Source organism: Chrysemys picta, chromosome 7, assembly GCF_011386835.1.
Source record: "Chrysemys picta bellii isolate R12L10 chromosome 7, ASM1138683v2, whole genome shotgun sequence".
In the NCBI taxonomy this organism is placed as follows: domain Eukaryota; kingdom Metazoa; phylum Chordata; order Testudines; family Emydidae; genus Chrysemys; species Chrysemys picta.
The window spans coordinates 88,628,513-88,700,407 of record NC_088797.1 but is presented as its reverse complement, the minus strand read 5'-3'; the positions used below and the strand labels follow the sequence as shown (position 1 = coordinate 88,700,407).

The 71,895-nt window shown below is 44.2% G+C and overlaps 1 protein-coding gene across 11 annotated transcripts; it reads left to right on the top strand.

Annotated features, from left to right (window-relative positions):
- The first annotated feature begins 14,885 nt into the window (after positions 1–14,885).
- On the top strand, positions 14,886–41,586 carry DNAJB12 (DnaJ heat shock protein family (Hsp40) member B12). Of its 11 annotated transcripts, XR_010589252.1 has the most exons (11): positions 14,901–15,099; positions 20,192–20,326; positions 23,518–23,692; positions 25,199–25,344; positions 30,785–30,970; positions 32,697–32,776; positions 34,557–34,666; positions 36,631–36,803; positions 37,975–38,126; positions 39,579–39,624; positions 39,744–41,586. XR_010589252.1 is itself a non-coding variant. In XM_024108643.3 (10 exons), exons 2-9 carry the CDS (start codon positions 20,317–20,319, stop codon positions 38,094–38,096), a joined length of 1,002 nt encoding a protein of 333 aa, XP_023964411.1. In that variant the 5' UTR covers positions 14,901–15,099; positions 20,192–20,316; the 3' UTR covers positions 38,097–38,126; positions 39,579–41,586. The 11 variants fall into 11 exon arrangements, 5 of the variants coding, with proteins under 5 accessions (XP_005281895.1, XP_005281896.1, XP_023964411.1 ...); XR_254814.5 differs by lacking the exon at positions 20,192–20,326 and having other exon boundaries at positions 14,886–15,099; XR_006176034.2 differs by lacking the exon at positions 20,192–20,326 and having other exon boundaries at positions 14,886–15,099; positions 37,975–38,136.
- Positions 41,587–71,895: the final 30,309 nt, after the last annotated feature.

Genomic DNA, 71,895 nt, shown 5'->3' with positions numbered 1-71,895 from the left:
TCATAGACAATCTGTACCTCTGATAGTGGGGGGGGGGGCACAACCCCAGTATAGTTTGTCATGCCCCCTCCCCCAATAATCTCCCCTCTCCCTCTGGAAAGCAGCGCTGCCCTCCCGGAAAGCAGCGGCCCCTCCCTGCAGCTTCCATCTGTTCCTCCCGTCTCTTCCTCTCCCTGCCTGGCAACCTTGCAACTCGCTGGCTCAGTTGCCCGGCAGGGAGGGGGCCCGGCCACACCATGTGACCGAGCAATCTGGGGAGGCGGGCATGTGACCCTGCATGCCCACCTCTGACACCCACTTTTCCCTTCTTAGGTTTCTTAAAAAGAGACCTGTTCGGATAGTTCAGTTCAGCTCTCCCTCTCATCTCCTGTTCCACCTTGCATCCCAGCTCAACCCCTGAACAGCCAGCACCACAACTCATCTCAATTCAGCTAAAGGACTTTCTTCCTGAGAGGAAGGCCAGCTGGCCTTAACCTTGCTCTAGGAACTTTGTTTTCACCCGTGAGCACTGAAAGTTATCACAGTATCATGGCAACCAATCCTCAGCCTGTCAGTGGGGATAGGTAATTGTCAGCACTGCAGAGGCACCTTCATTGTCCCTTCACTTGTGTTATTTTCTGCCCCCTCCCTTTTCTTTCCTTCTATCCATTCACTCCCTTGGCTATTCCCTGAATCCTGAAGTCAACTATTCTGTATTCAGCCACGCCTGCCTTGTCTAAGAAGAACGATGTCCCTGACCAGATCGTAAACCGGGATCAAAGCACAAGGTGTCATCGCTGACTTGCCAGCCAAAAACATCCACTCGTAACTAACCAGTGGTTCCAAAATCCTCAACCAAAGCCATGTTTCACCCATCTTTTCTCTCCTGGCTCTCTTCCACCTTGTGTGTGTCTAAGGCAAGGATAAGCAACAGCTCTCTACATATCAGGACTGGGAGTAAAATTAATCCTTTCCCTTTCATCAAAGAAAAGTTCTGAAAATTAGACTGCTGTTTTGCTTCCAAAAGGAGAAAGGCTTTAAAAGTTTTGACTGGTTGTTTTGCATAACCACTCAACCAATTTCATTATAAATGCCTGATGTAATTTCTTGTTCTTTCTTATGTTTAATCAATAAACTTTTAATTTAACTAAATGCTGTTGAGTGTTTCCAAATAACCAAGTAAAACAAAGGCCTCTGCTTAAAATAACTCCAAACCACTATTTAATGTTGGACAGTAAAAGAATCTATAAACATTTTTAACCCTTTGGGCCTTTGAGATCAATTCCATACAACAGGTCCAACAAATGACAGCCTTTTCAGTACACAGCCCTGATTCATCAACAGAGCAGGCCCAGCCTGTACCCTGAATAAGGCAGGGGTCCTGTGGAAATAAAAGTATGTGATCATAATACATATGCATAAGGGGGCTGAATTCAGGTAGCACAAGCAACCTTAATTCTGGCATTTCCTAACTTTTGAATGTTTAACTTGCAACCTTAATAATCTTATTTTTATATAGATTTTCTATATAATTTCCTACATTTTTAAAAAACCAAACTGAAAAAACAGAAATTCCATCATATTAACACTCACATGGGTCATCAGCAGGGGGGTAGAACCTTAAGATCACTGTACAGACCTCTGCCACTTGAGCTAACAGAGTAACGGACAGCAATAATAGGTTGTCACCTTCTACGTGGACCAGCACTAGAGGAGGATGAGACTGTGCCGGACATAGGACTGCTATTTAAGTATAATGAGATGTCATAATTTTATCAACACTGTATGTGATTTGGTCAGTGAGGGGGGTTGTTAGAATTTCCTGTATGACTATTGATCTAATTTGCAGTGGGGGTAGTCAATCTCCTTGCCCAGCCAGTCCCTCTTCTCCCATTCCTCATCCCCGTTCTCTTTGCCTAGCCTATCCCTGTTCCCCATTCCTGGATCCTAATCCAATTTCTCTCTTCTCCTTGCCCCACTGGCTCCCAGTCTGTCTCCCTCCCTAGGCTCCTCATCCAGTCTGTCTCTCCCCACCAGCTCCTTGTCCCAGTCTCCCCACTCCCTGGGTCCTTCTCCCAGTCTCTTTGCCCAGCCAGTCCCTATTTTCACCCTGAATCCAGCTCATCAGATCTGTCTCCCCTGCTCCAATTCCTTCCCACACTGGTTCCTAGTCCCCTTCTCTCCCCGCAACTCCTTATCTTATTTCAGTCCCCCCGGTTCAACCAACAGGCTCTATTCTTCCCCCCACTCCCATTTCTCTCACCAGCTCCAAGTCTCAGCCTCCTTCTCCCCGTTTCCCAGTTGCAGCCTTCCCTCTCACACTCGATCTCCCAGTCTGTTTCTCTCTCCCCAACCCCCGCAACTCCAGTCCCAGTTTCCGACTCCTTCTCCTAATCTACTCCTTTTCCTTTCCCTTGTTTGGCTTTTGTCCCTTCGGCATTCAGATCACACAGCTTCCTCCTCCACACTGCCTGGGCCTTGTGAGGTAGGAGGAGAGGTGGTCACTGAGGGTATGTCTACACTGCAATTAAAAACCCAAGGCTGGGACCTTCCCACCTTGCAGGGTCCTAGAGCCTGGACTCCAATCCAAGATCAAACATTTACAACACAGTTAAACAGCCCCTTAGCCCAAGCCCCGGTCAGCGGGCACAGGCCAGCTATGGTTTTTAATTGCAGTATAGACAACCTAGGAAAGACAGACTTCCTGCTCTGTTACAGTGGCTGGCCCTACCCTGGCCTGCAGCAGCTGGGAACAGCAACTACAAGGAAAGTCCAGCTTTGCCCCATAGCCCTGGGCTGGAGAATGCACAGCCCAGTTACAGGTAGGAACTGTCAGAACAGGGAGCATGCTCAGATGCACTGTGGGGAGCATGCACAATTTGGTCAGCTCTAGAAACTGTGAGGGCATGGAGCATGCTCAGTGGGGACAAAGTCTTTGGGGAATTTAGTTGTTAAAAAGCAAAGTAGTCCATACTGAGCATATGCAAACTGCAATTTTTCAAAGGCTTATAATTTGGCCAAATTTAGGTGGATTTTCACATGGATGGAGAAAGGCACATACATGATACAAAGGCCACCATGTCCCACAGCCAAATTTCAAGTCTCTGCTTCAAAATATAGGGGTTCTAGGGCTTTTCAGAAGAAGGATCGCTAGAATTTAACCATTTCCCCCCCCCCCCCATCCTTGTTTTTTGAAATGGCTGAAATTTTCCAGAAAAAAATTAGCCTGCAGCAGACATCCAGTATGGAAAACTTCAGCCCAGACAGTCCATGTTTGGCAAAGTGTTGTAAGCAACTGAAAACAGGGTCTTATGGGAAGTGCTGAGCGGCCTTAACAGGCAGTGCTGCCTATAATAAGAGAAAGAGAGTGTGTGCGTGTGTCTGTCTATGTACACAGAACGCAGGTTTTGAGTTTAGAAGGAAGAGGGAGGACCCCCTCTCTTTCTGTGCTTTGGATTCCTTTCATCTACTCCCATTATTTTTAACTGCTGTATATACTAGCACTGTAGTAAAACCAGAACTGAATTGTAAAAGCTCTTTTCCTTTGACTCTCTCTTCTGTCAGTTGCCTCTTTTCCAGAGTCACCAGACTGAGGGCAAGGATGACTTATATTTCAGAATAACTGCTCATTACAACAAAGGGTCACCCTATGAATTGCACAGGTCAGAGTAGGAAAGGGAAACATTTGTGTGGAGTACAAATATAGTGGCCTGCAAGGAAGAAAATTGTTAAAATAATGAGGGGGTCAAGTAATCTCGCTAATAAAAGAATAATTGATCTGAGAGGAAAATAAAACTTCTGTGGCACTGCACATTCCAACACTACAGACCCCAGGAGAAGATGGCCTGATTTATGCTGCTACCATCTCATGATTTTCTATTTGTTGTAAAGAGGCTCCAAGAACATTTAACCAGTTCTTTGATGCCTCACGTATCAGGGAGAATGCACCTTCAGTCCTACTTGTGTCCGAAATTCTTCACTGCCGGATTGCCGACATTCCGAAAAACCAGTGGTACTGTGAAGAAACACCGCTGGTGTGTGGATTGGCTAGGAAGGGATTAATATTTTGCACTTTACTACCATTATATAATGTGCTAGCTCTGCATCTTCCAGAGTCACCTGCTCTGGAGGTCAATGCTTTAAAGAGGGCAGATGAGTCGGACCCTTGCCACATGTGGAACGCTAGTAGGCAATAAAAATTGGCTTTGTGCTAAAGATGCCCTTCTAACAAAGCCCTTGGTAAAGGGCATTAGGAGCTGGGTTTGCACTGCCAAGGTGCCAGGAGAAGTCGTTATTTTCTAATTACAGATGATAGACATTATGGATCCATCAGTGCTTAAAATCTGCTGCTAAGTGCTCTTGCCTCTGTCAACAATTTCCTCTTACTTTGCTGTGCTCTTGAAAGTGACCTGCTGTGGCTCACTATGAATTGGTACTGGAAGGCTGCAGGCGGCTGCCTGCACAGTATAACTGGAGGAGCACTATCCATCTCTGCAACACTGTCTCTCAGGGGATAGAGGTAGGAGGCTGAGTTGTTCCCCACCTGGTCTTCAGTGATGTTGCTGCATCCACTTTCTGTTTCACAAAACTATTCTTCTCTGGCAACCCTACCCATGCCCTTGAAATCTCCCAACATAGTAGGTGTCCATAATCTCAACAATCTTCAGTGTCTAGGTAATTTAATCTGACCTTAGAATTACCCAATCATTACTCACTTACTTGTTACTCACACAAATTCCAGACCTCTTAAGCATTTTAAACAATTATCAATAGAATCTGAACTCAGGATGTGCACCTACTGTATGCAGTGAACTAAAGCAGTAGCCTGTAATGTTCATCCAGGAGAGAGAACTACTATATCAGCATTACATACTTTTCATGAAAATTTGACAGCTTCCAGGAATCAAATCTGCACACTTGCCTTTTACCATGATTATGAAGTTAATGAAAATAACATTTTACTGACTCACTGAGTTACTTGCCCAGAATGAATAGATCAATAGAAGTTTGCAAGGTTCTTATAGTAGCTCTTATCTCATACAAGAGCATTAGAACAAATATACACACAAGTTCATCCCACTCTCCTACTAGTTAACCATGCATGTCTTGCAGATCAGAATCTTTTACAGATTTAAATGCAAAGCACCAAAGAAGGCACCTGACTGAATTAGTAGGTCTCATTCATACAGGGTGAAATGCCCCAGTGTGCAGAAGGCCAGCCCAAGGCCTATGCATCACCGAACTCCCACTTAAGCCCTTGGCACAAAGACGAATTTCATTCACAGTGAGCATCACCTGCACTGGCTTATTTGAAGTGAGTGAGATAGTAATAACTTGTGTATTTAAAAAAATATTGACAAATGCAACAATAATTGAGGGAGGGAAATAACATTTTAAAACACACACAGAGCATCATTGAAAGTGAATTGCAAAACTTTGTTATAACAAAAAAAATTAAAATAGATTCAAAGTTATTAACCAAATATATGTACAGCGTTAAACATTACAAATCCAACCATATTTCACAACAAAATATCTCAAAATCAGTTCCTTCTTCACTCACCTGCCAAAATGTGAATTAGGGATTCTGTGTTTGTCTTGCAACAGTCGCTAATTATCTGAGTCTATTCCTAGACAACATTCCAGTTCCTGATATTTCTGAATGGATCAAAACTTACTCTCAAGCAAACACTGAAATACTGACTACTGAGAACTGATCCAGTGATAGAGATGAGTTCTGGTAGGTGATGAAGGCCTAAATCTTCTCACTTATATCAAGGTAAGTCAGGAATAACTCTTGTGTGGAAACCTGTATTTTGGGAATTTGAGATCTGCTAGATTTTAAGGAGTTTTGCTGAGCCAAAGTGGCTAAAAGGCAGCGAAGGGCCCTCTCAACCCGCAAACATGCCATGTAAAATTGTTGCCAAAAATAAGCACAAAATGGATTAAAAAGAAATGACTGAACTTCTGTTTAGCCTAAAAAGTGATTGTGAAATGACCTCCAGGAACTCTTATCAGGTCACAAGTTGTCATAGAGATAGGCCAGAAATTCCAGGATAGAAAGGGAACTGTTGGGGAGCATCAGATGTGGTCTTGATAGAACATGTTGGTAAGACAGTGAAGGGTGACCATGCTGGACATTTTTCTGAGAGAAATATTTGGCACAATGGAGGAGGCCTCAAGATCCTCAGATTCAGGATCTCAGTGAAGAGACAACTCCTTTGCCTGTGGGACAATTCTGGGAGAAATTCTCTGATATGTCCAGGCCACAAACGATCAGATTTGTTGGATCCTAAGCAACTTCTAGGATAATATACCCCTGGGGGAATTCTGCTCCAAAAAATTAAAAATTTGGCACCATAAACTTAAAAATTCTGCACACAATATTTTAAAATTCTGCATATTTTATTTGTCAAAACAACACAGTATAATCACAGCAACTTCAATTATTTGGGTAATTTATTTCAAAATACCAAGTATGTCTGTAACAACACAGACAATAAAAAAGATTCAATAGATGTTTTTTGACAAATAGATGCCTTAGTAGGTATATTAATACAGAACTCTGAGTAATAATTCATTTAAACTACAATACAGAACCGTATTTCCCATACCCTCAGAAGCAGTGCAAAGGCTTAGGGGAGTCAGGGGTAAAGGAGGAGCTGAGGGAGAGGGAAGTAAATGCTGGGAAGGAATTTGTGAACTTTGAGGGTTGTTGGGTATGAGTGGTTTTGGGGGGGGGGAGGGATTGTTAGGGTGCTTCCCCAGGCTGACCCCTAACCTCTCCCATTCAGTCAGAGACATCTGCCCCCCATCCCTATGTGTTCCTGCACCATGTGTCCTTGCACCCTCAGTCCACGTGTCCCTCCGCCCCCACTCAGATACCCACTCCGCCCATCCTCATGTGGCCCTGCATCCCTCCCCCATCCGGCTCTGTACCCCCTTCCCCATGTCTCTGGGCCCCCACCCAGCCACTCCAATCCCTATGTATCCCTGTCCCCATGTGTCTCTGTGCCCCCCCAGCCACTCCCATCCCTATGTGTCCCTGTACCCCTCCTCCTATCCCCATGTGTGTCTATGCCCCCACCCAGTCACTCCCTGTCCCTGTGTCCCTGCACCTCCCTCCCCCCGTGGCCCTGCGCCGCCACTCCCATTCAGCCCCTGCCCCAGTCTGTCTTCTCCCACTAGCCCTTCTGAGCCCCTGTCTGACTCCCCCCGGCACCCCATGCTGTCTGCTTTCTCAGAGCCGGTGTCCTGACCTGGCCCGCTTCGAAGAAGGCTCTGCGGGCTCTTTCTCTTCCCTCACTGGCCGAGAGCTGCTGTTATGTTCTATCACCACAGCACCTTCTGGTAGGCAAAAGGTGGAACTGCGACAACATTTCATCAGAAGCTTATTTCTGTGCAAAAATTTAAAAATATGTGCGGCTCACTAATCATGCGCATGATATAACGCAGAATTCCCCCAGGAGTAGATAATAAGATTTAAGATTCCTGCTACATCCCCTTCCTTGCTTGTCACTTCACCATACCTTTTTTTCCCCTTTTCTTCTTTTGTCTAATACATTCCAAGTTTGATCAGCTTTGAAATTAATGTAATTCTATGATATAATTGCCATAACTAGCATGACAGGCTGACAGCCTAAGCACCCTTGACCATGAGTCAAGGAGAACTGATGGGAGGGGACCAAAGCATGCCAAGCAGATGTCATCCTACTACAGAGACATGAGCTGGAATCTAGATTCTAAACTGCAGCTGTTCATGACTCACCTGTCTGTTCAATTCAATATCCTGTCTGCAGCATGGGAATGAAGCAAGCAGCTGGGTGACAGAAGTTTCTCTTTCTTTTCTATCTTCTCATCCCCTCCTGTCTGAAGAGCAGCAACAATAACTGTTGAACCAAAATCCAGCAGATTGGACAAGGTCCAATACAGTGGGCTCTCACTTCCCTCCCTCCCTCTACCCCCAAAGAGAGACTTTCAGTATCTGCAGGAGACTTTTAAAGCAGTAATTCCTTTGAAGGACTTCACTGAATGTAGAAGAGAAAAATGGGGAACTTCTCCAAGATGAATAATGATTTAACTTCTGAATTACAAGTATCCATGTACTATAATTACCCATTAATTCTCTAACAGTAAAAAGAGGGGTCTAGAAACTCCTTTGAGCCATCCAAACAACTCACCTGAAATCAGTGGAGTTACACTAGCCTGACAGCTGGAAACGAGAAGAGATCCATGTTGCCAGGGTGGCGGCACTCCCTTGGGGCCCTTCTGGGAACAATTCACCCAGCTGCAGGTCTCCACTGGTATGACTCTGTCCCTAAGATGGCTGGTGTAGTGGTGGTTTGCGCCCTCTGGCCAAAGCACCATTCAGTCCTACCCCTTTCAGGGCAGTAAGGTTACCAGGGAATCAGGAACAAAACAAATAACTCAAAAACAGGGTTGTTCCATAAACTTTCAGTTGGGCGCTGGCGTTCTATTCAGGCCTGTTCTCCCAAACAATTTGTGCTTCTGTCGATTCCCTTCTCAAGGTCTAGTCATCCTTAGTTGATCTGCAAGCTCCACCTCAGGGCTGCATTCAGGCTTCTCTCCCACCAAGAGAGGCAGAATTCTGTCCTCCTCCCTGATCAGCGCTGAACTGGGCTAGGCCTTCTTTTATCTCCCCCCTCTCCATACCTGACACTGGCTGCAGCTATAGCAGGACAGAATCAGTTGGTACCACAGGATCTGTTGTGACAATTGGTCTATAACTTTTACCCACTTTGGAATTTACCATGGAAGGTAGGTCAAGTTAATTTCAATAAAGAAATGTTATCAACAGGTACAAGAGCAGGGTTGCCAACTTTCTAATCGCACAAAACTGAACACCCTGGCCCCTCCCCTTCCCCGAGGCCCGGCACCCCGCTCACTACATTCCCCTTCCCTCAGTGGCTTGCTCTCCCCCACTCTCACTCACTTTCACTGGGCTGGGGTGCATGAGGTGGGAGGGCTCTAACTGGGGCTGCAGGCTCTGGGGTGGGCCAGAAATGAGGGGTTCAGGGTGCAGGAGGGGGCTCTGGGCTGGGGGTTGGGGCTCTAGGGTGGGGGCAGAGATGAGGGGTTTGGTGTGCAGGAGGGGGCTCCAGGCTGGGTGGTGGGGCAGAGGGGTTCAGGGTGTGGGGGGGGGCTCTGGACTGGGGCAGAGGGTTGGGGTGCAGGGGGGGTGAGGGCTCCTTCTGGGGGTGCAGGCTCTGGGATGGAGATGAGGGGCTTGGGTTGGGGGGGGGCCTCAGGCCTGGGGCTCGGGGTTGGGGCCTGGCCTTACCTCCAGTGGCTCCTGGTCAACGGCACAGCAGGGGGACTAAGGCAGGCTTCCTGCCTGTCCTGACTCGGCGCTGTGCCCCGGAAGCAGCCAGCAGGTCTGGCTCCTAGGCAGAGGCGTGGCAGGCGGCCCCACAGCTCCCATTGACCACAGTTCCCAGCCAATGGGTGTGTGGAGCCAATGCTTGGGGTGGGGGCAGCACACGGAGCCCCTTGGCTCCCCAGCCTGGGAGCTGGACCTGCTGGCCAGTTGCGCAGCGCGGAGCCAGGACAAGTAGGGACTAGCCTGCCTTAGCTCCACAGCACCGCCGATTGGACCACCACCCACTGCTGACCGGAGCTACCAAGGTCCCTTTTCGACAGGGTATTCCAGTCGAAAACCGGACACCTGGTCACCCTATACAAGAGAACCAGACACAGAGACTAAATTAGTCTGAACAAAAAAGCCACATTGATAGTCCTTGAATTATATGTTGAAATCATTCTTGGTAAAAACAGAAGACACGGAATCAGATATTAATGACCTAAAATTGGTGTGTCAGATATTAGGCCTAATTGGTGGACAAAATAATGAGGTGACTGGCTATTCCACCCCACCATTCCCTTTTATGGGTCCTTAAAGAAAGAGATGGAGAGGAATAACAGAGGCTACTGAAGCAAGCTTCAATATCATATCTGCCACCCACACCAACTCCTGGGACCTTGGGCCCTCATCCAAAGGATCCAAATGACATTGCCATCTGCACTAGCTCCAGCTAAATCCCAAACACCACCTGGAATGAAAAGGGATCAGACTTTAACAGCAGCAGCAACAGTTCCAACTCATACCAACTAACTTCTATTTTATCCAAAAGGACAGTTATCATCTTTGATGCCATCTAAGAGACTGTCAAACAAGGGAGATTTTCCTTCTAAAACTCTCTCCAGCTAAAGAGAACAGGAATATGCAATGTTGTTAAAATAAAAGCCTTACTTAATACTTTACATTTCAAATTCTTTAATTGTTTTTCTTTCCTGTATCTTTAATAAAAGGTTAAAGGGATTTCTTATGGTGTGTTTGCCATAGTACTCAGCAGGCTAAGGTCTCCGTATGCCAAACCTTGTTTAACTCTGTTAAATGCTGAATTGTAACTGAGTTAGACTAGATAGGCCAAAGGTGCTAGCATATCTCCTTAAGCCTCTTGTCACCAGTGTGGAGCCTCTCTGCATCATCCATCAACTCCATTGCTGCTAGTGTGGGGCCCCATCCCACGCCTCCTACTCTGGTTTTCCCCTAGAAATAACCAGAGTTGGCTGTGTAGCCAGGGATTAGTCTAGAGTGCAAAGTGCACCTGTCACACAGAACAGAGTCTTTATTTAGGCAGCTACTTAGAGTTAATTAAGAAGATCAGAGTGGTGAAGCACACACAGAAACTTTGAGCCTTAGTTAATACAGACCAATATAATTGAAATAATAGGAAAAAATATACATAAGAATAAGATAAGAACAGTAAAGGGGTTTCCTGCATTGTTCATACTTAAAATTTTACATTGTGCATACTTACAACCTTATGGAGACCATCTGACGCAAGCAGGGAAAAACAGTCAGTGGAGCATGCCACAAGAGGAAGGTGCTGGACTGACTGCCCTATGTTATCATCCCAGTGTCCCAACTAGGGATGGGTTTGATAACCTTGCCGCCCCCCTCAGAACCTCCAACCCTCCCCCCGCTCCTTGTCCCCTGACTACCTCTCCTGGGACCCCTGCTCTTAACTGCCCTCCAGAACCCCACCCCCTACCTAAGCCTCCCTGTTCCTTGTCCCCTAACTGCCCCCTCCTGAGACCCTACCCTCTACCTGTACCCTGACTGCCCAAAACCTTATCCACACCCCCACCCCCAGAAAGCCCCCCCCAACTCCTGACCCCCCCCCCGCTCCCTGTCTCTTGACTGCCCCCTCCAGAACCTCCCTGCCCCTTCTCCGACCCCCTGGCCCCCTTACCCTGCCGCTCAGACCAGCGTGCCGGGGAGGAGGAGCAGGGGGTGGAGCTCCAGACTGCCGGTGCGAACAGCCAGCTGGTGATCTGCGAATGCGGGGAGGGAGTGCTCTCAGCTGCAGGGGAGAGGAGGGGGAAGCGGAGGAGGGGCTCTCTCTGGCTGTCGGAGCCCCATGTAAGTGGCACCATCCGGCCGGCTGCCCTGTCAGCCGCGCGCGCTCTGCATGGGGGGGAAGTCCGGACATTTACAAATTCCCCCTGGATGCTATTTTTAACTCTAAAAGCCGGACATGTCCGGGGGAATCCGGACGAATGGTAACCCTACTGTAACTGCACTTAATTTTGACTACCATAGTCACTCCATCATACTGTCCTGGATAAGTCAGACATATCTTTCTGCCACACCGCTCCATCACAAACTTCATCAAATCAGTTCTCTTGGTACACAAACCAGTTCTCTTGGTACACAATCTTGGGCCTTCTCAAAGTCCACATAAGCCACATTCATTTGTCATATCTTTTCTTTGAATTCCTCCATGAGGATTTGTAGTGCAAATATGGCATCACAAAACCTGCTCTTTCCTGGCATGAATCCATATTGACCCTTCCAAATTTCAACTATTCCACACAGATGTTTTTCAATGAACTTTTCCCATACTTTCATCACGTGTGATGTCAACTATCACATAGTGTAATAGCTTGTTTATGTTTAAAAATAGGCACCACAAAGCTTTTATACCTTTCATCTAGCATTTTCCCTTTCTTAAGAATATAAGTGAAAAAACTTGTTAGATACTTGATGCCTTCCCTTCGCAAAGATGTCAACGCATCCACTAGTCCTTCATCTGGCTAGGTGCTTTCTTTTCATTTTCCTAAGTACATCAGCTGCAATCTCTTCCTCCTGCATGTAATCTATCACACCCGGGTTTGGCATACATGTTCTTAATTCCCCCCTTGCATTCTACTCATTCATCACGCTTTCAAAATAATCACTACAAACTTTGATTGATTCACCTTTTCTTTGCAATAAACCATATTCATTTCTAATGTAAGCAAACTCATTCACATTCTTCATAATTTTCCCTCTTGTCCAGGTGAATCTATAGATGTTCTTCTCTCCCTTATATCCTCCTACTCAGTTTTACAGCTTGACACAGGCCATGCTTTTAGCTGTCAACACATCTTTTGGCCTCTTTTTTTTGTCTCCATGTCGCCATCTTATCACTGCTGAAGCCATCTAACTGCCTCCCTTTTTTTTAAGGTTACCTTTTCTTTTCCTCAACAAATTCATTAACTTCAGGATTCCAGCCCGAAGCCTCCCTTCTTATCCTGTTCAGCAATGGTTTCGTCACTTCTACAACTTCATATGCCTTTTCCAGCAAAGTTGACTTTATTTTGAACTAGCCATTCTCTACACATCCCTGTGTAGTCAGAAAGTCTATGCATTACTGCTTGTTTAAAGGTTTTTCACCACTTAGGCCTCTCCAGTTTCCAGAGGTTCAGATGCTTCTGAGGTTTCTGCATTCTGAAGTTCATAAGGAGAAGTCTGTGCTGACTTACAATGCACTTGCCAGGTATTACCTTACAGTTGATTATTCATGATCTCTCTCTCTTCCTTTTATTAAAAAAGAAATCAATTTGGGACTTATAACTTATGCCAGTGGTAGACACGAGAAAGCTTCCCTCTTCTGAACGTGAGTTTGCAATCACAAAGTCCAGTGCCAGACAAGTCTGTAAGACCATTTCACCCTTGGAGTTTCTGGTTTCAATGCCATACCCTCCATGGACTGTTTCAGATCCAGTTTTCACAGTTAAACATGTGCATTTCAATCTGCTCCAATAATTATCTTCTTGTTGCAGGGTATCTTTCCAATAAGGCACAACAACTAATTAAAAAAACTCCTCTTTTACCTTTTGATCCTCTCCTAACTGTGGTGCATACCTATTTACTATGTAGCTAGTTACCTCTTGCCAACGCAATTTAACCCTCATCAGTTGGTCCGACCTTCTGGTAATTTCTAACACATGGCTCAGCGTGGTTTCATCCAGAATAACTCCAACACCATCTGGGGAAGTTGAACTCCATAAATAGTAGATTTTGTAACCTTCCACCAGCATCGTGGCTTTGCAACCTTTCCATTTGGTCTCTTATACCCATGCCACATTTACTCTTCTCTCAAAGTCCTCACCTAGCTTCAAACTTCTTCCAGTTAGCGTTCTTACATTCCAACACACACTTTTCAACTTACTCCTTTAATTATAGCAGCCCTGGCCTAGTTACAATAGTCAGGCAAGGCTATTGTACATCACCTGCAGGGAACGCCCTCGCCATGGACATCAGTTCATATGAACATATCTGACACCTCTGGCTTGAAATCAGAGTTTTCTTTCTCCTAGGTGACCTGGCTGCCAATGCTGGCATAAATATTTCTCTTATCTTCATGCATCAGTACACTTTAGTGGGAATAATGTGATGCTTAATGTTAGGTTAACTTGAAGTCCTAATTTTTTAGGAATGTAGGGTAATAGCATACAGAAAAACAAAAAAGAAAATTTCTTATAAAGTCCTGGTCCTGCAAGTGCCAATGCACATGCTTAAATTTTTGCATGTGAATAGTCCTATTGATTTAAATTAAGCATATATTTGAGGGACCTACATTTCAAATAAGATGGAAGGATCTGACACAGCAGACAGTCTTAGTAGATTAGTTACTAGAAGAGGTAACTTTATTAATGCCTAATAACAACACATCAGTAAATCTGGACCTATATAAAAGAATGGGCAGTTGAGAGAGAAGCCAGGACTATGAATAGAGAATAGCTAGAGTGGTGTTTACAACCTGCTACACAACATTTTAAGGATCAGCAGAAAACAGTTGATGGGCTTCTTCGGAAGCTTTTCCACATTGTCCTTGCCTCAGTGAAGGATAAGAAGAGGAGGAAAACACTTATTTTTAGAAAAATATGATTGAATTTAGTCTGCCCATTAGGCACTATGAGAAGTGCAATGGTGGGAGGTGTTCAGCCATTAGCCCTGGCCACGGGAGTCAGGATGTTGGGTTCTGAGCCTTGCTCTAGCAGGGACTCATTGTGCAGGTCTTAGCCCAGTGTCTGCAGCACTCTAGGGAAGGAGGACGGTGACAGCAGGGTCTTCATGACAATAATGCTTTGTGGGGGGGGGGGGGAGGTGTGCATGTCTCTTGCCCCCCGCATTAATAACAAAATGGCACTCTGGGCCTGGCCCCTGAATCCTGCACAGTGAGGGCAGCCACAGGGTTAGCGCCGCCCCAACGTGTTGATGAGAATTACATTTTGACAAAACCAGAAATAAATTTTGCCAAGAATGTTCGTGACGTCTCTGTTCTCCTGCCCCTGAGGGACCCAAGGCATACGGCAGGGCAAGGAAATGGGCAGGGTCCCATAGCAACACATAGGGCGGCTCAGGCCCAGCAGCCTCCTGGCTCCCAGCCCTTCCCTAGACATTGGAGACGTCGCGTCTCTTCAGTATCGCCTATGGGGTGACCTAGCTTAAGAGTATGCGCTGATATACCAGCCAATACGGTAACTCCGCCGCTACTCCTTCCCACACGGTAACTCTGAGATGTGGGTCTCCGGTCGCTCTTAGAACTTCCGGCAGGGGGCTGCTGCGCGCACTCGGAGGGTGACGCCATCGCCGAGCGCCGGCCCCTCCTCCCGTCTCGGCCACTGCCGCCGCCATGGAGTCCAACAGGGACGAGGCGGAGCGCTGTATTGCCATCGCCGTGGCCGCCATCAAGGCCAGCCAGCCCGACAAGGCGCTCCGCTTCCTGGAGAAGGCCCAGCGCCTCTACCCCTCCCAGCGGGTCCGCGGTGAGCGGGGTCCGGGGCGCGGGGGAGCCGGGGCCTGCGGCGCGAACGGCGGCGCTACTGACCTGTCACCTGTACTGCGCCTGCGCACTGAGCCCCGCCGCGCTGGGAATCATGGGACATGGAGTCCTCGCTTGCCCGGCAGGAAGGGCGGCGGGGGTTCCAGTGGGAGTCCCCCGTGGGTAGAACTAGGTTGTGACCGCGGGGAGTCATGGGGGAGCTGGGGCGGAACCGAGACCCTCTGCGTTGGGACAGGAGGCCGAACCCCACTCTACTGGGGCTCGAGGGACTACAGGTCCCAGAGGGCACCGCGCCGTCAGGCTGGGGGATACCAGCCCCCCCCACGGAACCCCCCGTCTGCCTCCCCGCGCCCTGACCCTCCCCCAGAGACCCCGTCGCTCCCCTGCCCCTAGGGCGCCCCCAACGCTCAACTTCCTTCATCCCCTTAGCTCTCCGCCCCCAACCAGCCTGCACACCCGTCCCACCCACCAACAGACCCGCTCCCCATCGCTGCCCCTCCCTCTGGAAGTGCCCCAAACCTTCGCAGCCCCTCCCACCCCAGCCTGTCAGGGGGAAAGGCCAACCTGGCTAATGGGGTGGGGAGGAAACTGCTGTCCTAGCACTGTCCATGCTGCCCTAGCCCTTTGTACCCAGGCATGGGGGCAGCTAATCCCATGTCAGTCCGTATTTCCCAATCCTGTACCTATTATTTTGCTGCACATGTTTGGGGTGATGTTGTCCTCTGACGGCCAAAGGTGTGACAGACCCAAACTGAACTTCTCAATCAGAAGTGAAGGAGGAAACATGGCATGCTGTTACGGTCCTTTCCTCTGTGTAAACTGTGTTCTGTGTAAACTGTGTTCTGAAAATCTGGGTTTACTATGGACCTACAAACGTGTAAACTTTGTATAAAGCTAGACAATGAAATAACACCAGATTTGGGTGTGTAGAAGTTTGAGTCTAGAACAGGTGATGTTTCACATAATGAGGTATAATAGAGAAATAGAGTCCTTCCTATGTGTAAAGGTCACCTCCTGTTGAGTTGGTTCAGACTTCTTTGGGATGAGCATCTTTGCTCAATATAATAGCCTTTATTTGAAAAATGTTACGTGCTTAAGCTTAGTCCATTTCTTAATAGTGAAAAGACACAATATTTCTGCTGAAAAAAGTCTAATTAATACAGTTTGGTGAAGTATGAAGACAGACACTTGATAAGCTTCTGAGTGAAATTGTGCTTGGAAAATTATTGGGTCTTAAATATTGTGATGTTAGGCAGATTATATGTGGACATGTGGCTGTAGATTTGAGGGTATACCTCTGGTGGTGTGTTATTTGGCAACATTTAGGGTCTAGAGTTGCTTCCCATCAAGCTCTCACTTGAGAATTGAGGATTTAAATAATGAAACTCTTCCTGAAAAGTGCTGAGGGAAAAACTGGGGGGGCGGGGGAGGGGAAAGGGAAAGAGAGAGCAGAAATGGCATCATGTTACATAGAAACTTCACTCAGGAATGGACTGTTCTCCGCTGTTTCAGGAATAGGCAGTAGTGTTAAATAATTACTGGAAATAAAACCACCAGACACTGTGAAGTTCTACCTGAGGGATGTTGTCCTCTCTACTTTTACAGCTTTTTACATAGGGGAAAAGCCTGGAATAACTAATGCCAAAAAACTATTGCTGAACAGCTATTCCACACTGGCTCCTTGTGTATATACTTTGGAAGTGGATTAACCAAATCCACAAAAAGATACTCTTAGTGCAGAATAAGAGTGTCCACACAGGGAGCTAGTGTGGAACAGCTATTGTGCTTTGAATTCACACCCTAGCTATTTCTCATGAACTTTGCTGTGACTTCCCCATGTAGACAAGACCTAAGGGCATGGCTACACTTGCAGATGTAGAGCACTTTGAGTTAAACCAGCCTTCGGAGAGCGCAGTAGGGTAAGCGCTGCAGTTTGTCCACAATGACAGCTTCATGCACACTGGCGTGGCCACATTTGCAGCACTTGTAGCGGAATTGGGAGCGGTGCATTATGGGCAGCTATCCCAGCATGCAAGTGACTGCAACGTGCTTTTCAATTGGGGGGTGGTAGTGTGTGATAGGGAGTGTGTTGTGTGTACGTGGGGGGGAGAGAGAGTGGGTTTTGGGGGGGCTGAGAACATATCAGCACACTCTCTTGTAAGTTCAGACAGCAGCAGACCCCCTCACTCCCCCCTCCTCACTCTCTCACACACAGCATTCCACAGTAATGGTTGATTTGTCACAGAGCAGATAAGCAGCGGCCTGTCAAACGGAGTTTTCAAGGGGCATTTCCGCATTCCTGCAGCAATTCAAAACAATGACAAGAGTGGCCACTTGACTTAAGGGGATTATGGGACATTTCTGGAGGCCGATCAGAGCACAGTAATGCAACACTGCGTTCACACTCTTGCCGAGGTGGAGTACCAGGAGCACTCTAGTCGCGGAGTCAGAGCTCTCTACGTGCCTTGCCAGTGTGGACCGGGAGTGAGCTAGTGCGCACGGGGCTCCTTTATTGCGCACTAACTCGCAAGTGTAGCCAAGCCCTAAGTACCACTTACATAGCTTGTCAGCCAATGAAACATAATAGACTTGTAAACAGTGCTTTTTTTGATGGAGGCAGCATGACCAGGTTGAAAGTTTTGTCTGGTTTTATTTTATTTTTTTAAGCAACTCAGAACAAAAAACCCCAATCTTTTAAAAATCCATCTGTCCTGCCACTGTTCCATTGCAATATCTAGTCAGTCCCCCCTCCCCCCAAACACACAATTTAGCGGTTTTGTGGTCTTCGGGGAGCTCATTTTCAGCTTCCCGCCCCCCGAAAGTAGACAAGTAGGACAGAAGCAGAGTGTTAAATGAAAGGTTTGATAAAGTATCCCCTGCTCCTCCCCCCAATTAGAGGCATAATTACATCCGGAGTATGACTGAACAAGTTCATGTTGAAATCTTTGGTAGGGTGGAGGAGGAAAACTTGCAGTACGGCTGCCTCTGTCATAATCGGCATACATGGGTAAACTGGAATCCAATTCCTGCATTACCAGACCTTTCATTCACCTAGTAAGGGTAGATGCTTGGAATAAATTCTTAGGTTTAACACACACTAAAACAAAACTTCTACCTGTCCCCTCTGGTTTCGTACTTGCTTCCCACCAGAGCTGTGTGGTGTGATTCCCAGCTCAGGTAGACATACACACTCAAGGCCTGCTTTAGCAGGTGTGGGGCCCCACGCCGGGACACGAATTGTCTCACGTTCTCCCCCGCCCCACCCCAACTCCGCCCTTGCCCTGCCCCCTCCCTGCCCCATTGGATCCCTCCCCAAATCCCTGCCCTGGCCCCGCGTCTTCCCCAAGCACGCCGCATTCCTCCTTCTCATCCCTCCCTCCCAGGCTTGCGCTGATCAGCTGTATGGCGGCGCAAGCGTGGAGGGAGGGTGGAGAAGCAGGATGCGGCTTTTTTTTTTTTTTTTCCGCTCCGCTGGCAGCCCTGGACATTGTGGGGCCCTCTTAGGTGCGGGGCCCCATTCCGGGGAATCGGCCGAATCGGCTTAAATACGGCCCTGTACACGCTTGAGCCAGTGCACTAAAAACAACAGTGCAGCCACGGCTGCCTGAATACATATCAAGGACCTCAGATTGGGTTGTACTTGGGCAGCTAGCTCATGCTGCCATAGCCACTTAGCAGTGTGCTAGCTTGAATATAGCTAGTGTTTGTCTACCTGAGCTGGGTAGACACCTCCCAGCTGTTGTGTAGACATGTCCCTAGAAGTACTGAAACCCAGTAGCAGATAGGGCCTACATATTTTTCCCCTAGAAGAGTCCTTGTGCCTTTGACAGCCCAGAGTGGCCACATTCCACACCTGCTTTACACCCTATCCTAAAGCTGAGGATGCTCTTCAATTGATAAGGGAGACTGAACCCTAGTCTTCTCTTAAAATTTATATCAACCTAGCCACGTCGCTCAAGTTATTCGTAACATGCCTGTTATTTCACTGGTCAGGGTGGGCTTTGAGAGTCACAGAGAGGGATTTGCATGCAGGGAGAAGGTGGGATAAAAGACATTACTCAAAAGCTCTGTATTTTGCTACTAACTTTCCAAACTCCCATTGCTTTCTTTCTCCTGGCATCTCTTTTGGCTGTGAGGTCATCTCCCTGTGTTTGTGATATTGTGGTCATGAAGATGACTGATGATGCATTCTGCATCATGATATCACTACAGGACTACAGTGAAGAAGCCTGGTTAGGTGGGAGAAAACAGTCTCACCCTACTTGCCCTTCCCAGTCTACACTGCTGAGATTCTATAAAGTCCTCTGTGATCTAGGCCTGAGGGTGCTACGTACAAGTGATGGTCATCCCTTAATGTCTCTCTGGGGAAGTTGCAATAGACATAATTGCCTTTACTGTTATCCTGAGATTCCATTCGCTGGGCTGGAAGTAGAACTTTCTTGGTTTACAGACCCAAGCTACAGAATTCCCTCATTGAGCATATCCACCAGAGTCCCTCTGCACCTATCTTTAGGATTCTCTGCAAAGTCTATTCATCTCATTTCTACATTGTTGGGTTTTGTTTGTTTTGTTTTTAAACACATCTTCCTTCTTGCCTGCTTTATTTTGCAAGTGACTGTCTGGCCCATTGAACTGGGTTTGTTTAGCTATTTTGAACTATGCAGCATCCCAGATGTGTGTCTGTGTAAGCTTTAGAAATAAATAGTAAACATATGCCTTTGACATTTAGCAAAATGAAGTGAATAGTAAAAAAAAAAAAAAAAAAAGAGGAAAGCAATTCTTTTATTGGTATATGTTTATTGTCACTTATGTGAATTCCTGCTCTAAATTTTTTAGACAGAACCAAAATTGGCTTTGATTTCTCAACTTTTTTGAGGGTGGAGGGGGAACTCTTGGGGGGACCATTTGTTTTGGGAACTCTTTCACAGTAGGGAGCTCTAGGCTGTTTGTATGCCTCTCTCTAGTCCTGTGTGGCTTCCTCCCGCAACTGCAGACATGATGAATAGGCTTGTTCTGTTTCTGATGTGATTTTTGCCTTAAGGTTGGTGTTTAACCTTTCTTATCTAATTACCCAGGAAAAAGTGTAATCTTTTTGTGGAAAAACTCATCCTAGAAGCTCTGTTCCAGCAAGAATGGATCACCCTCAGAGATGCCTTGGCTTTCTTGAAGAGTTTTGCTATGGTGCTGATCAGGAAAACAGATGCTGAAGGGTGAATAAATACCAGTTTGCTCATCATGTGTGGGCATCTTTACCTGCACCTGGAGCAGTGATACTCAGGCCTAAATATTTGGCTTGGGTAGGGCAGAATAGACAGAAGGCTTATTCAATGTAGAATAATGGATGGGTCCGTGGAAACGGACAGATTAGAGTCCTAGGATGCAAGGAAAGAGGGGTACGTTAATTTTTTTTTTTAATGTACCACTTAAAAGTGCCTACTATAACCCCAACCATTCTATTATTGTGTCTCTCACCTTCCCACAGCCCATAGCTGAGTGTAAGCTCTATTTCTTTACATTCTGTGACATGCCTAGTAATACGCTGCTGGGGAGAAATCTTGAAGTCTCTGTAATTACATGATGTTAATTTAGACTTTGTATGGTTAGTCTGATTCCTAAAAATCTCCCTTACAACTCGGTTAGTGAAATCAGTGCTAGCAAAGATCAAAAAGTCATTTGTGTAGACTATGTGTGTACACCGCCTGGCACAATAATAATAATAATATATAGCTCTTGTATAGTTCAGATTCTGACTTGGTTCTCTATGTGCTATCACTATATAAATTAATTTCTACAATAGTGAATTTTACAAAAAAATCACCACCAGTGATGGAAGCCCTGGCATAGACAAAGTTTCAGTGGCTTATGGTAGTTTTACAACTGGTAGCTGACTTTCCTAAAACTACTTAATTTGGAAAAATGCATACTAATACATCTGAGGAAAAGTAATCTAAACACACATGCTAATGGGGAGGGAGAGAGCTGGGAAGTAATGCTGACTGAATACAGGGGTAATAATGGACAGCAAGTTTGACACGAGTTTGCAATGTGCTATGGCTGCATAAAAGGCCATTGTGATTTTTGGGATGCATATGCAAAGGAACCATGTTATGGAGCAGAGAAGTAGTAGTCCCAGCATGTGACTCTGCTGCCGCTGAGCCTGGAATTTAACATTCAGCTTTGGAACCCACGTTACTGGAAATATATTGACAAATTAAAGGGAATTCAGAGAACAACAACAAAAAATAAAGGGGGTGGAGGGATTGCCTTTTGAGACAAGATTTAAAGAGCTAAATATGTATAGTTTAACTAAGGAGTAGCAGAGGACCATAGATCTACAAATATTTGAGTAGTGTAAATACTAAGGAGGAAGATAAATTTAATATCAAGTAGAATTCTCTGTATAAGAATAGTGAGATGAAATTGAGAGAGAATTTAGACTGTGAAGAAATTTCTCCAGATATTCAATGAGGTATATTAGACTGGAATAGTTTTCCCAAAATAAATATTGGTAGCCTTCTTGCTTCAGACTTTAAAAACTAAACTGAACAACATACCTGAAAATGTAATATAAGAAACACTCCTGCTTTTGTAGAGAGAGGGACTGTCTAATCTAATTGAGATTTTCTGCATTTAACTGGTATGGGAAATGTGAAAAAGAATGAGGCAGCCTATCTGGTGTCACCTGTAAGGTCAAAAGAGGCAGCCTGTAAACTATAATCTATGGGGAATTTTGGAACAGTCAGATCTATTTAACAAAGTTTTCTGAAAGAAGAAATATTTTAAGGTTCAGAAGCTCAACAGGCAATTCAGCAAGGTACTTAGCCTCCAGTGTTCTTTGCTTTTTATCCTTCATTCTGTAATGATTCTCTTTATTGGTTGTAGGATTATTGATCTGTTTCTTCTTCCCCAAACATAAACTTTGTGTAGCAGATATGATATCTTAGTTCAGCTGCCTGCTTGCATATGTTGTTTGCTGTTACGTAAAAAATGCAATATCCCCATGGTAGAAAGTCTTAAATGTGCATTCAGGTAGACTCTTGGGCACTGCAGTAGATGGAATGTCCTTCTTTGGTATAGATTCTGGATAAAGGATTGCAACCTCTTCAAGTTACTGATATGTCTGTAAATACTATTTTCCATTTCTAGTTTTATTAAGTGTGTATACTTTTTATACAGTGGGGACAAGCCTTATGAAATACAGAAACTAAAGACTTGAAGAGTTGTCTGAAATTTAGTAAAAAGAAGCTTTGCAAAAAGGTGAACATTGCAAAATTAGATGACAAAGTGAATTTGAGTGGTGGTTTTATGCCTGCAGAGCACAATGATCTTCACCTTCCTGCTCTGGCCAATTACGGAGCTGCATTTTTGGGCTGTGGTCTAAATTATTATGTCTGCCATGCCCCAGTCTGAAAGGTGGTATCCATAGCATGGAGCCCTGAGGATGGAAGGGGAGGTTTTAAAGCAGAAGAGCCTTAGAGCAATATACATAAAATATTTGCACATCCCACTCAAGGACTTAAAATGTGAATTTGAAAAACCTCTCTATAACAAATTGAAAAAGAGGCTCTCATAGCTTCCCTGCATCCTGCAAATAAATGAGACACAGTACCAAAAACCAAAGTGCTCTTCCAACACATTCTGCTATGGATCTGATGATGTTAGACTTTATAGCGACAACCCCACCACCATCGCTGTGTACTGTGGCTGTCTGTGCTCAAAGGAAGTTATTCAGCACATCCTGTATTTGAATCATTACAGTGTCTCTGGAACAGAGGAAAATTAGAAGGAAGCTTTATTTTTTCCCCCTTTTAACAAATTTGTGACTATCCCATGGGATTGTTTTCTAAACCTTGTAGGTAGCAATGTTGTATTGTAACTTACCAACCATTGGGGGACTGAAAGTCAGGAGGTTAGTTGAGTTAAATGGATGGATGTGAAGTTGTTCCCAGGGTACCATTCTCTAAAGGTTGTTATTCATTCCTGAAGATGGAATACAAAGTGGGAAATATTTGTTCCTAAAGGAAAGGCAGAAAAAAGTGAAAATGAGAAAACAAATGTCTAGTAATTTGGGGACCCTGGTGTGACTTCCAGACTCTTGTCTCCCAGGCTGGTAGGGCCTGGGATTGCTGTGGAGGATGCGTGCTTTGCCCCTGCTGAAGTAGTAGTAGTATCAGTAAGCTGTGCCCCCCCTACTTTTGGTTGAGAAGCAGTGAGAACACTGGCATTCCTGGGCTGAAAAGATGGCATCTCTGATGAAGGGGAAAGAACGAATGGAGGATCCTTATGGTTGTGACAGAGATGAAGAGGGATCCCTCTTTCTCAGTGGGTAAAGGGGCAATGTAGCTTCTGTGATTTGGATGATCTCTAAACTTTTCTCTTTTTCAATTGTTTTTAATTTTAGTGCTGATCGAATCCCTCACCAAGAATGAACAATCAGCCAATGGCCAGTCCAAATCCAGGGAGTCCACAAATGCCCACTTTAGGAAAATGAGTGGAGACTTCCCATCAGCCAATGGGGAGGCAGGTGGGGAGACTAGCAAAGGTTACACCCAAGATCAGGTGGATGCAGTTAAGAGGTAGGCAGTCACTGCTTCATTATTCATAGGACAGAATAGTTTGTTGTCCAATGACATTAATGATCTACCCCAACGGTGTTTGGTTTTATTGCATGATATCAGTCTGTTCTCCAGAGTGTTTCAAAGACATTTAAAACTTGCAGAAACACAGATTTTTTTAATACATGGAGAAACTGTGTGGGATGTGTGTTACTGTAATGACAGACTTTGAATTATCTGAGAATGTTGGGTAATTGGAGAGTTGTTAATGGACTTATAACATAAAAGTGTTAGAGGGATTTAATAGCCCTGGCTGGAATTGGCTGTCCTGTGCATAAGGTTCCCCCCTCCCACTCCATATGTATGCCTAGTACATTGAGGCTCAAATTTCTAGGCACCTTAATTCAGATAATTAATATTAAGTAAACTCTGCCAGTGCACATCAGGCCTGACCTGTAGTGTCTGCTGGTATTCCAGTCCTGAGTCTCTCTTGATGAGAGCCTGATAGTGGTACATTGTGGTGGTTTCCCATTCTATCACACTTCCATGTTGTGATACGCTTAGTAAAACTCCTGCTAAAATTGCCTGGAACAAGTTTACCTGGCATGTGCAGTATACTGTTTGAAAACAGGTTTTCAGCTGGCATTTATCCCCCACCCTGTAAATACGAAGAGCAGATAAACTTAATTGTAGGCATAATCAGTTGCTAAACTCTTTTTTTTAAAGCTATGGTATGTTTGAATTGCACAAGAACACTCATCTTGAGCTGATTAATTTCTGGATATTTTTACTACTTAATCCGTTTTTTAAGAAGAGTCCATTCTGTTACCTATATCATATTTTAGCTCTGAATTTTTGCAGTCTAGGTTGGGGGGGAGAGAGAACTCCTTGTGGAACTGCTAATGTACCTTGAACAACAGTAGTATGAACCAGGCCACTGTAACATAGGGCTGCATGACCTGAACAGGCTTTTTTCCTTCCTGTGGAAACCTTCAACAGACTATTTCAACAGACAATTTGGTCTGTGAATTAATTGAATCTGAGAGAACTGTTTTCCCCCAGATCCTGTCCCAGTGTTTGAGGGATCACTCTTGCTATCTGTCCCTGTTGTTGTGGGGAGCTCTCAAACCATGGACTCAGCTTCCCCTAACCAGCCCCTAGAACCTGAATTTATTGAGTTTCAAGTCATGGTGCGATGTTTGTTAGTTCTGTCAAACCTTTTCTTAAATTGCCTCCACACCAATGCAAGGTGACATTGGGCCACTTGAGGGCGCAGTCATTTTACTGGGTTGACTCATTTGTTCTTTAAGGACTGTAGATACCCTGGTAATAAAAGCACAGGGCAAACAGATATGTGAAATAAACTGGTTCATACCGAGGAATCAAAATTGAGTAAACCAAAGTTCAGAGGACAATATTAACTGGAATTGGGATGTAGGGATTCTGAAAACTTGATGCATACAAAGGTAAGAAGCCTCCTTACCTCAAACTAACTGCCCCTGTCACCTCATTTCTCTTAACTTCTAGGGTAAAGCAGTGTAAAGATTACTATGAAATTCTAGGAGTGAACAGAGAGGCCTCTGATGAGGACCTGAAAAAGGCTTACCGAAAACTAGCACTGAAATTTCACCCAGATAAGAACCACGCGCCAGGTGCTACAGAAGCATTCAAAGGTAAAAACATGTGTCCTATTTCTTGAACTCAACTCCCTCGCAAGCTGAAGGTCATGTATTGGGGTGACAATCTAAGTGCAACCTCAGCTAAAAGATACTAAAACGATAAATGAAGGCTGATGAGTGGTGTGTTGTTGATTTCTGAATGTATATTAAACAAAAATAAAGAAGGGACCCTGTAAGCCAGTGGACAAACTTGCCAGCCAGGAAAGTAGAATAAAACTCCCAAAAAACTGAGTTCATGTCCCTTTCTTCTAGGCTCATTTTATTAACAAAGCTCAAAATAATACAAACACTGGGAAAAAAAGGCCTGGTCCACTTTCCACAACTAACTGCAAAGCAAAAGGACACATCTTTCCCCCTAAGTAGCCCTTCCTTGCTATCTCTTAGGCCTACTGGGAGGAACTTCCTCGGGGTCTTTCCTCAACCCTCGTGTTCAGCAGACTGAGCTAGAAGAAATCCTATACAGTTTTCAGCAGGCAGTTACATGATGCTTAGTCAGCGGACCCTTCTCCATCATGTTTCCTTCCTGGAGACAATAAATGCCCTCAACCTTCCTGGTCTTAAAGGGACAAGCCTTGGAACGGAGAGCAGGGATGTGCACGTGCACCTAAGGACCAGCAACCTGTTACAGACTCATTAGGTTGTGTGGAATAGGAGTCAGTAGTTGGGACAGAAACCCTTGTCTCTTATAACTGCAGGTATCGGAAAGTGCCTTAGTATAACTCTAAATGCACACAGTTTAACTGAATTTATCACCGGGGGGGCGGGGGGATTGGGAAAAGTGTCTGGCAGAAAACTGCCCTCTTCTGAGCTGGCATCAGAGAAACCAGTTACATAGTTTAAATTCTCCCACCCAATGAGCTTTCCAAGCAGTCCTCTAATAAGACTCCAGATTTCTCAGCAAACACATCAATATTGCAATTAAACAAAAATATCATAAATGGAATTACAATATATAAACCCCAAATAACAAACTCAGTTGTGCACCTGAACCAATTATGTAATTAACACCAGCCAAGATTTTTTTTTAAATCCCTAATAACTTAAAACAAAACATAACTAAATGTAAAGATCCTGATTCTCAGAACCTATGTAGACACTGAAAAGGGAAATTTTCTTGGTAATGAGATCCATTAGGTTGTGGAATAGTTTACCAAGAGAAGCCCCATCACTTGGAATATTTAAAACTAGGCTTAAATGTAGCACTAGAAAACATAATATAGGGAGTCGTTCTGATTTTTAGGGATAAGGGCTAAATTACTGAACTTTCACCTCTAATTTCCGTGATTCTTAACATTTTCCTTTGTGTTAATGTTGCATCTTAATTTTATCTGTTATGTCAGTCTTAGCAGAAAGAACTAGAAAGCTTGCATTGTCGATTTTCAGGGGACTTTGCAAAGTGAGCATCAATACTCAGCAATCGATTGTGGCCCAGGTAAATACTTGGTGTCACTTTGGGAAAATCAGTAGTGTTACATGAGGAATAAGTTTAGCTCATTATATTAAGGTCTGTAGAAAAGAGCAGTGTGCTAAGAAAAATAGGTTTATTTTTGTGCACATTAAATAGTTGATATCAAATTAGACAAGCCTGACAAAACAAATGCTTGAAAAGGTGGGGTCGCTGGCTTAAAAATCTATTTACTAGAAAATATTTCCTCTAATATTAAGTCTTAAATTTAAGTGTAGTTCTACTCTGAAAAACATCTCTAGTAAAAGTTTCCTGGGGTTCTGTGTTCATTGTGTTTCACTGATGCCATGTAAAATGACTTAGTTTACAAATAAAATAAGGTTTTCCCAACTGACAACCTTCCTAACTTATCTTAGGGCTTGTACACACTAACACTTATGTCGGCATAACTTATATTGCTCAGGGGTGTGAATAAGCTACCCCCGAGTAGTGTACGTTACACCGACCTAAGTGCTGGTGCGGACAGCGCTATGTCAGCAGGAGAGCTTCTCCTGCCAACATTGTTATTACTGGTTCTGGACGTGATTTTATTATGCCAATGGGAGAGCTCTCTCCTGTCTGCATCGAGCGTCTTCACCAGATGCGCTACAGTGGCGCAGCTGCACTGATGTAGTGCTTATAGTGTAGACTAGCCCTCAGTCTTCTAGTGCCTGAGTTTTCCTATTCCAGAGGCACAGCTGAGTGTGGCCAAGGTTGTTTAGGATTCTGAGGCTGCTGGGGACCATTTTGGCCTCTAGTGTAAACTAGAGAGACCCCAAAGCTACTAATTCGTGCCTGGGCTGCCGCAGTTACTAAAGGACTGTCCAGCAGCCCAGAATAGCCATCTGCATTCTGACTCTCCCTTCTTCCCCTGTGCCACCCAGGGAACTCCCACCTGCCAGGGGAATATTTTCAGGGAGGTTGGGGTTGGCCTCCAGCTGTTTTCCTGTCCTTTTAGCAGCATGAAAATGGCCAGAACATTGCCTTGAATTGGGACCTGAGAGTTAAGTTCCATCCTTGGTGTCCTTCTTACTCATGAGCACCAGTAATAAAGACTGTGCAAGCCAAATTATGTTCTTGTTGGCACCTGTTCAAATCAGAGTGAAGCCAGTGGGATTGTATAGGTGTCACTGAAGGCATAATTTGACCAGCAGAGTGTTTAATACTGGTGATGTTGGGTAAGAAGAAAGCCACCAAGCTTGATTCTGAGTTTAAGATTCAGAGTAGCAGCTGTGTTAATCTGTATCGCAAAAAGAACAGGAGTACTTGTGGCACCTTAGAGACTAACAAATTTATCTGAGTATAAGCTTTCGTGGGCTACAGCCCACTTGATCAGATGCATAGAATGAAACATATAGTAAGAAGATATATATACATTTCATGTTCTCTGAATGTATATATGTCTTCTTACTATATGTTCCATTCTATTCATCTGATCAAGTGGGCTATAGCCCACAAAAGCTTATGCTCAAATAAATTTGTTAGTCTCTTAGGTGCCACAAGTACTCCTGTTCTTTTTGAGTTTAGGATGAGTTTCTAGGGATGGTGAGAAAAAAAACTATTTTTGTTTGTAAATTGAGTACAATTGATGAGGCGTCAGTGAGATAAACATAGAACTTCAAAATGCTACTTTTACATGTCACTTTTCAAAGTGGAACTCTATTTAAAGTATCATGTCCAGTTTCAACTAGCTAGCTTGTGAGTGAAATACATGAGGTTCCTATGGGGGTTGGGAAGTCTATTTTCAAGTGTATACTACTATGTTATTTGATATTAGGGTATGTGGTTTTTTTGTGTTTTTTTTTTAATGGATAGGCATAAGTTGAGGAGCAAAAGTCAGAGGCAGGGGTTGTTCAGGCCTATTAATTCTTAAATCTATGACTGATAAGTGGATTGCCATGAGCAAATAGTGGGCTGAGCCTCCAGCTACCTGGGAGAGACCTTTTATGCATTGGGTTCAGATCAAATCTGCATGTGCATGCAGACATCCACATAGTGCCTGTCATAAACCTTTCTTCAACAGTTTACTCTTCAATCCTTGAAAAGTGGCAAAAGGCAGGTTTCTTCACCAGTAATCTTAAATAATCATATTTACTGAAGGCTTAGAAGCAAGTTACATGTCAAAACTGCGTTAAGCAAGGTGCACTTTATCCTCCATTACTGGACTATCAACTGTCAGGTTATCTTTCTTCAAAGCCATGTCTCATTGATTCTCCACTCCATTATGCCTCTGATATTAGCACTCTTGTCATAATACCCATTAAAGCCCAGCTGTTTGGTTCCAGAGGATGAAGGGGAAAATATGCAGGGCTCTGGAGATTTTAGTTATTTTTTTCTTACACTGATGTATTAGCTAATGCTTTAACATTAATCTTCCCAGTGACATCTGATAAAGTGCTGTTTTGCCTTGAGACTTTTTGTCTTAATCAGTAGTTGCAATAGCCCCCACTGTCCCTTGGAGTTCCTATCACTAGCTTTGGCTGACTTTGGGGAAAAAAATTAAACCTGACCACTTTAGCTAAACTTCTGGTTTGGAGTGAGATAGCAGCAATACATTGCAAAATACTTATTGGGAACATAATTGCTAATATCTCTTGGGTTTTAATGTCAATAAAAGTGCATACAGAAAACAAAACCTAGACCTCAGATTCTTCCCTTTGAATTGCCTGCCAATGTTCCTTGCACCTTAACTTATACTGGCATAACTTTCCCATGTAGATAAGCCCTCTTGCTGCTCTGGCTACATGTGCATCAACAGGAAAGGAGAAGTTACATGAATCTATCTGAAGGAGAAAGCCTTGCAAAGCTTATGTTGAAAAATCCTCCATCAACTCCAGTACAATTAGCTTGTCTATATCCTCCTCACTCATAAATTATCATCTCACACTATGTAGTTGAGGATGAGGAGAGAAATGGACTCTTGCAGAGTCAGGGACAGAAACTCTCAGGTAGATGGGTAGGTAGATAAGGGAGTTGACAAATGGAGATGTGTAAAGAAAAGAAAATGCAAATGTAGAAGCAAATGCAAATTTAGCAGCAGTAAAGCTGCAAGTAAGCATTCTTCTAGGTTGGTTAGAGTGAGGCAAGAGTGGAAGAAGAGAGTTGGGAAGAAAGGAGGCTGGGGTTTAGTTTCAGTATTTTTCCATTGTCACAATGCTGTGTAAGCTGTTCCTCTTAATTGTACCCCTTCCCTCTGGCCTGTGGAAATTTCTGAGACCTGTAACCTGCATGGACAAGACCTTTACCCAGGATTTCTTTAAGATGTTTTATTTGTGTGCTTTGGTCCTTTCAGTGATTTGAGCCATATTTTTGGACAATAAACTTGGAATCGTATAATGTCATTTTTAGAGTACATTTTCCAAGTAAAGCCATGCTTCAATATATATTTTCGCATGGTTTAAGAAGTTAATCTGAAAATTAATCCTTGCAAGAAAAAAAAAAAAAGTACTCTGCAGAGTCAGGAACAGACTAGGGGAGGTAGATAGATAGGGGAGACCTGAAGAAGAGCTCTGTGTCACTCAAAAGCTTGTCTCTTTCACCAGCAGCAGTTGGTCCAGTAAAAAATACTACCTCACCCACCTCATCTCTCAAGTAAAAAAATAACTTTTAAACTCAGTAGAATGTGGGGTCAGTAATCTTGACAGTATCCTTCCAGGAATTTAGAGTTTTTGATTCATCTGGAAGGATATCTCTGTCACCCCAGGATTTGAGCAAAGTAGCACTGTGTGTATGGATCCTGGTTTGAGTTAATCAAGGTCTCAATCATTTTATCAAATGGCCGTGTCCTCGTCTTCTATTTGCTTCCAGCCTAGAGATGCATTCCTCTAATGATCAGGGATGTTAAGTACCCTTTTAAAGAGGTTGAATAGTTGACAATTTAATCTATGTAATGGGACCTGTCAGTTTGCAGGTGTGAAACTTCTTCAGAAGAGGGGAATGTATTACCAGGAGAAATAGGCTAATTGCACTTCCTTTTTGCCAATATTTCAGCCATTGGTAATGCATATGCAGTATTGAGCAACCCAGAGAAGCGGAAGCAATATGACCAGTTTGGAGATGAGAAAGTCAACCCTTCAAGACATGGACACAGTCACACAGACTTCCACCGTGGATTCGAAGCAGACATCTCACCTGAGGATCTCTTCAACATGTTCTTTGGTGGTGGATTTCCTTCTAGTAAGCCTATCAAGTTTTAATCTGCTCTGTAGGCAGGGGTGGTTCCATTCGGCTATCTTTGCTGCCACTCTTGTGACAGAACAATAATGCAGTAATGGTTTATTGGCAGCCTGTGGTGATACTGAGAGCTGTGTTCCTCTCAACAGCTGAAGTAGATGAGAGTTCTCCTTACAAGTGACTGTTCGTTACTGATGTAAACATCTCAGTTTCCTAAATGTTTAAAATTAGAGCTCTGAGAACTCAACCCACTGGACAAATAGCTTGTTGAACCAGCAGGTAGTGTCATCAGAGCTGGAATTCTTAGGACCCTCAAATGGATTTTGCATATTGGTCATATTCACCTTTTTTTAATTTGTCTTGAACATTTTTTAAGTTACTTTTTTACACTAGTTTTACAAGCCTGTTTTGAGGATGTATTAAAACCCCCTTCATCAGAATAAACATACTAACTTCTAGGCCACTAACCACCAAGAAGAGATCTCTCACCCACATTGCTTCTTCAACATCTGCTGTGCTGCACAACTAAGACACTAAAACTAGCAGGTATCAGTATATATATATATATATATATATATATATATATATATATATATATATATATATATATATATAAAAAGGAGGTGTTGAGTAGTCATGGCCTCCCCCTGCTAGCCAAATCTGACCATAGTTAACTTTTAGGGACTTCTCTAGAACATGATTTAAATTTGTTCAGACTGAAATTAAATCTGTATAAATTGATCAGGGCAAGGAGTTGTCTCCCTAATTTCCTTTGTACACCATTTAATGGTCACCATTTTTTCCTTTTACAAGCACATAAAGTTACTGTGTTATTCCCCCTCCTAAGTAGAGGAATTACCTGTGGAATAGCACAATAACATTAAGTACTTGCAGAGGCATTTGTAAAGCTTTTACTAGTATTCATTATACTAGCTGTAATGGAATAGGTGTTTGAGTGAAGGAACCACTGAGATAACTGAGAAAGATGACTATTGGGGTTTGTTTATAATTTCTTCTTCCCCATTACCTTGTGAATTCATAAACAGGTTAATAGTAAGGCTACTTCTATTATTCAAAACTACAGCTAAGTAAAGATGACAGATGTAGGAACTCTACACTTAATTATAAAAGAGAGCCATTTTTTTCTGATCAGGAAACTAGGAAAAAAATATTATTTTATTTATAACTTCTTAGTTTTATAATCTAAAATTCAACACCACACAGTACTGAAGAGACTTGCACAATGTTTCCACCTACCCTGAAGTCCTCCAGTTTGGCTACACAAATAATGTGGACCACCCACCAATTACCCTTCAGGCAGGTCTGCTTGGCACTCTCCCACCTTGGGAATAAGTCTTTTCTGGTAGTAACATTGTTCAGTTTAGGACTTACCACTCATTTCCTAAATGCTTACCAGGCAGTGAATTCCAGATTCTTCCTTAAAAAAAAAAATCTTTTTATCATCCCTGCTGAATTGGTGTTCACCCTCACAGCTTAGCCAACCCTGTCAGGTACATTTTTTTAAAGATGCCTCCATTATTATTTTCTCGAGTGATGCTGCAATGTCATTGCTTGGTGACACTTGGCTAAAACTCCAGCCAACATCATAGGGTGGCTTAGGTGAACATTTCTGAATTTCATTGTGATTTGTCTATGCCTAATCTGCCCATGTGCTGTCAGAATGTCCCAGTGTTCTGGATTCTTTTTAATGGATTTCTTTTGCCCACAGGTAATGTTCACGTATACAGCAATGGCAGGATGCGATATACCTACCATCAGAGGCATGACAGACGAGAACATCAGGGTGATGTAAGTGGAGACGAGCAAGGGGAAAGTTAAAAGGCTTTAATGTGTGCAACCCAAAAAACAGTTTGCTGTCGTAGCGATTGTATTAAATTGGCCACCTGGTTTTCCATTTTCCTAGATAAGTGGAGTGCTTTTCTATTGTTGTGTCAAGTGAGTTTATTTTTTTCTATCAGAGTTGCCTGTTTCACTTACTTACAGTTGAATTTCCATGACTTTCATACATATGCAGATGCAGTTTATCAGACTGGATCCCATTTACACAATGGGAAAATAAATGTCATTTTCTGTTTGGCATAGCATCATATTGAAATAAAATTATAGCATCAGCCAAATGCAGCATGAACTGAAATTTCTTTTTTACCTAAACACTTAATTCCAAAAGTCAGATTTCTCTTGAAACAATGAGCAGAAATTAACTGAATAGTGGAGGGTTTATCCACCTTATATGTGAGTCCTCATAACATCTACACCCATTCCTCCTTATTTTGCTACCCAGGATGTGCTGCTGGTGGCATGATGCTACAATGTTAACTCATCAGGCCTATTTGAAGCTGTTATAATCTAAGAATGCCAGAAAAATAACCAGGGGGTTGTGATCATGATCTTAGAGGGGGATGGTTAGTCAAAACATCTGACTTATTCAATGACTTTCCTATACTCAAATGTTCTCAGGCACACTTTGTGAACCAGACCTGTTCAACACGTGAACTCTCACAGAATGCAAAACCAGAGTGGTTGAGAAGGGATCTCCAGACTTGATGAAACCAAGAGACAGAAAATTTAAAGATTTAAACATCTACCGATTTTTCTTTTGTCCCCAACCTCTGTCCGAACTCTGAGATTTCTTGCTTCTGAATCTCAAATTACCATGCCACTACCTTTCCACTGAGCACCGGACAGGGCAGGACTTCTATAGGGCTTCTAATCCATTCTCCTCTTTAGTTAGTCAAGGAAGACACTTTTATAGTGACAGGAGGCATTTCTGTGCCTCCTTTGTCACAGAGGCCAAATGTGCTGCTTCTGCAATGCTCCCAGCCCCATCTGGCTAAGGAAATGAGACAGAGGGACCATGGAGCTAACCCAGATCTCTTTCACGGCAGTGTAGACCATTAATACAGTATATATTTTTAAATGCTATTGGGTGTTTTTTCGTAGGTCTTTGGGGACAGATGTTCTGCACTAGAGTGGGGAGGGAATTTAAGAGGTGAGGCAGAAAGGGACACAAACTCATCTTGCATATCATTGTAAAAGGGGAGCACTTTCTAAAGAATCTATCTAGTGCTGTGGTACTAGTCTCTACAGACTGACATGGATATGAAATGCGCATTAGCAACTGTCCTGGAAATCTTTAAATATAACAATGACAGGAGTCCTTCAAAACTCACATTCAAGACTTTTTTTTTTTTCTTCACCCCCCAAAAAACGTGATGGTGATTTGGGATGTGTAGGATGGCTTTAGCACTTTCAGGTGTGCTTTCAAAGTAATGCTCAGGGATTTAACCCCATGACTGCCATTACTGCTGATGGAAATCACTGGGCAGCAAAATCCCCACAAGCTGCTTTGGCAATGTTCTTTTGACTCATTTTTATTTTTAAACCCCATCGAACAGTTAGTCCTGTTGCCTCTTTGACTAATGCAGAATGCAAAACACAGTTCCCACTCACATCAGTGGGATCAAGGGCACGGTATGATTGGGTTTGCAAGGGAGGGTGAGATGCTAAATAGTCTTATGCATGTAAACGTATTGATGACATTCCATTGTATATTTCTGTTCCCCCTCAGGGTGGCCTTGGGTTGTTTGTCCAGCTGATGCCTATTCTCATCCTGATAATTGTTTCAGCTCTCAGCCAGATGATGGTCTCCAGCCCACCTTACAGTTTGAGCCACAGGCCGTTAGTACCCATAACTCTCATATATATTTAGCTTGGGGGTGGGCTGGGAGCAGGGGGAGCAATTGGAAACAAGAATTGGCTGTTAGTGGTTGGGATCTTTGTGTTTTATTTTCGCTTTTTGGTATGTTTTCTTGCCTTTCTTTTCCTAATGTTCCTCTTGCTTTCACGTGACCCATAACATTATGTAACACCTGTAATTGTTGAGAAGGATGACTTGGAGATCTGCCAGCACCCATTATTGCAGCCAAGAATGCTAGTTCAATGAGCAAAAATAAACCTTTTTAATCCCATTTTTCTTCTTTGAGTGGCTCTTCATATTCCCACTTCTGGATATTGTGGCACCTCATGGGGCCTAACAATAGAACCTTCTCCAAGAAGCAGCCATTAGAGCACTCACGCGCCCCCTCCTACCTCTCCTGTCGGTGTCTCTGAATGTTTTGAGGATAAGGTTATATAAGAAGGTGCAGTGCCCTCTAGCACCTCAGTTCCTTCCATCTGCTGTGCCAGATGGACATGAACTACTCCAGTCCATTCGGATCCAGTTTTTTTTCCATTCTTGCTGTCATGATAATTTAGTTAAGTGATAAATATAGATAGTTTAGTTATTTAGTAGCCCAGTTCCGGGTTATGTTGGGACTGAAGAAAAAGAAGCTGGGATTCAAGAAATGTTCTTCGTGCTCGGCTGTCTTCCTGGCCTCGAACAGCCACGTTAGGAGACTGAAATGCCTGGTGGCATGTGTCTGAATTGTATTGCTTGTCTAACTTTAGGTTATGAGCTCCTCGGGTTATGTTATTCCTCTGGTTTCTACAGTACCAGGCAGACTCAGGAAGGTCATCAAATGATAAATACTATGATTCTCTTCACATGTGCCCAAAATGTAGTCTCCTTTCTTGACATAACACACAGGCATGGGGCTCAAGCTTGTGAAGAACCTAGGGCTCTGTTTTGAGTAGCAAGAAGGGTGTGCTTAGGTTCCCCTTTTTTCAAATTACATTAAGCTAAACAGGAACAAGACACTCTTGTTCTGAAATAAATGTGCCCACACATGAAGTTAATCAGGAACAACTCCATGTTTAGACAAGCCCTTACATTCCTCCGTAGGTACACCTAGATATACTAAGTATCTGTACATCTACGCTGTCTGAAGTGTCTGGTCAGTGAATCAGAAGAGAATACCCTTTTGGAGGTATTCTCTGTCCTGGCACTGTCTTGAATAAAGAGGGAAGGAATTGGGGAGGAGGAGGATATGGGGAAAGGGGAACCTAGCTCCTTTCTGCAGCAATAGTGGATGCTGCAGCATGTTGCTAGGTAGAGCAATGTGCCCTCTTGGGGTTAACAGTAATCTGCAGTGAGAGGAGCTGAGGGTCTGGATTCATCAAGCAGACAGTCTTATTGAGCAAGCTTAGCTATCAGCTGTGTCTTTGTTCTACTTTGACCTACATTCTGACTTCATTCTGTGAACAAATATATTTCTGAAATACTGGTTTGTCTTAGTCTTCAGCTCGAGATCCATCAGCTTCAGAGATTCATAACCAGACACACACAGCATCTTTGGGGCACATCCTGAAGGAGAAGGGCCGTATGTTTGGGAAGGAAGTAGCAAAAAGTATTTCAAACACTAGCTGCTGAGGAGCTGTTGAAGATTGTAATGAGCACTTAATTCTAAAACATGTATGGAGTCCTCTGGCAGTCAACACCCAAGCTACCCCAGTGTTCTGAAGCACACCCATGTAGCTCAGGGAAGAATTGATTGGTTGGCTAGGTAGGTTTTATTTCCACCTGGTAGAATGTTCCACTATGTCCGTTCCACCAGAGATAAAACTCTCCTTACCAAAACAGCAAGTGTACAGGAAGGATATGTCCTTTAATAGATTAATAATGCATATTAGCTGTTGCTTGTCCAAAAATTTCTACTTTGTGTTTGAATAACGTTTACTATTTTGGCTTTTTCTCCCTGAACTAGGTCTGTGGGTCACATACACAGGAGAGTGACGGAGCACTTGAAAGTAGCTTACTATGTAGCTGAGAACTTTGCAGAAGAGTACACTGGTACAAACCTGAAAAATGTTGAGAGGAGTGTGGAAGACGATTACATTGCAAACCTTAGAAATAACTGCTGGAAGGAAAAGCAACAGAGTGAGTGGAATGGTGGGAGGAATGGAAACCTTCTGAGGCCACTTTCTTAAAAGTCTGATTTGTTTTAGAAAAAAGTCCTTGAGTAGGAACTGAGATACGTAAATCTCTGATAGCTCAATCATAATTTCCTTGCTGTGTAGAACCTGAGGCAGCCCATCGGCCCTGTGTCTGCAATGGTTTGATGACAAATTGGTCACCTCTGTCCCGTATAATTTTTTTAAACAATAATATTATAGAAATGATCAGTGTAACAGCTCCATTCTGTGGAGCTCCTTTGCCATGTCAGTGGGATATGAACAGAATTCTCTGATTTCCTGAGGAATCGGGAAGGTAGGGCCAGGAGACTCTCAGGAGTTTCCTGATGTTTCCTTATTGCCTTGGGGTTATCGTGTCATTTTAGAACAAAGTGATTTAGTGCTTACGAAGCGTATATCTTTGCAGTCCCGTTCAGTCTAATGAGCCATATCAGAGAGTCTACAAGGTGAAAAATGGAATCCTCTTCATTTTTTTTTTTTTATGACTGTTTAACTCTCAAGGTTTATCATCAACGATAACATTTTATTGACTCCACCCTCGATTGGCCCCTTTCTCAAATGACTGTATGATAGTTGATTACAGCTGCTTTGAACTAATGCCCAGTTTGGGATTTGTGTGCAAATATATTGGCATTGTTGTTTGTATGGGAGCAAAAAGAGATTCCAAAGCTTTCTTGGATCCCCACAACATGCAAACTGTCTTTCTGACCAAGAAGTGCTGAATGTGACACCCTGACATTGCTATTCTGAGTCAGCCAAAGTTGTTGCTGCAGAGCGATGCAATAGACCAAGCTAGAGTGATAAACTCTGATCCACCATATTTCTTCTTTCCCACACTACCAGGCTACCCCTTATGTTACTCATTTAATGCACACTAGGGCTACTTCCAGTTCCCAGCACATATCTAAAACTTTCCTTAGAATGAGCCATTGAAGGCCTGTTGACAAAGATCACTTTTGTTCTGTTCCAAAGGACATCAGGTATTCCCTACCCTCTCACTGTACTTCATCTGGCCTTGAAGAACTTGAGGCCAGATCCTTTTCCCATTGAAATCAATAGGATGTTGAGGAGTTGATACATCACACTTCACATCTTGGTGAATGATTGTTTTTAATATTGGAATTTTTCCTTTTCAGAGGAAGGCTTGCTTTATCGAGCACGTTACTTTGGAGATTCAGATTTGTATCAAAGAGCACAGAGGATGGGCACCCCAAGCTGTAGCAGACTGTCGGAAGTTCAAGCCTCCATGCATGGATAGTAACTACTAGACCACTCAGCGGAGGTCTAAGTACGAGCCGGTGATTTTCCTGTGACACTGAAGCATGACACATCAATGATTTTCATACTTATTTAAATCTCTGAGATCTAGATCTTCATGTGTCTCTCCTCTCAATGTGCATGTGTAACAAGGAGAAAGCATAACCCTCTGTTAAGCATATACACCTTCACTGGGATGGTTGGTTTAATTTGCATGCCAGCACCTCAAATGCTCTTCCAGTTCACATCTGTTTCTTAGCATTGCTGGTGTCAGCTCTCTGGGAGCAAAGTGAAAGGCCTGGGCATGTTTGCAAGTCAACTGAGTTCTTGTCAAGCATCCATTTGAGACAATGTCACTTTTTGCTTTGTCTGGTCAGAAGTTGTTCCCCTTACCAAGCATTTATCAGATTGGGCAACTGGCAGTCACATTTCTGTAGACAGTTTTTGTTGCTCTGTTGCCTATTTTATTGTACCAGGGCACTTGAAGAAATATGATCACAGGGAAGAGATTTCTGTAAGACAGATGTTTCTTGTCCCTCTGCCGTCTTCCCTAGACACTCAGTGAAACCAAACCAAACTCTCACTGGATGCAGCAGGTTGTAGAGGTAACTTACTTCATTGAACTGGGGGTCAAGGGGAAGCCAGCTGTGAGTGCTGGAGACTCATGGTGTCTTCACAGCACAATAGCATGGTAAACCTGATGAATCAGAGTGGTGTGGTGGCAGTTCAAATGGCATAAAAGAAAGTAGCACTAGATTACTCAAAGGAGGACTGTGTGCAAATAAATTTAAAATTTGGCCCAGGGTTGGAGTCTCTTCTCTCTGTCATATTAGGTCTGATTTTTTGCAAAGGCAGGAGGCTTCACCCATCAGCATCTAACAGGATGAATGTGAAACACACAGGCTTTCCCCATCTCTCACAGATTTAATTAAAAGCAGGGGCTTGTTAGAGGGGAACAAAATGAGACTTTGCACCATATTTTCAGATGCACGCACACCCATTACACCTTAGTTATCTTGTATGTCAGACATCTGGTCACCTAAGTTGTGTACCCAAGTAAGTTAGGAGGGCTAGGGTTAGGTTTTTTGTTTTGTTTTTAGGCAGGTGGCACACATTTGAAAATTTGGTCCTTAATGTCAGTTCTGAGCTCAGGTGTCTGCCATTTTTGAGTGTCTTGCATTTGGGATTTTTCTTTTTTTTTTTTTTTTTTTATATATATATATATGTCCTGTACCTTGTTTTGATAATTGTTCCTCTTATTAAATGGAAATATTTTAATTAACTTTGTCACTCTCTCTCTAACTCAGCATATCTCTGTGTATCCATGGTCTAATGAAGAGCGTAGCTGTAAAACAAAGAACTACTTTAGCATTTTTCAGTTAGACATGTTACCTGTAATTTGGGGAGGTGGGTGGGAAAGGTGTTTTGTCTTAAATGGTTATCATGAATTGGAGACTGACACAGTTACCACTTTTATTCCCAGACTCTTGAAATGCCTGAAGACTTTTGGCGAAGTGCACTGAGCCAAGGTGACAGACTTTATATTTAAAGAATCAAACCTTAAATTAAAATGGAATTGGAGAATTAGCAACGCACAACTGCCCTCTCTCTTCTCTCTCTCTCTCTCTCTCTCTGTCTCCAACGTTAGATGCAGCAGGCAGCAGTTAGGAAATAAAGCTGCCTGTCTTCTCCCCTTCTTTCCAACACCACTAGAGTGCGACAGTCTAGTCTCTCCTAGGATACAGCAACCATGAGAACAAGTGTAGAGTATAAAAACAAACTGCAGCAAGCCATGAAGCAGAAGGAGACCCTTCCATGATTGCACTGGGCACTTCGAACGGAGAGAGAAATTGGAAGATTTTTTTTTTTTTTTAGGACTAAAAACCAATTAATAAGAAAAGAATCTATCTATTTAGAATTAATTTATAGCTATATGTATGTTGTACTTTTAAACTATGCAGGGATTGGATTAAATTATTTAGTTTTCTGCCCAATTTAGTAAACTGTAAAGTGTGAACTCTAACCTGTTTTGGGGGGCTGTGCAGCCCTGCAGACCTATCCAATTTCAGGTCGTCATTTGATGATACTTTGCATTTATTTTATTTTTTTTATTTTGTTGAGGAAAATACAATTTTGTGACTGAGTTTTTTTTATAAAAGAATCTCTAAATCTGTAGAAAGAAGATTTCTTAAAATTGACCAGACCTCTGATTTGTTTTTGCTGTATTGATTTAATTGCTGGCAGTCAACAGTGTTGGATTCTTGTACAGCAAGGAGAGGATTGTCATAAATGGTCTTAGCTCATCAGTGTTCAATTGGTTTATGTGTGTGTGTAACTTTTTTTTTTTTCCAGAGTCTGCTTTATTTCTGCCTTGTAATCAGTGTGCAGCATTAGTTCTGTAAACAGGGCCTGCCACGAGCTATGTCCTTTTGTTCTTATCTTTCCTAAACTCAGAGTTCCTCATCCAGCAGACTGCTAACTGTAATAGGGCTGTTACCTTGCCATAACACTTCTGATGTTTCAACCTGTATTGAAATCCCCAAAAACAGAGTCTTTGATTCTGGTGAAAAGTTTTGGTGGGGAGATCAGAAAGAGGGGGATGGTTAATCTTCGGTTGCTTTACGTGCTATACGTTTTACCCATTTTTTAGCAATGGTTTTGCCCATCATGCATTTTAGAAGAAGAAATGATGCTGCTAAAAGCCTTGGGGTACCTGCTTGAGTAAGCAGGACCCGGATTAGAGCAACAGGATAGCGCTCAAGGTTATTCTAAACCCAGTGCATCTCTTTGACATATGAAGTGAGAGAGGCAAAAGTTGAATGAGCTAAGTTACCATTAATGGCATAAACTGGATTCTTCTCTACCCTGATGTTAATTTTTGCCTGAAGACGTTTCCTATAAGAACAGTTTTCAGAGTTCCCTTATGGTGGAATTTATCAAAATAGCAATGGCTGCCAAGTAAGGTGGTAAGGGGGTGGGAGAAAAGTGAAAGGCCAGATGGTTTTATTTCTGTTTGCTGTTTGAAATTGACCAGCTCTATTTTTTAACTGGATATTTATGTAGCAAAATGGTTCTGAGCCCTCCTGTTCATTGCAAGCCTTACTATCCACTACTGTGATGTATCTGATCTGATTTCAAGTTTTAAAAGATATCCCCCAGGTCTTTGGAGAGGGATATGGTGGAAATAAAATATTTTGGAATAAATGCTGTTTACAGAGGCACACGAGCTACCCAGCATTAGGAGATGTTGGAGGGGAAATGTGAGAGACAACTCATGTTTGCAAAAGGTGCTGACATCTTTCAAAATGGCACTCCTGCTCCAGTGCCCATCCAACCAAATCTTTTGATTTCTCAAGTAGATATCCATGGATGGTAAGCGCTATGTGCAATAAAGCATAGATCCTAAAGGATACTCACAGAATCTGTATTTCTTGATTTAGAATTAATTATACAATTGTACATCTATAAATAAATGTTTATTATGTGAGAGACTCTGACTTTGTTTGTGCCACTCAGGGTCTGCTGTGTTGTGTGCTGACAAGTAATTAGTGGGGAAACAAGTCAGAGATGAGGACAGTAAGAACAGTTACAATTTCTGACATGTCACCTGTGAGACTGAGGAATGCACCCTAACGATGAATTATGCTGAGTGGATGCAGGACACTTTTTCTGCTGAACACACTGCTGCCTTCCAAGGTTGGCAAAGTCCATTTGTCAGTGATAATGGGGGATTAAACATTCTGCAGGCACAAACAGCATGAGCCGGAGAGCTTTCTAGTATTGTTTGTGGAAAGCTACTGTATAGTAAAAATTAGAATTTAAATCATCCGATCTATCTAGTTTGTGGGGAATTATCCTGTAAATTTGAATATGCCAGTTTTCCATACAAAGTCCAGTTCTGCCATTAGCAATTTCATCCTCCCTCAATGGTTTTTTGTTTGTGATAAATGTGGTTTTAAAACAACAAAAAAACACCATGTAGATTCCCCAAAAGGAGCCAGAAATTTCTGAATATTAAGTCAAGCTGTAATATTTAAATATCAGGATTGAGATTTTTCAAAGCTGACTCTGGGATTTAGACACAACTACCATTAACTTCAATGAGAATTGGCTGTTCAGATTCCATAGGTGGCTTTGAAAATATCAAGCCAGAGCTCCTGTAAATTGCAGAGGGAAAGGTATGACCTTTGGTAGAGAAGGGACCGTTGTAGTTCTGTGTTATAACTTGTTTCAACACTTCTGAGCCACCCATTACAGTATCTTGCTGCTGAACGACTAGTTAGTTTACAGAAGAAGAAACTCCCTCAGTAAGATACTGCTCTTTTGTCTTGGGCATTTTACTAGTGCTATTATATTCAATAACCGTGAGCACTTTAAAGAACAAATATTTAATTACCAGCAGTTCAGCATTCATGAACAACCTGACAATAACAAATCAGTACCACTATATGATAGAGGAAAACTAATTCATTAAGGAAAGAGTCATTAGTTTCACACTTTCAAGGAGCAGTTCTAAACGAGGAATTTTTTTTATAAGAAGACTACCTTGACCTGACCTGTTTCAACAGACTGACACCACTGATTTTGTTGTTTTTTCAAACATTACAGATAGGCCCAAGGAGTCAAAATCAATCCTAGCATAACTCCATTAACTTCACCGGAATTACACCGGGAACAATTTGATCCACGGTTAAGCAATAAGCTGAATGTGGTTATATGGATCTGTAGTAGTGGACACTGCATCATTTGCACAACTATCAGAGAGCTCCCATTCTACAGAAGAGGGGATTTACTTCCTTTCTGTTTGTACAAGAAGAAAAAACTGCCCCGTTCTCTTCAAATGTTGTTCCCTTGTTTAAAGCCTTTAGGATCTACATAGGAAAATTGAAATTGCAGGTTACTGACATACCAACACAAAACATAATCAACTGAGTGAGTTAAAAATAATGAATAGTATCCTGTGAAATGTTTGCATTTGTGGAGACATATTGGTGCTCATGGGCCTGACTTAGCTTCCACTGAAATCAATAGGTGTCTGGCTATTGACTTCAGAGGGAGTTGGATCAGGCCCTAACTCCTTTGTAATAATACCTAGCTCTTATATAGCAAAGCTCTTTACAAAGGAAATAAAAAGGTATCATCAGGCTGCAGCCACTGGAGGGTGACATGACCACATGCACCTGAATAAAACTCAATCCATCTACTAGAGTGATGGATAAACATGCAGATAGTGGTAAGATGTACACACACACACACACACACACACACACACACACACAGAGCTTGCATTTGGCTTTTGATGTAAAGCAATCCAATCCACTCACATTGGAACAAATTGGGCTAGATGGGGTTGTGATGAGAGAGTTTAACCTTTATTTCCACAGATCAAGTTGTAGCCGTCATTCAAAGACCATTCTTTCACCACTTTTAAAATCTGCAAAGAAAGATTGCTTCGTTACTCTCTTCTTTAGCTCCCAAACTGACTACTTGTATGAGGCATCTCACTAAGCTTTCTGTTCTAGTTAGGTTTTTAGAGTACTCCCATCACCATGGTATCTGAGTTGGCCCTTAGTATGGGATTGTAAACATCACCCCACTACACACACCTTTCTTATATGAAGACTAGAGGAAAAAGACTGACCAAAGCACATTAAAGGTCAAAAGGGACATTGAGAGCTTGGGGGATGAAATTGGTAGTCAGAAGAGTGACTAAGCAATGTTAATGCACATTCTCCCTTTCAGTCTTGTCTTTTTCTGTTTAGCAAACTAATTTTTCTTCTACAGTTTAAATGGAGTTAAACTTTACTGTGTCTATTTTGTTAAATTCAAAAGTACCTAATCTCTTTTGTCTGTGTCATATTTTTAATACAGGTCTGGGAATGGTACTTATTACTGAACTCCTGTGGCTGAAGCACAAGCATTGCTCTTTGTAGACACTACAGAAATAATGGGCTCTGTTTAATTTCCAGATGATGAGTTTATACATTTTTAAAATGTCTCTTACCCCCTCACCATGTACTTGAAAAGAAACTTTAAACAAGTGTAAAGACTTTTGTACATGAAGTTGCTAAGGCTGGCAAATATTGAGTGGCTAGTGTCTGAACTGTACCAATTAGAGATGGAAGACCTAGCATGTCATTCCGCTCATTGCCCTGCTAATGCACAAAAACAACAAGGAGTCCGGTGGCACCTTAAAGACTAACAGATTTATTTGGGCATAAGCTTTTGTGGGTAAAAAAAATCACATCTGAAGAAGTGGTTTTTTTACCCATGAAAGCGTATGCCCAAATAAATCTGTTAGTCTTTAAGGTGCCACCGGACTCCTTGTTGCTTTTGTGGATACAGACTAACACGGCTACCTCCTGATACTTGACACCTGCTAATACAGTTTGTTCCCATGATATATGCTCAAGTGCTATGTTCAGTCCAGCTTTAAAAGACTTAAACTTACACTTACTTGCCTGAGGAGACTATTCCATGACATAAAGCAAGGAACTTTTCCCTGATGCTCAACATATGTCTTTCGTTGTCAACATTCATTCTAGAACTCCTAATCCTTGTTGTTTAGTTAGTTAGTTAGTTAGTTATTCTTTGTATTACAAAGGTGCCTTGTTCTGCCCTGAACTATTCATCTCCCTCCATGATGTTGATACACTTGTAGAAAGTTAGTGTTAGGAGCTGAGTTAAACTTTATTGTGGGTTGAGTGAAAACCTCATTGAAACTGATGTGTGAATGCAACTTTCTCTTAAGATAGTTGTGAGACAGTTAAGGGACCACTCCTAAAACAAGCCCTACCAGCGCCAGCCCAAGAGACAGACAGACAGACAGGCAAAAAGCAGGAAAACCAAGCAGTAACCAGTGAGCACAATGTAACCTGGGGAAAAAGCTAGTGAGAACCAGCTAGCTGGCTAAAGAGGCTTGGGGCTATAAACTAAGAAACTGCTCCTTTTGGTCTTGGTTTCTCCTCCTGTGTTCGGAGAAGCAGGACTTTGTACATTCCTTGTAAATAAACAAGATTGCATCAAAGTATCAGACTCCATCAATTTCTACTTCAAACTGGAATATCCCCAGAAGGCAGAACCCTGAACTGTGACTAGCTACTCAGGTCAAAAAGAGGCAACCTTATCTCTCCTCCACCCAGTCATCATATAGCTAAGATCTACATATTCAGTTATTTTAATTAATAATCCAGTCCTCTTCCCCCCATTCTCTGAATTCCTTCCTACTTATTAACATCATTCTGGCCCACACTGTAGTAGCTCTCTGTGAGCTGAGGGGGTGAAAACATTTTCTATATGCAGTGTCAGTGCATCCCTGATCTGTGAGGCCTTAATGTGTACCACCCAAAATTACATTGCTTTATTTTGCCACTATATTATGCTGCAAAATAAACTGATTTGCTATCTGATTTACTTTCCGCTTTACTATTTTCCAGGTGTCACCCTTCCATTGCGTATTGTCTTCAATAATTATTACACTGATGTGTGTTTGCATTTTTCTAGGCTGACTCTCTTTCTCTCTCTTATTTTTGCCCATATTTCTAATTCCTACTGTTGTTTCTCTATACTCTTAGTGTTATAAGACCTCCCAATTTAGTGTTCTTTGAGAACTTCATGTGCTGTTTGTTTACCCTATCTTCCAAAACATTAACAAAGATATAAATGCAAGTGCTGCGAGGCTGGGAGGAATGTATATTTCCTGGTATGCCTAAGGCAGGGATCAGCAACCTTTGGCATGCAGCCCCTCAGGGAAATCCGCTGGCGGGCCGGGCCGGTTTGTTTACCGGCAGCGTCCGCAGGTTCGGCCGATTGCAGCTCCCACTGACTGCGGTTCGCCATTCCAGGCCAATAGGGGCTGCGGGAAGTGGCGTAGGCCAAAGGATGTGCTGGCTGCCACTTCCCGCAGCCCTCATTGGCCTGGAACGGCGAACCACGGCCAGTGGGAGCTGCGATCGGCCAAACCTGCCGACGTGGCAGGTAAACAAACCGTCCCAGCCCTCCAGCGGATTTCCCTGACTGGCCACGTGCCAAAGGTTGCCGATCCCTGGCCTAAAGCTTGGAGCCAATGCTGTAGTTAGCTACAGTGAATGGTGGTTGAAAAACAGGAGAAAGCTACGGAATATAAAAAAGGAGGCTTGAGATTTGCTTTTTGTTAAATTGACCAAAAGATGTAGATAAAATAGCAATTTTGAAAGCTGCCTCCTTTCATGCAATGAATTCCCTGGCTGCATTTCCTATTCCCAGGATAACAAAATGACAGCTCTGTCTTAAAAATTATATTTGACACTTTTTCAAGGTATGTTCAGTGATTTATTACATTCCTTTTAATGCAATGCCTAGCTAAGTGTACTCAACAGTTTTCCTTTAAAGCTGCCTCTGAAGTCTAAAGCATGGGTAATCAATTATTTTTTGTCAAGGTCCAGACTCCAGAGAAAATAATACAAAAATAATAATAATGATATGTAAATAAAAAGATTTTGTAGCCCATTCAAAAGCGTGTGGCAGTCTGGATTTAGCCCATGGTCTGCCTATTGACTACCCTTTCTCTAAAGGCTGCTGATTGGGTGTATTAACATCCTGAGCTCTGTGCCTGATGTGAAGTGTTCACACTCATTTTTGTAGTTTACTTCATTTTACATTTCAAATGAAAAATTTTATGCAATGTTAACACCTAACTAAAGAGTGAGTGTGTGTGTGTGTGTGTGTGTGTGTGCACGTGTGCGTGCGTGTGCACATGCAGAAACTAATTGTAATCTGTCCTCTCTGCAGTATAGTGGGGGGATGAATAAATGGCAGTAAGCTAGCAACTTGCATTATTACTTAACACACTACAATGTGTGAGACCCAGGTCAAGGAAGGCAGCAGTTGCCCTGTGAATTGTGTCTGATTGGACCTGGAAGGGTGGAGAAGCAGAGGCTCTTGACCTGCCTTTGTTATGAGGGGAAATTAGTTAGCTGTGAATAAGACACACTTCCTCCTGGTGGTGTGAGCTTGCTGTGAACTGTAGCAAAGAGACAGGAGTAGTGGGAGGTGAGGAACTGGGAATTGCTGGGATTAAGGGTTCGGTGAAATGATCCAAACCTGGCTCAAGAGTCTTCATATTTTCCAGGCCTTTTTATGGGTCTCATTGCTGAACTTCTTGCCTCCCACCTAGTAGAAGCCCTGCAAGCTCATTCAGGCTTGACCCATGCCCAACGCAGATAACACTAAAATGCACACTTAACAAAAAGACTTCTGACTGTTCTCCTGTCCCTAGTGGTAATGAATAATTTAAAAAAAAATAATCAGCAGAAGAACTTTAGTTATAGAATAAACAACTCAAGTTGGTTCCATAAGACGGCTCAGTCTTTGTGTAAGTGGTCACAATTCTATTGACTTCAATGGCATTAAGCCTTACACAGGGCTGAATGTGCTCGGTGAATGTGTCTGAATCGGTCTATTTCTTCCCTGTGTGGACTTGTAAAACTTTCAGGAGCAGTCAGTTTATTGCCGGGCTTTTCTTCAGCTTCTGTAGCCAGACAATGGTGCTATGGTATCTTTTACCACCCTCTTTTTCCTATTATGGGGTCTTGTAGTGTGCCCTAGATGCCTTGACAGAATGTGATATCACTTTGTTTGGCTTTTGGTTTTTATTTGTTTGAGAGCTTAATCCACTGATAACCTTATCTGGCTCACCTGAAGTCAGGTTTGTGTGTTCAGGGCTTTTTGGTTGAATATGACAGTCTGTGACTTTTCCCATCCCTTTTCTTTGTTCAGAAGGGATGCCCTCATTTGACCTGTCTCATGCTTTGTCTTGGGTTTCCCTGAGACAAGAATTCTGCTCAGTGACGTTGGAAATCAATGGTGTTACTCTAGGCTTAGAGGGGTTTGGGTGAGAGCAAGAATGGTCCAATGGTTAGGGCATCAGCCTAGGACTTGGAAGAGATGGGTTCAGTACCCTGCTCTACTGCAGGTTTCCTGTGTGACCTTGGGCAGTTCACTTCATCTCTGTGCTGTGGAGCCCCGTGAGAAAAATAGCACTTCCCTGCCTCTCAGGGGTGTTGTGAGGACAAATATGTTAGATTGTGGGACATTCAGATACTACAGTAATGGGGCCATACATATACATTTGCCTTCTCTGGCATTACTTTTTCTCTTCAGTGCTCCTGAGCACTGGATGGCCTTATAAAACTCTAGATCTATGATTAATAGACTTCAGGGGGGTTATGAATCTATGCTGAACTTCTTTCACAGCACTGTCACCTGGCATGGAGGTGGCACATACAGCCCAAGGTTTTTCCAACAGTTACTATTCTTCCAACTGCTGTCCAGCTTTTTGTTCACACCGCATAAATAGTTTCCTTGCTGGTTCAGGGTGGTCCACTGTAGCACTTGGTCTATATTCTGTACTGTCTCACTGATCAGCTACTGTAGCTAGGAAGCTTCAGTAGTGCAATTCAGCCCTGAAGACACTAGTGTTACCAATCCCAAAGGTTCAAAAGTTGAGTCAAACCACCAAAATCATGAGATTGGCTTAAAAATCATGAGATTTAAAAAAAATCAGCATCTTGTAGGTCTTTTATCTTTGCCTTTGGTTACACTCTGCTACTGTTTTAAGCTCTTCTAAGAACCAATGAAGAAAGTTCCTTTTTTAAAAAATTAAAGCTGAGATTCTCATGAAACATCATGCCTCCAGGAACTAGGGCTTTAAACAAAACAGCCACTATCATAAGACTCTCAGTCAAATCAGGAGAGTTGGTAATATTGAAGCACATGCAATGAACCTGGATTTTCAGACTTCCTGCGGTGATGTAGCCTTCAGATTTTATTCGCTCAGCCCCTCCCAGTGGCAAAGTACCTGCAGTTAACTTGTTCCTCTGTGTAGCCTGAGGTAAAATTGGTAGGCCCCAATGCTAATGATAATAGTGTTTCTTATGGCTCAGTATAACCCTGTTCAAGTAGCAAGGCATTCAGGAGTTCATAGCTCCCAGGGTCAATGGGAACAGAAGGCTGCTGGGAAGGGGGAAGCAGGATATCAATAAGCATCCTTCCATCACGAAGAGGAGAGATTAGCAACTGCTGGTGGGGCTTGTTGGAGTGGAAGTGAGCAAGGACTAAGAATAAGCTGTGGAGAACAGCCTAGGAGGGAAAATGATAGAAGGCAGGAGGCTAGAGATGTGAGCGCTATGGGGGGGAAGGGAAGCAGTGGTGGCTTTTATTTGGGGTAGATAGCTGCTTCATAGTCTAGAGCCCCAGGGTTTGAACTTGTGGTAGAGGAAGGACAAGGCTGTCTCCTGTAACTTGGGGTGGGCTGGTGATATATATGTCAGCAAGAAGGACTTTGTGGTGTGAACCCATGCAACAAAGGGAAAAGATCATGCTGGCCCTAGAGGTGGGATTGTGGTCTAGGGAGGGTAAATAACTTTAGTCTCCTGCAACCAAGCAAAGAAGATTGTATGGATCCTCCAGAGGGAATTGGGGTTGGGGAAGGTAAAGGATTGTCTTCCAGTTTCATGTGGACTCTTTATTCTGGCTGGAGGGCTAATTTATACACAGCAAGAGGGGAAATTACCCCATGAAGACAGGAGAAAGTGAGGCAGTGGTCACATCTGACAGTGAGAGGTAAGTCATTTGCCTATGATTGACCTGTAAATATGCTTGGTGGTCTATGAACATATGAGATTATAGGTACCTAGTCAAGACAGCTTAAAACATATGTACACAAAAAAGAAGGGTTAGAGCATTTTAAAATGAATAGAGCACACTTATAAGTGTCAATCTTACTGTTTCTTTACCCTTGCCTGTTCCTGTTTCATGTTAACCCTTGCCTACAAGTGTGCTGGAAACCATAGAAACTTATTGTTCTGGAATAGCAGAAGAAGAAATCCAGAGATGCTCAAAGAGTGGCATTTCAAGAACGACCCTCCAGGCTGGACCTAAGAACCCTTAAAAACACTTCATTTGAAGCTAGGTTTGTCTACTTACTCTTCTTGTGGGCTCTCTTTTGTTTGTCTTCTGAACAATTAAGAAGTTCAGTCCAAATGTGACCTATGGTAAAACTGATGTAGTCTGGTGGGGAGTGGACTCTGGAGTCTAAATGTGTATGTGGGAGAGGACTAGGTGTGCATCATGCTTGCTTTTGCTAAGCAAACTTCAATACCCCATGTTCATGAATTACCTATGATTATTATTCCTTATTTGTATAGTGCCAGCAATGAGCTAGGCACTTCAGACATGTATACAAGACAAGGTTCCTGCTCCAAACAACTTATTTGCCTGCTGAGGTAACAGATAAGGGATGGAAGAAGGAATGCCAAAAAGATAGAGCAAGGAAGGTGAGCAATCATGTGAGTTCTATAATCTCCATCTTCTGCAGTCTAACTTGTTGACTCTTCAATCTGTGCAGAGAAAACTAAGAAGTTTTATGCCTTTCAAAGGTAGTGATCTTGGAGAAGGGACTTAGAGGGGTGCATGGCAGGGTGGGTAAGGAAGGGACATCCAGGCCTGAGGGCTGCATGGGAGACCACACAGGCACGAGTAGGGGAAGGACACAAAAGAAGCAGTAATGTCCACACCACACACCTTCACTGAGGTGATTAGTATCCAGCCAGCAACAACAAACTGTGTTCAGAGAGAGCTGTGCTGACAAATGCAATCCCAGTGGTGATGAGTAGGAAGGAGACTAGTCAGAGCCACGTTGCATCATGTTTCCTAAAAGGTGTAGATGGCCCTGAGACGGCTAAAAGCTGGTGCTGCAGATCACAGCTAACACTGCCACTCACTCCGTCTGAGGCTGGTAACAGTCCTCTCTTGGAGTGAAACCTGCCAGGCCTCATACATTTGCAAGAGATGCTCTCATTTTGGATAGCTTTTAAATCAATTAAAGACTCTTCCCCTGCTATCAATTAGGGTGACCATACGTCCCATTTTGGCCAGGACAGTCCCTGTTTTAAGCCCTATCACAGCTGTCCTGACTTTTAAGGCAAAAGTGGGCGTTTGTCCCGTTTGCTCTTGCCGATTTGATCAGTTGGTAACAGCAAATGGGACAAATGACATGGGGGAGTGGCGATGCCAGCCCTGTGCAGAGGGGAGGCAGGGCTCGGGTGGAGGGCAGGCAGGGCTCAAGAGAGCAGCGATGCCAGCCCCAGCCTCGCATGGAGGTGCAGGCAGGGCCCAGGTGAGCAGCGACACCAGCCCCACCTGGGGAGGAGGGGGCAGGGCTCTGGTGAGCAGCTTGGGCCAGCCCCACATGGGGGTGGGGAGGGAGGCTCAGACAAGTGGCTCGGGGAGGGGGGGGGTCGCCACCTCGGGCTAGCCCCACATGGTGTCCCATTTTCCCTTTGGGGAAATATGGCCACCCTAGCTATCATGGAAGATTTGGCTATGTGGTTCAATGCAATGTTTTAAAATTTCCTTCATTAAAATGGCCCTAGCTTAAAAGCCTTGTCTGAGAAATTCCAAACCGTCTCTAGTTAAAACAAAACAATAAAACAAAATTGTTTTAACAAATACCGTGATCAAGCTGGCAATATTAAAAATATTTTCATCATTTACTGATGCACAATCTACTGCCGAGTGAAACTGATTTCTCTCTTGCCTGTACAGTACTTAATAGCCTGCTGCTAATCTTTATTACAATTCCAATTTACCATCTGAGGAATGGGTAGACAGTGTATACAAGGCACTGTTTAAAAGCTGAGTTCCAGCAATTGTTTATCCTCTCAAATGAATACAATTCTAACCGACAATTGCTTTGCTATACCTATACATTGGTTTGTTGTTACATCTCCTTTGCAGGAGACCATTAAAACAGTCATGATAGTGCAGTCTGAGATCAAATCTGAGACAGTCTATGGAAAACTGCCTTTCCAATGCAATGACATCAGTTTCATCCACACCTGGACTGTATCAGTCTGCATTTCTTTTCTTTCACTGACTACCCCATTGCTATTAGTTTATATTTCACCAATAAACCCCTGATTCTAAAAAACAAACAGAACTTGGGGTCTGATTCTGGTCTTTGCTGAAGCTCTTTTACACTGTTCTGGTGGAAAGGAGCTGCAATGGCCCCAGGGGAATACCCTGTCACTTCTCTGCTCCAGATTAGGGGTATGCTCAGAAAGTGGCTGGAGTGTTCTATGCTCTTCTAGCAATTCTGGGCTCCAGTCTAGGTAAAGCTGCTGGAAGCTGCAGCAGACCCAGGGTTACAGTGGGGGGATGCACCAATCGCTGGATCAGCCCAAAGCCCAAGAAAGGCAAAGGGGTCATAAAACCTCCTTTATCCCCTGATCCTCTCCCTCCTCTTGAAAGGTGCAGCACAGACTCAGCCCTCCAGTTTTCTGCTCTCTGTTGTACATCTATACTTCGGGTTTGTCTACACTTGAAATGCTACAGCTGCACTGCTATAGTGCTTCAAGTGTAGACATGCTGCATAGGTAATCCCCCTCCCTCAGATGCAGTAGCTAGGACCTAGGTCAACAGCAGAATTCTTCTGTCAACCTAGCACTGTCTACAGAGGGACTTAGATCAGCTCAACTACGCTGCTCAGCAGTGTGGATTTTTCACACCCTGAGTGATGTAGTTAAGCCAACTACTAATTACTAAACTTCTAATTTTCTAGTATAAGACCAGGCCTCCACCTGCGTGTGAGACCCAGCCAAGCTGCACACAAACAGCTCGCACATGCAGCCCTTCCTCATGTTGCTGGGCATCTATTCACATGAGAAGTCCCCCAAGGGCTACTCACGTAAGGGCTGCACCATCTAGCCCGGAGTGAGGGCTGGTCTAAACACATCACTGCACTGCTTTAACGATCCCTATGTAGCTATACCAGTACACTCCCCGCCCTTAGTGTGGGCAGTTTTATATTGGTATAAGGGTGCTTCTACTGGTATAGCTTATTCCTGTATGGAAAAGGAACAAAATATGTTGGAATAAGGCACCTTTTATATCAATATAACTGCATCTACACAAGGGATTTTAACTGCCATAATTCATTTGGAAGGGGGGAGGGAGTGTCTTTTTCTTTTCTTTTCTTTATTTTTTTAAATGGAAATAATTACACTGGTACTAAATTTGGGTGTAGACCAGGCCTCAGGCAAGGGAATGAAAGACTGATTGAAGCACTGAGCAAGTGTAAACCCTGCTCCCGCTAGGACCCTGTGTGAGGAATCTAGCTGCCTTTTGCCTTTCCCACAGTAGGTGCAGAATGTGCTGACTCTGATTTTTGCCAGCTGCTGCAGAGCCCTTAGTTCTGTTCTGGGCTTTGTCATTCTTCACTTCCTAGCACCCCTCCCCCACTCCAAGCCTTTCTATATGGGACAGGAGCCAAGTGTCCTCTCAGAAACCCTGGGGTCATCTTCATCAAACCCCACTATAACTCACTTCTTTCCAGCTCTCCACGCAGCCCGAGGCTGCAGCAGCAGGAACAGCAACTCTCCCAGGAAAGCCCAGGGCTGCCGAGTTCTGAGCACTTGTTGGGCCTCAACACTTCATTGTGTGGGGTTTTGTTCCTTTTAGCTTTTAGAAAGTCGCTCAGTATTTGTCCTTGAGAGATGGTCTTTTTACTCTTCATCGGTGTGCTTTTAATTCCCAGGTGGAAAGGAGCATCTGGGTTCCACTTAAGCCTGGCTTATTTTGCTACCATCTGATGCTGTATAAACAATCTTTAAAAATTATATTGATATTCTGACTTTTAAAGTCATTTCATGTTTGATCGCTAAAATTCCCACCCTGTCCTTAAACTTCAAATTGTTTAACACATTTGTGCTTTTTCATCCATTCTCTCCATATCAGAGATTTTCAAACTGGGGGGCCTGCCCCCCCTGGGGGGGCGTGGAGGAAAGTTCTGGGGGCAAGCAGCAATGCCAGGCGGCTTATTCCAGCTACACACAGCAGGGCCTCGGCCAATCCCCACAGGCGTGGGGAGGAAGCGCCACCTCCACCCTGTGACTCACCTCAGCGGGCCAACCAGCCTGTGGGTCAACGTCAACATTCACCATGGCTGTGCTGATTTCTACTCCCAGCAGCCCCAGTACTGGCTGCACCTCCAGAGACTGTCACATGTGCCTTGCCCCCCACCCTGAAAACCTGAGGAGGAAGGGGCAAATATTGGCTCTGCCTTGTGCCTTAGCAGTGCACCCTGGCTGCAAGGTAGAAGCAGCTTACTGCTGAGGAAGCCTTGGTAAGTATCTGTATTTGAAACTTAAAGGTGTAGGTAATGTAATTAAAGTTGTGTTAAGGTCTCTGTTAGGTTATGAGTAGGCTAACAAGCATACTTTTGCACGTGTCTGTTTTTTTCTGGGTTGGGGTGGGCACAACCAAATATTGTAATTCAAAGGGGCAGGGGGAGGCTCAGTTCAAAAAGTTTGCAAACCACTGCTCTAAATCATGACTTTCAACTCTTTTTCACTTGGCTTCAATGTAAAAGCCTCACCTCCAGGAGGAATTGCCCAGTTCTGTGTTGAGCTGAGGAATAGGGGAACAAGAAGGCAGTTGAGAATTACCTGAGCCTTTGGGCTCTTTACATTTTAAAATGTTCCTACAGTGCCTTGCATAAGTGGGGGGGCTCATCCTGATTGGGATGTCTGGGTGCTACCCTAATACAAATAATTAACAGGTGAAAAGGGTCTGCTGCTATCTCTGTACTTGTATTGGTAAGAGCAGCTCTCTATTGGCTTGCAGGCTATTCACCATTGCCAGTCTCCCATCTAGTCCTGCTTTCAACTCTCCTTTCCTGTTCCTTAAAGTCCCTCCCTACACATGCATACACAGCCCTGTTTGCTTCCTGAAATGGATTCTGGCAAAGCTGCAATCAGATTTCAGTCTCCTGACTTGCAGTACAGTGACCAGTGGAATTATGCCAGGATGGAGCCCCAGTAGGTCAAGAAGGAACTTCATGAGGGGGGATTAAATGCAGAGCCCTGTTGGCTCACACAGAAACCTTAAGCCCCCTCAGTTCAAATCAATATTTTGGAGGGAGGGGACTCTTGTTTTAGCAACTGAATTGTAAACACTGGCCATAACAGGGAAGAGGAATGTCCCACCTTGACATAAGGAGCTGTCTGACCTTGCCCTGCATGTGCCATAGCAGGGGCTGCAATTTCTGATAGTGCATAGGCTCCAGGTTGCCTGCTAGGACTCAGGAGTCTAACTGCAGGTGGGAGTCAGGAAAACAAGAGAGAGATTTACCATTTTGTGTGGTGCACATTTTCACTGTCCAAGGACTAATACTAATAACTGGAAGAGTGAGTCATAAGTGGGTGCCAGTGTCCAAACCATGTACCTACCAAACAGGTTCACTGACCAATTCTTGTGGGCACCCTAGGGTGACCAGATGTCCCGATTTTATAGGGACAGTCCCGATTTTGGGGTCTTTTTCTTATATAGACTCTTATTACCCCCCACTCTCTGTCCCGATTTTTCACACTTGCTGTCTGGTCACCCAAGGGCACCCCCACCCACATTCTAAGGAAAATGCCTCTAATACCTTAAAGAATGGAAGTGCCAAAATACTATTCCAAGCAGGTTTTAGGGATACTTGTTACTAGTTCACTCCCTCCAGTACTATGAATGTTACTGGAGTCTAAGAGCAGCCATTTTATTGATTGACTGCAGCTCCCATTTAAATGCATTGGAAATAACAGACTTGCAAAGCTGCATGATAAGCTCATATAGAAATTGTGGATTGCTTTAAAGGTGTAAACTGCATTCCTGGAGTCCTATTTTCCACTATTAGGGAGTCAGATGGCGCCTTCCTTCAGGATTGTTAAATATAACTGTAACAAGGATTAATTAAGACCCATTTACAAAACAGCTGTAATGACGCCATTTTCCTTGCGCTGTAGATGCAGTGAGCAGAATATCTTGTACTACACTGGTGTTTCCTTTAAACAGAACAAACTCTTGGCAGCTCACCCTGCTGACTCCAATAGTTGTTCTGAACCCTTGGAACAAAGGGAGCTGCCCAAGTTTTGAATCCACCCTTATGATGTATTTCCATTGCTTGCTTGGCTCCCATGGTGACCCTGCCTCTGATGCTCCTGATGTGTTCCTGAGAGGGTGACTTTTGATGTCAGTAAGCTGCAGGAAGCAGCTGGCCTCAAAGCCACAGGTAGCCACAGTTTAAAAAACCCAACCTATGGACATCTGGTCAGAAAGTCAGACGAATGCAACTGCCTAATATAGACCATGAGAAACATGGCACTGGCAACTTTGGAATATGTTTTTGTTGCATAGCACCCAGACCCTGGCTCAGTCACCTCTGCCAATTGCCTGATCTCCTTTCTCTCGCTCAGAATCAGGAGTCAGGAATTTACACACAAGCCCAGCTCTTTTATTGCCAAGAGGCACTAAGCACTGCTGCCAAGAAACAGCAATCTAACCGAAGCCCACCGCTCTCTTTTCCTGGAGCTAGGATCATGTTACATGACCTCAATATTATCTTAATTCTAAGAAGGATCTGTAAATATGGCTGACATAATTCAGAGCGAACTGTTTGTTTCATGCATCCAATTCAGGCAGGAAAGGAAGGACTATTCCTTTGACAGTTAAGGCAGCCAAAATTGGTCTTCATAAAAACATTTTGGATGCAGGGAAGAAAGAATTACAAGGAAGGAACTCAATGCACTCTTTAAACACTAATTATGTCTCTCCGCAACCTGAGCAGTGGTGTGGGCCATTTTGCAGATGAGAAACTGAGACACAGATTAAGTGGTTTCCCTAAGGTGACGACGTCCATAACACTAGTTGGCTTGGAGGTAGGAGGCTGCGTTCTCTGTTTTGGCCCTAAGCACACCATTTTTGTTCCCTCCTTTAAAGTTCTTAGGACTGTGTTGCTCAAAACAGGAGTCGTACTATTAATAATGTTTGAGACTTAAGGGCAGTCTCTGATGTTCAGGGCAATGGCCCATGGCCTCATCTCCAGGATGGTCATGACATTCACAGAGCCATAGGCCTGCTTCTTCTCACACTGCCATAGCTCTGTTATCTGCTGACTCTTCATGGGGCTAGTGAGAAGACATTGGAGCACTGTACTCAGGCAACTCTGATCAAGATAGAAAACTACATGCTGGGAGCTGTAGTATCAGTGCACTGCACCTCGCTGCAGGAATGCTGGGAATTACCGTTCTAGCAGGTCATGCATCTCCCTATAAAAGACACATCTGCTGCCCTAGGTCTCCTGGAAAGATGCCAATGCAGGAAACAGCCTTCAGTTGGGCAATTTGATCAACTCCTGAACTAAAAGCAGCGGCCAGGGAGGTGTTGTTTTCAACCCTGACAAAGAGGATTGTGCATCTTTTTTCCACCCCCTCCTTCTGTGTATGTGTTTGGTTATAATTGCTGTGAATATTTTTGCCTGCTGTAGGTACCTCATTGTACAATACTACTAAGCTACTGTTCAGAGCAGTGAGCACTCGTTGTTCTTGTCTTGTGTCTTGGCAGCAGGGACACATTAGTTCTTTCTTTCTCAGAAAGCTTTGGGAACAGCTCCACCCCTACACTCTGACTCCGCTCCACATAAAGAGCCAAGTAAAGAAATAAACACATATCAGAGTGCAGCAGGAGATGCCACAGTGCGTCATGCCGCCTCTGTGCTTTGTGAACCCAGCTGGGCAGGCTCTGGGATGAGAACACTGGTTTTAAATTGCATTAGAACTGCAGATACAAATTCCAATTGGAGCAGTGGGGCCGTTGCAGGGCTAAAGAACCAGGAGCCCCACACTCTTTGTCTCATCGTCATTTGTTTTCCCCTGCAAGTTTTCTAGGATACACCGGCTGCGGGAGGGGGCACCAGAGAGGTGCTGTTGGCAATCACCTAGTCAGAATAGGAAAACAGGAAGACACACAGCTTTGCTTTATCTCCTCCAGGCTGATCCCAGAGAATTCAAGAAAGGTTGATGCCTTCAGTTTTCTTAATCACTCCCCCTAGCCGGGGTTTTGTGCAGATCAACTAGTTAATAGTCAAGTACAATGGGTCAAAGTTAGAAAACATAGACAGAATTCAAACCCACCATGCAAATCTTGGAGGTGTTTGATGCCCTCTCTGATGAGGGCTAAGTCTTCGACTGTTTTGTTTGTTGAATAGGATTTCAAGAAGCAAGTGAGGGAGGAGTCTGAGAGGAAAATAGGTAGAGCCCCGCAAATCTGCGGATATCTACGGACCATTTTTGCGGATTACGGCTCAGATGTGGATAAAAATTTTTTATCTGTGTAGGGCTCTAAAAATAGGGTCACCCAACCCTCTAGGATTGTCCTGGAATCCCCAGGAATTAAAGATTAATCTTTGATTTTCAAGATTGTCATCTGATTAAACCTCCAGGAATTCATCCAACCAGAGTTGGCAACCTGCCCTTCCCCACCCCCTGCTTACGCTGCCAGCATCTCCCTGGATTTGGCTGAATGCACGTCACCATTCCTTAATAACCTGACTGAGTTTGTGCTCCTCAGAAGGACACTGATTCCTTCAGTTAGTGATGATCTCCTATTCCACCTTTGCTTGCGCCTGCTCTTGTTCAGATGCTACTGGTCAGTCAAAACACAGTAGAGAACTTTTAGTGGCTGGTAGCAGGGTCCACATGCTGAGTTAGTGTGTAGCAGGTCAGTGCACTGTAGATGTATACCCCGACTTGCCATGCACTAATGAACCATGTAGCCAAACCCTTAGACTTGAAAGCCTTTGTTAACAAATATGGTAGAGCATGCTGTTGAAATTCATTTTGCTTACCAGGCAGGAAGAACTCATGCCCTCCATACCTTTGAGATGAGTTGGTGCACTTTTGGGGGGGTCTGGTTCTTGGTGACAAAGTGTCTGAAAACCATTCCAAATTATAGGGTCTCCTATCACAATCACAGGTGTGACACATGTACAATAGGGGGAAAATAAATTCCCCATTTCTTCCTAAACTACTGTTTGTGTGACCAACCTAATATCCTTCTTTGACAAGGTAACAAGCCTTGTGGATGGGGGGGAAATGACTGCCTAGGAAGGAGTACTGCAGAAAATGATCTGGGGGTTATAGTGGCTCACAAACTAAATATGGGTCAACAATATAACAGCTTTTTTTGCAACGGTAACTTAATTCTGGGATTTATTAGCAGAGTGTTGTTAGCAAGACACAAGAAGTAATTCTTTTCCTTTACTCAGCACTAATAAGGCCTCAACTGGAGAATTGTGTCTAGTTCTGGGCACCACACTTCAGAAAAGATGTGGATGAATTAGAGAAGAGCCAGAGGAGAACAACAAAAATTATTAAAGGTCTAGGAAACATGACCTACAAGGAATGATTGAAAAAATTGGGTTTGTTTAGTCTGAAGAAGAGACGGAGAGGGGACATGATAACAGTTTTCAAGTATATAAACAGGGCCAGATTTACACCTTATGTGCCCATAGGCATAGCATCTTCAGTGCCCCCCCCACACACACACACATGCACACCTTCAGCTGACCTTCGTGTTGCACACAGTTTTAGAGAGGTAAGGTGCCCCTGAGGACAGGACATGAAGTAATGGGCTTAAACTGCAAGGGAGATTTAGGTTAGACATTATGAAAAACTTTCTAACTGTCAGGGTGGTTAAGCACTGGAACAAATTACCTAGGGAGGTTGGGGAATTTCTGTCATTGTAGGTTTTTAAGAGCAGGTTAGACAAACACCTATCAAGAATGGTCTAGATAATACTTAGTCCTGCCTCAGTGCAAGGTCCCTTCTGGTCCTACATTTCTATGGTTCTAAACTACTCTTGTGTGCAGTGTTTTAGGTCAGGTTATATTTCATGCAAATATCTTATATTTATTTGGAGCCTTTAATCTCTGAGTATTATGTATGCATGCCACAGATACACATGACTCATCACCCATCACTGAAATGCTGCCACTTCTAGGGTGAGCCATGGCAACACTATATCAGCACTTCACTTCAGGAAGTGAAGAAACAACAGGAAGAATTTAGGCAGTTAGAAGTAATTAGCTAGATATCTGGAGTCAACATGCCACTGGTGCTAATTGGAAAAAATAGGATCTTTAATGATGGGAAGCATTCATATGACCTCTGACCCATCTCAAAGATGGTGCCTTTAGCAGCAGGTTGAGACATTACTTCAGCACTGACTCAGAGGGAAAAGTGCCACCTTCTGCATGTGCTGAAGTACCTAGATGTTTCCTGGACATCTCCCATACCAGGAGTGACCCAGTATGATCTTTCTGAATGTGTGAGAGATGATCCTAGCCTGAGGTGACATAGCAAATGGTGAAGTACTTTGTATATTAATAACATAAGACAGGTCACCTTCTGAGCAGTTTTCTCAAAGTCACAGATAAAGCAGCAGAGACCTCAAGATTTAATTATTTGATACAGTGCATAAAGGGGAATGATGACACAGAAGCAATTTACTTGAGGCTGGACAAATGTGGAGCGCGTGCATGGTGGAGGATGTCTGGGCTGCCCTCCTTCACTCCCCTCTCTGTGGCTGCATGCACACTCCTCATTCTTCTCTAGAGCTAATATAGCTCGTCCATAAATGGAACCTGCTAGGTGCCCTCATGACCCTTGGTTTATCTATGGAGAAAGGGCAAGAGGGGAGGGAGAGTAGAGCAAAGGAACCTTACGTCAGCTGGAATATTCTGAAAAATTGTAACGAGTCAAGGACCAAATGAGGGGCCTCTCACTCATGTTGAGGTTGGGGTAGGTTGCATTTCACCTGTCCCTCATCTCCTAAACTTGGGGGACTGACTTGCTCCCCACTTCCCCCCACCCTCTGGCCTGGTCACACACCTCCTCCTGGCGCTCTTTAAGGTCAGGCAAGACCTCTCTCTTCCCTCCTTCACTCTCCCCATATAGTCAGGTGTGTGAGGGGGTGGGGGATGTCTCAATGTCCAATGCCACTGGCTTCTGGTTTCCCATCATGGGTCTTTCAAGCCCTTCTCAGCTCTTTCACCTTTCTTCCTGCCCCAACCCTCCAGGGAGAGGGCTGGGCATCCAGAACCCATCAATGCTGCTCCTTACGTGGCCAGCAGAGTTGCCATGGACTGAGGCGAGGTGCTTCTTTCTCCAAGGATCTGAGCACTCCACCTTTGCAGCCCTATGACTCAGGAGCTAGAGTCCTTATGTGATAAAACTTCAGACATTATCACATCCCACACAAGCTATATAATATTGTTTCCAAACCCTTCATTCTGAAGGACCTAAAGCGCTTTACAAATGATGTACTGAAATGTAGCCACCTCTGGGGCAGAGGGCAGCTGTCAAGGTTGAGAATTTGAGCTCTAGTTTTAAAGCAAAAGAGTCAAATCTAGAATTCTGTTGGAATGATGTCTTCACCAATCTGAGGAGCGTTGAATCTTTCTCTTGCAGTGTGAATGCATTGCATGAATGTGTTGTCAGTCAATTTACACATACTGCCCAAGCAGGAGGGCTTAAACAACCTGCTGCTCAGAGGCTATGGTAAAATGTTCTGGAAGTCAGGGGCAACAATCACTGGACTAGTAGCCTTTGAGACCAATCTAGCTGCTGGGCTGCCGCTATTAGACTAATGGCATTGTCACAGTGAGCTGATATGCGATAGGGGGCTCCCGTGATTAGGCATGATTTCTCAGGTTGCAGGAGGAGGGTCCCTGGAGGTCAGTCTCATTGAGGTTGTGATGTGCTCAGTTACTCTGAAGTAGAGACCACACAGCCACAGATCAGCCTTTACCAGGTGACTTCACACATACGGGGCATACCAGCCATCCCCTGTTCAGAGGACAGTTGTTATATTTTTAGCAATACAGGGGCCATTTTTTCCACCTTGTGTCTAAAAAGCTCTACTAGTTCAGTGCACTCTGAATGCTTGGTTAGAATGGAGGGAAGGGTGCAGCAGCAGAGACACAGCCTTGACTTACTCCATCGCTGTCCCTAGTTAGTCTTTCAGATTCTGGGACATATGAACAGCAACATCACCAATCCCCAAACAGACTGCACAGGTATAATACACTCCAAGCTTTAAGGGAAACTTAGGCTTTGGTACCCTAATAATAGCCTTCAGCGGACAGAACAGTCTCACTGTGCTTGGTGCCTCCCTGACACCGGAATGCCAAAAAAAATACTGTATGCCAGGCTAGATTCAAAGCGGTATCCTCTACTATCAGCCACTGGATTGTTTGCTGTCTGGGATCTTTGAGAGCCTTCCTGGGGAGTAGCTATGAAAGGGCACAAGTGAATTAACTTATTCTGTGATCACCTGTTCAGAATTTCAATGACTAATATCCTTGTAGTGATTGTTTTCCTCTTACCAAGGAGTGGCCAATATCTTGCCTAAAAATAGGCTGTTTTAGTGCGGCGCACAGTCTGTCTCCCAGCTAACCAAGTTTTCTCCTGATTCAGCCACATCCCATGGCTCAGAGCACTTGTGATTGTTTTTCATTAAGATGACTTTAGTGTCGGTGAAAGGTACCGGATCAACCACTCTGGAGACTGAAGTCCTTTAGTCATAGAACAGGTATCCAAGTCAGCGATGTTCCACCAATGTGATTCAACCCAGAACTGGAGGGACTATCGCTAGAGGTGACAAGTGGTTCAGTCTTGCGTGTCTGTAAAGACAAGTACCAGGTGTGTCTGTGAGTCTTAAATGATAAAAACTGGATAGTCATCCTCTCATCTCATATTAGCCACCAAGCAGCTATGAGGTGGTAAACACTTTCAGTCACTATCAACCTCTGCTAGATTGGAACCAGTCACCCCGCAGTGAAACCCTCTCTTTTTTTCCCATTTAATATTATTTCCAGTTCTGTAGGTGTCTATTGGCAGTTGTCCCCCTGTTAGGCTGTCCATGGAAACTGACAACCTGTGGGTGGGATTTTCCCTACTTTTTTAAAATATAAATCCCCGTTGAAAATGCATAATTTGTCTAGCAGACCAGATAAACCCTAATTGATATCCTAGAGGCCAATGAAATGAGCACTTGTAAACCAGCTGTCAACAGGGCTAAATAAGCAACTGTTTTTGAAAGGTGTCAAATAACTGTTGAACTAGCTCATGCAGGATTCAGCAGGTCTGAGCTCTGCTGCGTCTGTGTCAGTTCCCAGCCCCATTGTGCATGTGACAAACTGTGTGCTCCACAGCCCCACAAACTGCTGCTCAGAGGGCGGGTTTTAAGGAAGTAGGTTATGATAAAATCTTTTACTAAAGTTGCATCACGAGTTCCTGTCAGCTGCAAGCACGTTCACAGGTGACTCAGCACCGAGCTGTCTGGAGGGTGTCTAGAAAACGGAATGTATCATTGGCTTTTCGTAACAGTTGCTCAGTGACGTACAGCTTACATTTGTCAGGCAAATCCAGTAAAACGTTGTAAAAACTCTCCCCTGCCCATCTCAGCCCAGCCAGGGTTCCAACCTGGAGATAAGTTTCAGAGTAGCAGCCGTGTTAGTCTGTATCCGCAAAAAGAACAGGAGTACTTGTGGCACCTTAGAGACTAACGAAATTTATTAGAGCATAAGCTTTCGTGGGTTACAGCCCACTTCTTCGGATGCATATAGAATGGAACATATATTGAGGAGATATATATACACACATACAGAGAGCACGAACAGGTGGGAGTTGTCTTACCAACTCTGAGAGGCCAATTAAGTAAGAGGAAAAAAAAAAACTTTTGAAGTGATAATCAAGATAGCCCAGTACAGACAGTTTGATAAGAAGTGTGAGAATACTTACAAGGGGAGATAGATTCAATGTTTGTAATGGCTCAGCCATTCCCAGTCCTTATTCAATCCTAAATTGATTGTATCTAGTTTGCATATCAATTCCAGCTCAGCAGTCTCTCTTTGGAGTCTGTTTTTGAAGTTTTCTGTTGTAAAATAGTACCTGGAGATACTTTCAGGAAAGTCTAAGAGAGTGTAGCATTTGCTCTAATCTGGCTGAGTGGATATTTGATCTAGCCTTCCTGCTCTCACTGAAGGCAAAGGGAGTTTCACAAGTGAGTTCAGTGGGAGCAGGACTGGGTCTTCGCAGAACCGCCCAGGGATTTTGAAGAAAAACGTGTACCTTCCTCTCCCCTCCCCTTTGAGGTGACTTCACAGATGGATTATTTATGTAGTTTCTCTTTTGGAACCCTGTTTTCTTCTGTAACTTGCTCTCTCTACTATTTGAGCTCTTTCTACAGCAGTAAATTACACCTGCCACAGAAGGCTCCTGCTCCAAGCATGTGGTATAAATGTACACACAACTAATTTCAGGCTGTCTCTATCCAAACGGTGGGAGCTATAAAAATGATACTTTGCACTTACATCGAAAGATCTCAAAGTACTTTATAAGCCTCAGTTAATTAACTAGGTCTCATAACATCCCTGTGAGGTACAGCAGGTGAGCGTTTCCCTGACTTGACAGATAAGAAAAGTGTTTAAAGATTAAAATCTTTGGCTCTATCCTGGACTGAGGATATCAGCTTGAAAACCCCCAGCTTTTGACCTGCGGTCCTGCTCTCTGCACACCCAACCAAATGTTGGCAGCAATCTCCAGATTTACCAGTTGCCACCTAATAGCAGATCTGTTTTTAGAGGAAGCTATCATGTTAGTCATAGAATATCAGGGTTGGAAGGGACCTCAGGAGGTCATCTAGTCCAACCCCCTGCTCAAAGCAGGACAAATCCCCAGACAGATATTTACCCCAGTTCCCTAAATGGCCCCCTCAAAGACTGAGCTCTCAACCCTAGGTTTAGGAGGCTAATGCTCAAACCCCTGAGCTATCCCTCCCCCCAGTCCTATCAGTGAACATGGCAGTGAAGGAAGTTGGAGTGTGGCAATTAGGGGACAGTATATAGGTCTCCTTAAGTCAATGCCCTTATTCTGCAGCAGCGATTCATGTTTTTGACTCATGTCCTAAGGAGGTTAATTGGGGAGACAGCGTATGACACTAGGATGTGCTGACACAAGCAGTGGTTCCCTAAAACATGTTAAAATGATCCACGGACTGTTAACACTTGAAAGCTCTGGTATATTGTACCTGAAGAATCCCCCTTCTTTTAAAATGGGCTGGTGACTTTAATGCTGATGACAGATGCTGGATCAACAATCCTGGAGATAGCTCTCTGTCTCTGTACAGAACAGGTAAGAGTAGCACCACAGATCAAGCTTCCCCCCACACTGTCCTCCTGATATGCCTCAACTCTGACTACCTGGATGTTGGGGCAGTGGGCAGACTACATCTAAGGATCAGGAAAGATTTTATTTTCTAAGGCCATTCAGTACTTGCCCTCTTTATTGGGACACCCAGCAAGTGGGCTCACTAGTGCCACTAGTTGTGCTTTTGTGATGTGACACCTGCCTGTTTGGAATTGTTGTCTTCCAAATTCCTGTCCCATTGATCACCAGATAGTCCAATCATTTCTGATACTGGCAGGATTTGAGGTGGAAACCTTGAGGAGAATGTCTTCTGTGTCTTTATCAGTCTCCGGTTAGAACTTTCCTGGTTTGGCCAGAACACTGCAAAAGTTCTAGAGACCTATCCCAGAAACTTGCAGTCCCTACTAATGTCCTGGTCTCCTGAGAAGAAGTAGATTGGCAGACGTACAGGGTTTTGGTGGGCACTGGGCAAAAATGACTCTTCTGGCCTTGCATTTCCTCATCATCTCACATCAAAATGCTGCCCTGCCCCTACAGGCTGCCATGACTGCTAGAAGGAGGGGTGGCAAGTGGAATATGGAGTGACCCAGGAGACAGACCTATTCTCTTCCCCTCTGCAGTCATAATTTAGAGCGACCCCAAGAAGGGGAAGAGGTAAGGCTGAAGAAAGCAGCCATGTTTAACTGCTGTACCCAGTTTAGACACCAAGGCTGATGGACAAAACAAGCTACCAGGGAGGACTCCACAGCCTGCCTGAGATTTTAGAGGTACTATCTGCAGGCTGAAATCAAGTCCATAGTGATTTTGAAAAAGGAACTGTTGCTTCTTTACTGTGAGAAAGGTGAAAGAGGCAGCACTGCAGAGCTGTGGGGAGGTGCTAATCTCATAACCCAGAATAACACACAGCCCTAGAGCAGCCCCAACTCTCCTTCCCAATCTGAGAGTGGTCTCTTTAAATAAGTTTAAAATCTTGGCAGCTCCAAATTTCCTGAGCCAGTCAGTCCACATTGCCTAGTCTCCCATTTCTAAAATTACCACACCGTGACCTTTGGCTCTCCCAAGGAAGGAGCCCCTTTCGTTTCACAGCACTCGGTGTAGAACTAACATGAGTTACAGGACCTCTATGGAGAACTAACATAAGCTGCAGCTGCAAGATGAATGTCTTATAAGGAAACCACAAAGCATTCAGTTTGTAAGTACAGCAGCCGTGGGATGAGTCGCGTGTTTCCTGCCTGGGGATGGGCTGCTGACAGAATTGGCAGCGTCTGCTGCAATGAGGGCGATGAAAGAGGCAGCCTGCACTGCATGAAGGTTGCACTGAATTGCACTGTGTGGGGCTCATACATCAGGCCTCAGGTGAGGAATAGAAAAGCCAGTCAGGGTGAGGTTTCCCCTATGTTGTCTCACCCCTTGCTCACATCATCCTGTTTTGCTGGACTTCACAGCTGCCCTAAATTCCCTGACCCTCCCTGGCTCATCCTAAAAACTGCCAGGTTGCTGCTGCCTTGATTGTACAAAATACCCTTTCAATGCTCCAGCTGCCTCTTTTGTGTCTGCTCCCCAATTTATAAGAGTTGTTTGTGTTTTTTGTTTTGTTCTAAAACGTTGGCTTGGCTAATAAATAATACATTAAATAGTCCAAGAGAATGATGGACTATAACTATTGTAAAGATAATTGGGTATGATAGCCTTTAACAGTTAACAGAAAACCAAATGAAAATTATTAAAGAAAAGCTGCCCTTGAGGTTGGATCAAGCCACCAAATTCAAATCTGGATCCACACTTCAAAGGCCAGTGGTGCTTAGATCCAGGATTTCTAGCCTACCTCTGCTAGAAATAATCAGTGACCTAGCTTACTCCTGTACCTGACTGCAAAGCAACAACAGAGAAGTCATATTTGCCTTTAAAATCTTAGGGTGCCTTTGGTCTCACATTCCACTTCTCTCGTGTTCACTTAAAACCAGATGTGGAGGCCTGACTTCTAAATGCTAGTAAACCAGGAAATGCCTAATCGGGGGGCGGAGGGGAGGAAATCATTCTCTGAAATTTTCAGTTGCTTTTATTTCATCTTTCTCCACTTGAAGTTAATTGTGCAAATACAATGCAGCTTTATCTTATGACTTTCCTAAATACCAGGGGTGGGCAAACTTTTTGGCCTGAGGGCCACATCAGGTATGGAAATTGTATGGCGGGCCATGAATGCTCATGAAATTGGGGGTGTGGGCTCTGGGGAGGGGCCAGAAATGAGAAGTTCAGGGTGCGTGAGGGGGCTCCGGACTGGGACAGGGAGTTGGAGTGCAGGGGGGAGGGAGGGGGTGAGAGCTCAGGCTGGGGGTGTGGGCTCTGGGGTGGGGCTGGGGATGAGGGGTTTGGGGTACAGGACAGGGCTCCAGGCTTGGACCAAGGGATTCGGAGGGCGGGAGAGGGATCAGGGCTGTGGCAGGGAATTGGGGCGTGGAAGGGGTGCAGCGGTGCAGGCTCTGGGCAGTGTTTACCTAAAGCAGCTCCTGGAAGTATGTCACCACTCCGGCTCCTATGTGGAGGCGCGGCCAGGCAGCTCTGCGCGCTGCCCCGTCCGCAGGTGCCATCCCTGCAGCTCCCATTGGCTAGGAACTGCAGCCAATGGGAGCTGTGGGGGCAGCGCCAGCAGATGGGGCAGCACACAGAGCCGCCTGGCCACACCTCCGCGTACTATGTAGGAGCCCGAGGGGGGGTCATGCCAGCTGCTTCCTAGGAGCTGCGCATAGTAGGGCACGCCCTGACACCGCTCCCCAGCTGGAGTACTGTAGCGGGGCAAACCTCCAACCCCATTCCCAGTTGGAGCACCCAAGAGGGGCAAACTCCCAACTCCACTCCCCAGCAGGAGCTCCCCAGATTAAAAGGTCTGATAGGCCAGATGTGGCCCACGGGCCGTAGTTTGCCCACCCCTGCTATATACTGTGTATCCCTAAAACTCTTGAGAGAAAACACTAGTGGTTGGTCTATGCCAACATTTCCATTGCCAAAGCAGCACTGGTATTAGCCCAATAGTGGGAGAATTCCCTAAAACTTCTCAGGATGTGCCTACAATGAGCTTTTCCTTAAACTGTCCTATAGTTCTACCAGCGTGCTGCTCCAACGTTGGTAGCAATGATGGGAATTCTAGCAGGGACGGCGAGTTGTATGGGCCCGTGGTGCCCCACCTGCCACCCCCGTGCATGTCCCCCGAGCATCCCTGCCTGCCCTGGGCAGCAGGCAGCCCCCCTGAAGCTCCGCGCTGTGCTCCCTTGCCGGCCACTGCCGGCGACAAGGGAGCGGTGCCGTGGGCAGGCTGAGGTGACTGCTGCGCTTGCAGAGGGAGGAGGGGAGGAGGCGCATGGCAGCCCCCCCACCCTCCGGCAGGCGACTTCGAGTTGACTCCGGGGTGGGACTTATCCTGGCTGGACCTCCTTGGGTGAGTGTCGTGCCGGAGGAGGAGGTGGGGGGGAGAGACCTCCCCTTCTCCCTCCCTCGGACCTCACTTCTGCACCCCAAACTCCTGTCCCAACCCCATGCCCCGCAACCCTTCCCGCCCAGCCCAGAGCCCGCACCCAAACTCCATCCTAGAGCCCACACTCCTCCCGCACCCACACTCTCCCAGAGCCTGCACCCCAATCCCCTTCCTGCACCCAAACTCGCTCACAGAGCCTGCACCCCCTCCTGCACCCCAACCTCCTGTTCCAGCCCAGAGCCCGCACCCAAACTCCGTCCCAGAGTCCGCACCCCTTCCACACTCAAACTTCATCCCAGAGCCTGCACCCCAAACCCGAGCCTGCACCCAAAATCCTTCCCAGAGCCTTAGGCAGGTGTGGGGGATGCGGGCGGGGCTTGGACCCATTCTGGGCACCATCAAAAATTATACAAACCTGCCACCCCTGAATTCTAATGTAGACAGGGCACCAGTGTTTTTTGCCACCAAGTCTAACTCTACTCAGAGCAAATGTAGATGGCATGGTGGTAAAAATGGCAGCGGCGCATTGTCTACATAAGATCTTGTACCACTGCTGTCACTCCATCTGCAGCGGAGGTGGCACAATGGTGGGGAAATTTTTTTTTTTTTAAATCTGTGTAGATAAGCTCAGCATAGACAAGCTTTTCATGGTCCTGGGCAAGTTCCCCCATTTGGATGTTCACCAGGCTGCTGTGTTTGGGTCCTACCACAATGGGCCCATGTGCTCTTAAGGAGACCTGATGCATGTGCCCCCCCCCCCCTCCAATTTGTTGCTTGGCTTTACTCAGCATGCACTCACAGACTGAGCATGCTCAGTAACACTGCTGAAGCCAGCTGCCCTCACTCTCCTCCCCCCCAACAATTGGCAGGCATGTGTCATCTCTGCTCTTAAGATTCCCTCAGTCTGAGTAGGCTCCAACACTCTCTGGCACACTTCCTGGGCACGGACTTTGTTACTCCCTCACAAAGTGGGACCTTGTGGCCCAGCTGCCCTAGGCCCCCAGTACTGTTACTGGGGAGTCTGGGGGTCAGCAACTTAAACACACCTTTTCATAGACCTCCACCCTTGTGGGTACTTTGGTTACAGTCTACTTCTCCAGGGACATGTGATACCTGAATCACATAACACATAGACTTTGCAAAGGTTTCTAACACAATTCTAGATCTAGACAAAAAATAAAACACCTGTATGCATTTCCCTGCCTGTTTCCTTACCACTCTTGAGTTTTTGTCACAGTCTTTAGTATGTCCAGGATCTGTTCCCCACACTGCACATGACTTCCTCTACAAATCACAGAATCTCTCTCTTTCCTATATCCAGTTTCTTTTAACCTTGACTGGTGCCACAGTCCGAAAAGGTCCCTCTGGTATGAAAACATGTACCTTTTGTTCCTATCTCTTGTCACAAGCCTTCTTAATGTTTTAAAACCTTTTCTCTGACATGTCCTCTGTCCCTTTGTTCTCCTGTTTGGGGATTTTCCACTCTCCATTTCTCCTTCCCTGCAGCTGACTGAACTTGTTTTCCAGCTCAGGCATCCTCTTTAGCATACCTATTGTTTGGCCATAGCACAGTTCAACGACTTCTTTTGTTTATTCTTCCAGACAGGGTGGGTGGTACATTTCAAGAACCTTGTTATCCCATGGCTGACTCACTTCACACAGAGGCATTCAGTGATACAGCAATTTACTAAAATTAACCATCATTAAAATTAACCAGAATTCATAAACTCTATATAGATATTCCCCACAATGTCACACAAGGCCTTGCACGACAGCAGCAGGTGAGAGACTCTAAAGCTTTGCTTTTATATGCTAGTGAATTGCACCACTGCAACTTGGCTCATTTCAAACTTTTGTTACTTAGATACATTGATCCCCAGTTGGAGAGGTACAGTACCAACGTGGGGCCAGATTCTCAGCTGGTGTATGTGCCTTAAAAGATTGCTTATCCAAACCTGATGAAAGCTTTTCTGAATCTAAACTGGACTTCTGCAATGCCCACCATTCCTCTAATTCGCCATCTCTTCAATTGTCTACCTTCTTTCTAAGCTTATCTTTCTCCTTTTAACTCTTAAGATATCTGCCTACAGGATTTTGGCATTCCAAGCCCCTGCCATGTCTGTAACATGTAACATGCCAGACACAAGAGTGCTTAACATGTATTGTGCACTGGCCTGGTGCAGCACTAGTTTATGCTGTAAGCACTGGTGGCATAGATCCACAGTTGCAATAGAACTTTCCAGCACAGTCCCACAATGCTCCTTCATCTCCTTCTGTGACAAGTCAATTCAGTGTGCAGTGTCTCCTGCACTCTTGATTACTGAAGTTGTAGTAGTTCAAAACAAAATAATCTTACATCTACAAGTTTTCTATTTCACGAGGTGCAACGCAGGCAATCTCAAAGGTTTTGTTGAAGACCTGCAATCCAATACCAAAGCAATTTCATTTTACAAAATTCATGCAGCTTATACATTGGAAAATGCTAATTTACTCTGTTCACATATTAAACCAAAACAAAGATCCCATGTGGATCAGCTCATCAACTGGTCTAAATCAGCAACGTTCCATTGATTTCAGGAATAGCCAGAGCACAATTGTGTTCTGGCCAAGCCCCTTGCAGTGGCAAATCATAGAGCCATTAGGCCAGCTTTGTACCATGAGGGGACTCAATCTATGAGAAGGGATTTCCCCAATGGCCAGTTCCACCAGATTTATGGCTCCTTTATGCCAGCAGCCCTGTTGTAAAAAGGTCATAGTACAATGGAGAATTTGGCCCTTACATTGTAATCTCCTTAGGCCAGATAATTAATTATTTGTGACTTAAATAGCAACAGACATGCTGTCAGCACTTACCTAATAATCTTGCTAAAGTCTGGATGGCTATTTATTCTGGCTAGTGGCTAATTGAAACCAAATCATCAGTTCCAAACTTTCAGTAAGTTTCAAGGTAATGAGGGACAGGATACCAAAGTTTTCAAGGTGACCTTTTGCCATTAGCACATTATTGCATGAGCTTAGTTATATGGATCAATAATCTTTCTGCTCAGGGTAATGTGAAAGTAATTCATATTAATAGCCCCAATGCCTCTCCTTTCTTCATCACATTAATTACATACATTTGCTGACTTTAGCTTTACTCTTTACTAAGATACACTTGCTGTAACTAGAAGTGGAGTAAATCACAGTGGAGATGCTGCAGCGCCCCGTAGCTTGGGACCCACCAAAGCGTGGTAGTTACTGTCAGCCATGTTAATAAATGTATG

Coding starts and splice junctions, on each gene's coding strand:
- DNAJB12 (XM_005281838.5), top strand. CDS start 14,967: ATGGAGTCCAACAGGGACGAGGCGGAGCGCTGTATTGCCATCGCCGTG. Junction 25,345..30,784: donor TGCTACAGAAGCATTCAAAG/GTAAAAACATGT, acceptor CCAATATTTCAG/CCATTGGTAATGCATATGCA. Junction 34,667..36,630: donor TACAGTTTGAGCCACAGGCC/GTTAGTACCCAT, acceptor TCCCTGAACTAG/GTCTGTGGGTCACATACACA.